This window comes from Neolamprologus multifasciatus, chromosome 16, assembly GCF_963576455.1.
Source record: "Neolamprologus multifasciatus chromosome 16, fNeoMul1.2, whole genome shotgun sequence".
In the NCBI taxonomy this organism is placed as follows: domain Eukaryota; kingdom Metazoa; phylum Chordata; class Actinopteri; order Cichliformes; family Cichlidae; genus Neolamprologus; species Neolamprologus multifasciatus.
Window position 1 is genome coordinate 10003347 of NC_140454.1, and position 65310 is coordinate 10068656.

The 65310-nt window shown below is 40.9% G+C and overlaps 2 protein-coding genes and 1 long non-coding RNA gene across 3 annotated transcripts in view; all 3 read right to left on the reverse strand.

Moving 5' to 3' along the window:
* Nucleotides 1-14569: 14569 nt before the first annotated feature.
* On the reverse strand, nucleotides 14570-60627 carry itgb5 (integrin, beta 5). The gene is made up of 16 exons (XM_085135749.1): nucleotides 60013-60627; nucleotides 59200-59285; nucleotides 58821-59028; nucleotides 58454-58703; nucleotides 57624-57792; nucleotides 55281-55442; nucleotides 54361-54456; nucleotides 54163-54252; nucleotides 50901-51035; nucleotides 43730-43904; nucleotides 41998-42252; nucleotides 22420-22642; nucleotides 21231-21331; nucleotides 18835-18954; nucleotides 17836-18002; nucleotides 14570-17658 (listed from the first exon to the last, which is right to left on the reverse strand). The coding sequence occupies exons 1-16, from the start codon at nucleotides 60089-60091 to the stop codon at nucleotides 17563-17565; spliced, it is 2412 nt and encodes an 803-aa protein (XP_084991875.1). The 5' UTR covers nucleotides 60092-60627; the 3' UTR covers nucleotides 14570-17562.
* Nucleotides 31615-41991, reverse strand: LOC146500279 (uncharacterized). Its single transcript, XR_014869835.1, has 2 exons — nucleotides 34361-41991; nucleotides 31615-34330 (listed from the first exon to the last, which is right to left on the reverse strand). It is a non-coding gene; the product is annotated as an uncharacterized LOC146500279 (long non-coding RNA).
* Nucleotides 60628-64778: 4151 nt separating the features above from the next.
* The window catches only part of rbm44 (RNA binding motif protein 44), a 17113-nt gene continuing 16581 nt past the window's right edge, over nucleotides 64779-65310 (reverse strand). The window contains exon 21 of the mRNA XM_085136170.1: nucleotides 64779-65310. This exon is cut by the window's right edge and continues 639 nt beyond it. The gene's annotated coding sequence lies outside the window, so the exon portion shown is untranslated.

Sequence of the window (65310 nt, forward strand, 5' to 3'; positions counted from 1 at the left end):
CTGAGTCAAGAACCAGTGGGTGGTGTCACGGGCCTACATGATGGTGCCTCTATCTTTTATATTCACTCATTCAACATAGGAAAAGGATTGTCTGTTCTGTTTCTCTGCAGCCCTGTCAGCAAAGTTGCTCAATAGCACATGCCACAGAGGGGAGTTTGATGTAACAGCATACAGTCCTGTGTGGGGGTTTCCAGATGTTCGTTTTGCACAGCTTCAGTCAATGGGTACTGAAGTAAAATTGGAATTGTGTTTTCACAGCAATTTAGGAATAATTCTTATACATTTCTTAAGAGCCACATCAAGGACAGCCAAGAAGTTTTAGAAACCTAGAGCATTTTGAGGATTTGAATATTTGCCTAGCAACAATTATTATTTTGCCTACTATTAAAGCATAAAGCTGTAATAGTGGGCCTAATATATTTGATTTCACTTTCAGTTCTATTTTATATACATATCACCAAATCACTGCAACAGTGGTGCTTTATATTAATGGTAAATGGACAGGGTTTTATATAGTGCTTTAAACAACATCCCTACTTCACCCACATGCATAGAAGCACTTTTTTCACACCCTAGTGTTTTCTATATAACATTGACACTCCAGTTTACACATCAGAGATCAACTTGGGGTCACCTGCCACCACCACAGATGGCTGCCCCTCCCTAAACCTGCAGGAGATTTCTTTCTGTTAAAAGGGAGTTTTTTCTTCCCCCTGTCACCAAGCGTTTGCTTATAGGAGAGTATCAGATTGTTGGGGTTTTCTTTGTATTACTCTAGGGTCTTTACTTTGTAACAATAATAATTATTGTAGGCTTAAAACCTACCAACCAGAACACGCCCAATCTCGTCTGATCTCGGAAGCCAAGCTGGCTTTGAGAAGGCTTTGATGCGAGACCACCTGGGAATACTAGGTGCTGTAAACTTGGGGTGGCTGTAGCTCAGGAGGTAGAGAAGGTCATCTACTAATTGGAAGGTTGGTAGTTTGATTCCTGGCTGCTTCGGTCTGCGCGCCAAAGTATCCTTGACTGAGATACTGAACCACAAGTTGCTCTCCAATACTTTCATGACTGTGCAGATGTTAGATAGAAAGCACTTGGGTGTAAAAAGCGGTTGTGTGAATTAGGTATGTAATATAAAGTTCTTTAAATGCTCGAGTAGAGTAGAAAAGCACTTTATTTAGTATATAGCACTGATACCATTTAAATGGTAAATTTACCATTTACAGTCTGTCACAATCTGTTGAGGATGGCGGAGGGAGAAAGGACAAAACACACACTGTTAAAGAGAGGCAAAAATAATAAGAACAAATGATTAAAGGTGAAGTGACATATAAACACATATAGAGTGAAAAGAGGTCAGTGAAAAAGAACAAGTGCATGTAAGTGCATAACTAAGGAGGTTTTACAGTCCTGACTTTGAGCTTTACAAAAAAGGAAAGTTACAAATACACGATGAAACCAAATACCTGCATGCTGGCTGTGGGACCTTCTTACTACACAATAAATGCCCCGAGAGACATTTTTCCTCTCTTTGATACTCACCAGCTTGAATACAGTGGAGTGAAATCCTAATGGTCCACTCTGAATGGCATTGTCAGTTCTCAATCAAATGATACACATCTTTGTAAACCACAATGCATAAATCATTTTAGGATATCCAACAGCAAAACAGTTCCTTACTTTATGACGGCAATACCTGCTTAGCAGTGTACTGGTCTTTTACCTTTTTAGTCATCTATGGAAGTAAATGCTACTCTTAGTTTGTTAATGTTGCATCATGAGACTCCAAAGAAGAAATTCGAGATTATTGTTTGTTACTAGAAAAAGAACGGGACGTTAAAGGGTTAAGCAAGGTATCTGTTTAGGATTTTTTTGTGTTGAACGGCAAAGCGACAACTCACTGACTAAAATATAATAAACATGGTTAGGTATAGTTAAACATAGTCCATGGTTTACAGGAAGCACTCTACACCAAATCCAGTCACTGACACCCCCATAAGCAACATGATATCGCTTAACCTCAGAATCACACACACAATCACGCCAATGGCTTCCAGGCAAAATTGTCTGAATGGATTCCAGATCTGGGAGGAAATCATGTATAGGTCTTAATTCTCCATGTGCCCCTCCCATTCAATCCCACACATGGAAAGTCCTTCTCAGGCAACACAATTGTGTCATACTGTACGTCACAGCCACGTTTAACCACGAGATTCATCATCATTTCCATGTGTTTTACAACTGCAGCAGCAAAAGTGGTTACACTGCTCAGAGTGAGTAGTCTGCATCATGATGAAACGACAATAAAAGTGTACTAAATTATTTAGACTACTGACATCATGTCTGTCATGAGGGCGAAAAGGGGCAGCACAATGCTGACCACACAGAGTTTTTTTTTAAATTTAGCATGTATCTAAACATTAAAGCATCTTTTTTTTCATGACCAAAGCAGAAAATAAATAAAACAAGAAGCACTCTGAGAGCACAAACTTTGGCCAAGTCAGCTCACTTTCTGGGCATTATTTACTTTGAAGGGAATAGTATTTTATTCCTATATATTCATTTTGTTTTCTTTGTACTCTTTAAACAGTAAAAACAAGTGCAAAATACACGCTTTTGTTATTTGCCCTGTTGAAGCCCATTTTATATAACATCATTTTGAATGCAGTCTTGTTTTTCTGTATTGTACAGTACATGTGTAGCATTCAGTTCATTGTTTAGTAAAATTAATTTAAATGTTTAGTAACATTGAGTGATTTTGTTTTGAACAGAAGATTATTTTGTTTCTTTAAAAAAACATCATACTTATTCAGAACACTGTACATGTGTTGAAACTGTTATCTAATTGAATGGTTCTAAAGGTCAGAGGTCACAAGTAACATAGAATAGCCATATATGATTCCCTTAAATTTCTATATGCTGTCAATACAAACAATAAAAGTAAGAAACAGTTATAAATACCTCCATATAGCATTATTAGCACTTTACCTTCAACTCAATCTGCTGAACTTGAAGGAGGGGACATGATACTTTAAATCTATATTCAGTACTTTCTATATGTTGACAATAGAATCATAGCTTTTCCCTGGGGCTTTCCATCCATTCATCTGGATGTATGATGTATGGATGGACGGCCCCGGGCAGATCGGCTGGAGAGATTATATCTCTCAGCTGGCCTTGTAATGCGTTGGTCTTCCTCCGGATGAGCTGGAGGGGGTGGCTGGGGAGAGGGAGGTCTGTGCATCCTTGCTTAGGCTGCTGACCCCTCAGTCCAGTCCTGGATAAGCAGATGAGTACATAGTTTTTAAGTTATAAGGCATTTTGTCAATTTCAGCTAATAAATCATGGTGGTGAATCAATAGTTGATGGTGGGTAACCCAGATTTTAATGGATCCTTAATATGGCCATGGTGTTAACACATGCTACAAATGCTACAAAACATAACCTTATTGGCTGAGGTAATCAATTTAAAATATTTAAAAAATCTACCTCAAAGCAAACTGGTCACTTAAATCTGTTTTGATTAAGCTGTAAACACAAATCACAAACGAGCTAATTCCACGTAGAATTCATTCATTTGAAAAATTAATTTCACACAGGGCCAGGTAAGTCTGAGCAGTTTTTTTTCCCATTGATAAATGAGATTATTATTTAAAATCTACATTTTGTATTTACTTAGGTTACCCTTATCTAACAATATAATCTGTCTAATGATCTGAAACATAAAAGTGTGACAGTGGTGGCAAGATGGAGCAGATTAGAAAAGAATATGTAAGAGGGACCGCTCAGGTTAAGCAAGTTGGAGACAACGTTAGAAAAGTGAGGCTGAGTTGGTTTGGATATGTGCAGAGGAGGAGAGGAGGGATATATTGGACTGAAGGTAGAGTTGCCAATCAAGAGGAAAGGATTCGTGGATACAGAGGCTTCTGTGACAGAAGAAGATGTTAGAGAGAGGGACAGAGATAGGATGATATGGAGGTAGATGATCTGCTGTGAAGGAGGTGTAAAAGAAGAAGCATCCATCAGCTTGATTCCCAGTGGCTCAGAGGTACTGGAAATGAAAAACTGAAGTAAGTTTATTAAAAAAAATGATGGTTATGCATGTTGTTCACTGCTAAGTGTTCTCAGACGAGAGTTAACACTGGAGTGACATTTGCCCAGGATGCTGACGTCTTTTCGACCTTTAATACACATACAGTAGTACTAATGCTGAGCAATGGTGTGTTGATCATAGTGATGATGTGTTGGTGCTGCGTTTTCAAGCTTACTGTTGTTACTAAGAACATGCTGTCACCAACATAAAACAAAAGATCAGGTCAAACGGTGTTACCTGACCTTCTGAGGAACTTCAATTTGGAAACGATCAGCAGTTCCTGGAAATTTTGTCCCTGAGGACCTGTTGTGTAATTACTCCATTATACCCTCTCCACACATGTCAGACACATTTCTGGAACAGAGGTAGTTTTATTTCTCAGAGGTCTGTATAACTGTCAACTACTTCCACATGTACATCAAATACAACAGACCAAGATTGGTAAAAGATGGAGTGATGGAGAGGGAGATGCAGGAGGACAATTAAGCTTTGTTTCTGGTTTATTCACCCTGTTTTTCTTTTTCTTATGACTGTGCTAACTGATTTCCATGACTTCACTTTTTGGCAAAATTTATGTCAAAATACAGCTAGTGGTGGTCAGGGTGTTCCTCTTTCTGGTGGTCTATGACACACAGCCACTTATGCATGAATACTCATACAGTTGTTAGTCCACAGACAGGCAGTAGGTTGGACACAAGGAAGAACAGCAAATTGCCAGAAAGCCTGACTACGACTATTAACAGAATAGTCTGCCACCGACAAAGGTAAAGAGGGGAGTCCTTAGAGTGGTGGAAGTGATTAACTGGTTCGACTCAAACAGCAAAAAAATGAAGGGAACCAGAAAAAAAACAGTGATTTTGGCAGTTAGGAAGGTTCTAACTGAGTGAAGTGATCCAGAAGTATCTGCATAGCAGCCATAAAAAGAGCAAACATGCTTCAGTGTTTCCTTTACTATTTCTTTAAACAGCATATACCACAGGTGTCAAAGATATGGTCGAGGTGCCAGAATTGTCCCGGCAAACCATCCAATCCAGCCCACTGCATGGGTTTGGAAAATGTGGACAAAGTCACAAACTTTTAGCCTTTTAAATGTATTTTCATACATTTTACAGCTTATTCTGCTAATAAAGACCTCCACAATGGTCGTGCATAGTACAGGACAGTAATTAAGTAATAGATTTCTCTGAATTAACAGAAAAGTTCTGTTTTATAATGACAGGACAGTCTAGACAATGAGCTACTACACTTTTTCTGTAATTTTATTTCTTAAAATGTAAGCTCCGAAAGTTGTGCTGAAAGACTTCTTTCATTTACTACAGCAGCATGTGGAAAAATTTAAGAGATACTATTGAACTTGCACTTCTTTTTCTTATATTAAGCTATCTCAAGGATTAAATGTGTAGTTAAACCTCTTTCCACCGATCGACAAGGGAGGTTCAGTACATGGCTCTCGATATAAAATGAGTTCAACATTACTGCCATAGATCATTCTTTTATGAAAGGAAAGGAGATGATGCTGTCCCACAGCTCAGAGCAATGGACCTTAGTACCCAGATTCTCTGGATACTTAGGTTATCTTCTCCTCAGTCTGTATGAACTCTCACTGACCTCATGGCATTCACCATCTACGTCAACGAAATGATTAGGAAAACTTCACTGCTTCATCATCTGTATCAAACATTTAGAATGAACAGATGTGTGTGGAGCCAGGACCAACTGATCAGTGACTTTGAAAGAGAGTGGAGTCATTTTTATTTACGTAGAGTGCTTTCCAAGTGTCCTGGGGGGTGATTGGCAGAACCTCTCAAGCCCCAAGGGTCTTTCTGAGGTTCCTGCTCGAAAATGACGTCTAAAATGAAATGCATTTCTCTGCAATTTTAAACTCTGTGTAAACAATCTTGGTTTTAAATTAAAGCTAACACTTGTAATATTACACCTCTGATAAAATATCACAACAGATGTTACTGTGTCAAAGTTACTGAGGCTGGATTTTATTGGATAAAACCACTTTGAAAATATGCTTCAGAAGACAATAGGCTCCAGAAAACCAAGAGTCAGCAAATGGACAATATGGATGCAAAGATTGATGCTGCTGAAGTGAAACATTAATGTTACAGTGGGTTTTATAAACTCATAGTCAGGTATTTTGCCATTTAGCACATTCTGGCACCATCTCTCGGTTCAAATTTCATAGGTATTGAAAAGCAGAAATGATTTAACTTTATTTACATGCCTAAAAATGCTTGTTTTTTGAATATTTTTGGAGGAATTACCCAGACACGCACACATCGGCCCTTTTTACGCAAAGTTCCCTTTGCGTAATGGCGATTTGGAAATAGGCCTTTTCCCTTTAAAATGTGAAGGGCTGTAACTTTGGCTTCTATTAGCCAATGTGGAATATTTAACCCCTCTTTTTAATCATTTGAGCCCACAGAATCATAATAAAATCACCATGTTTACATCAGTTCCACCAACAAGAACTTGCAAGGTGACAAACACACTTGCCCTCGTCTAATCAAATGTCTGTAACTGGGCCAAATTTTTTTGATGGGAAATGGCTCTGAGGTACTGTGGGAGATCAAGTTAATCAGGAAATGAACAGTTGCACTGTAACTTTGGTTCTCTGAGTGAGAGACTAGCTCTCCACTCCATTACATATTCCATATGCATGGAGTGGAGAGACTAGCTCTCCACTCCATTACATATTCCATATGCATGGAGTGTGACCCCCCCTTGGTTGTAGCGTGCGGATACTTCTTTAAGACACTGTGGCTAGCTTGGCCACGCCCCAAAGCTTATGTATAAATCAGCTGTGCAGATGTGAAACTGATGACAATTTGATCATAATGCGTCTCCGAGTGGCCTGAAGCTGGAGTGATAGGCTCTTACTCAGAGAACCAAGGTTACAGTGTAACCGTACATTCTCTATCAGATCAAGACTATCTCTCCACTCCGTTACATAGTCCATATGTACGGGGTAACTCTTTAAGACACCCCCGCAAGGAGACAGTGCAACCAAAACCCTAGAGTGAAAGTGTACCGACAAACTATATACAAATGCAAATATATACACGCCACCGCTGTGAAGGACCCGCCAAATGCAAAGGTGGGCAGAGGCATCAGTCTGCCAGACGCAAGACTGACCTGAACGAGTCCCACAAGACGCAAGGACTGCAATCGAACAGCTGCTCATTGCCTGCAAAATGCTAGGCTGACCGAGGAAACAAAGGTTACTGCTGACGGGCACCCAGCACCTGCTCCCCGAAAGAGGGGCTGGCTGCCACGTTCAAGTGGTAAAATCTAGTAAAGGCAGTAGCCGAGGACCATGTTGCCGCCGCACAAATGGCAGAGAGGGAGGGCCCCTTCACAAGGCCAGAGAACTGGCTACCCCATGGATTGAATGGGCCCGCACTTCCGAGGGGAGGGGAACTCCTGCAGAGGCATAAGCCTGCTGGATTTCCTCTACCACCCAGTGGGACAACCAGGATTTGGACTTGCTCAGGATCCCGGCATGGAAGGCAATGAACAGCTAGTCCGTTGTCCAAATTGGCCGGGTACGCCTGACATACCGCGGCAAAGATCGGATAGGCCACCAGATGCTAAGCTGACTCTCAGTTTAAGCCCTCAGTGGGAGATTACTGCAGCTCGCCCTACTGGGAGAGGTGGAAGTCGGAGAGGGTTTTCGGCAAGAAGGCAGGGTTGTCACATTTGCATTTTCCATGCAAATGTCTATGAAAACATTTTTTACCAGACCATGACAAATCTTAGTCTCGCAGGCAGCTGGTTTGGTCACACAAAAACAGTCTCAGAGAGGACTGACGTATCTTTGGATTCTGCGGGCTGAAAAGCACAATGGGTTCTAGAATAAGGTTCAGAACATGCAGCCTTAAAGTCCTCAGCTATCCCCCACCAGAAGCAGTCTTTGACACAGAGGAATCAACAGGATAATAGGCACAGACTCCACACACTCGCAAAGCGCCTAAGCAGGCCTCGTGACATTTCCTGTGTCACGGTCCTGGGTCTGGTGATCTAGTGCTCAGGTTTTTGAGTTAAGTTATAGCTTCTGAATTATGGCTTTCTGTTTATATTGTAATTACAGTTCACAGTTCTGTTACGGTGCCTTCCCTGTGCTTTTGTATCTCATGTTTCTGTTATGTTTTCATATCTGCTATTCCTGGTCTCGTCTGTGTGTGTCTTCTCATTACTTCCTGTTTTACTTTGACAGTCTGTGCCCTATGTTAATGATTCTAGTTTTGCGTCTCCCTGGTCCCGTCTGTTAGTGTCAGCTGTGTTCCCCGTCCGGGCCTCATTCCTTCGTTTTCCTCTTCTATTTATTGTCTGTGTTTTCATCTGTTTGGCGTCGCATCGTGCCCTCTTTGTGCTGTCTCCTCGTGTCCAGAGTATTCTTAGTTTCTAGGTATCTGTTCCCCAGTTTAGGTTTCAATTCAGCATTTGAAGTTTGTTTTGTTTTGTCACGTTTATTGTAATAATGGATTGCATTTATATAGCACTTTTCGAGAACCTCAAATAATGTAATGAGTAATGAGGTTTATCCAGCAATAAAGCTGCACCCTAAATTAACTCTGTTTCCTTGTCCTGCATTTTGGGTCCTTCATCCTGCCTGCCGCACAGCAGAAAGTTTGAATGTTCGGGGGAGATCGACGCCGATTGTGTGATGGTGCTCATCTTCCTCACACGCGTGTGTTCAATAAAATCATAGTTTGACCCACTTGGACTGTAGTCGTTTGTCTCTCACCTCAAACACGAATCAGGACAACAGCTATGACATCCTGAGCAGCTCAGCGATTGTCTCGGGTAAGGGGCCCACAGGCGATCTGCTCCCTGCCTGCATAGCAGCAAACCCTATGCAGGCAGGGGACCACCGGTGTTGGTGGCCGTGCACCAGGTCTTGGAAATCAGGCAACAGTGGCACCTGCAATTGAGGGCCCTGCAGCTCCATGATATCAAATAGGTCAAACCTAAAGGGAGCCAGCCAGAAGCGCGCCAAGTGGAATTCTCGAGAGAAGAGGACGGACCCAGCGTCAACATCCTCCTGCTGATATTCACTCTTCACCAGCTCAAGCTCAGATGCGGGGCCAAGGGAGGGGCAAACACCTGTGAGGTAGCCACTCTCCCTGCTTTAGCCTTACGGATGTTAGTGAGTGGGGGGCCGGCGTGCTTAGAGGCAAAAAAACGAGCACAGGCCTCTCTAGTCCATGCTGGCAAAATAAACATTCTAAGCAGGACTATGGAGCTTCCCTGGCTAATAAGGAATCTTCAGAACCAACGCACAAAATGCATCTATCTTGCCCGTCCTCCAACGGCATGGATATGCTGCACTCGACACCATTATGGCCCATTAGGGTGGCCATACTCTGGTGTAACACGGGGGCAGGGCCAGCCGAATCCAGAAGGAAAAAACAAAACAAAAAAACAACAAAAAAACACTCTCTCTTTATTCGTACTGAACTGCGTGAAGTGCTTTACAGCTAGGAAGCTTGGCTCACTGAGCTACCGAACGGGTCCCTGCTGGCTGCGTAAACTGGCGAAACACGGGCAATGCGCCAGGGGAATACAGCGTGCAGAAGCAACTCTGAATGGACACCAACAAACTCGCAAGACCACGGGAACAGCCGCACGCCCTCTTACCTGTAATAAGTTACGTGTGTGATATTTATATTTGTGCTTTGTTTTTGTAGTCTTTCCTCAGGAGAACAATCTCAAATAGACGAAGACCTGGTTAGCATGGTGATTGAGGACTCCCAGCCATTTAGCATTGTGGAGGACAAAGGATTTAAAAGATTTGTTAAATCATTAAATCCTAGCTATGTTCTCCCCACTAAAAAGGTCATAAAAGCAGTGAAAACTTAGTTTTTACAGAATAAAATGTGGGCAGGACTGAGGCTCAAAGCCCCAGTGTGTAGCTGTCCATACCTCAACGTTACAAAAGCACAACCACTGTCCACACCCCAACCACACCTCACCTCACAGTAAATGATCATTTCCATTTTAAGCATTTCCAAATGATCATTTTCCATAGTGCCAGTATAAATATACACAGTATACTGCCATCACTACAATATACATGTTTTACACACTCCTTTTGTTGTTGACATTTACAGGCTGTGTGCAAAAGGCCACACTCTTCAAATTCATGCCAACTAATATTTTTACGTCCAGTAGGTGTCCTACTAGAGCAAATGAAGCTTCAAGACGCTTTGCGCTGGGGTGAACCAATTGGATGAAAAGCTTCAGTGCTTCATGAAGCTTCATCTGCCCATCACTACTATTCTGTCTCTCAGTCCTTCAGACATGTTTGTGGTGAACCGCTTCCTCACCATTTCCATCTGAACCTGGTCACTCACAAAGCCTCCAATCCAAGTCTCCAGCTGTCATCTGCGTGCGTCACTACCACCAGCAGTGCCCAGGGGCTCTTCTATTACAACCATCCATTGTTGGGACACCACACTGTTGCTACATCTGAGTCTAATCGCCAAACTGATTATTTCTCAAACTTCAGTACATGTTATGTTCTTTCTTTCAAGTAATCTTTCCTTAGGGAAATGCAGCTGGAAAGTTTAATTATTATATTAATAATATATTAATATAATAATACTATAGCACTTCTCTCAGAACTATATTATAATATAATATAATTATATTAATAATTATATTATGCAGTGATTTATTGTGGACTGCAGAGAAAAACAACCACAGCTGTAAAATAACTGTAATGAGCTCAAAAGTATTATATTTTCCTTCCTTGAAATGCCAGGGAAAATATAAAGCAGCATCAAAAAAAAATTACCCAAATCCTTCAAATATGTATCTTAAATGACTTGTTACAGAAGACTTTGACTTAAATGCGAAAACTGTCAAGAACATCTCATCTGCTAACCTTGTAACAGCCACTAGGTCACCTGTGACCATTTAGGGTTAGGATTTAACAGGTTTCTGCATGTTTTCAACACATGCATGGAAAATATTTTAATATTCAAAATCCAGAATGTAACTGACTGTATTTGAAGTGTAGTCTTTGAGTTTCTGAAAAACGGTCTATTTAGCATGAGGACAAAACGTCTTCTTTCTTTTTTCCCCCCAACTGTACTAACATGGTTCTACTCACTAGAGGGCAGCAGAAGTCTGGATATTGGGGACTGATCTGCTGTGCCTGTACTATGAGCACAGATACACAGGCACTAATAATCTACATACATGTCAACAGCCCACATTTCTGCTGCTCAGTCTTCTATGTGGACCCAACTTTATTATCTTCAGACAGGAATTTCTGTTGTCCTGCTGCAAACAAGTGATTCTTATATGCTGTAGCAAATTCCTTTAGTGGAAACAAGGAGCCGTGCCAAAACCACAAAAAATACAAACAGCCACAGACCATAAACCATACAAAAACTCTTTTGAGAATGAAAGACGGCAATAGTCTTAAAGTCTTAGAGAGAGATGCAACAGCACACTGTGCGTACATTCAGCCTGTAAAACATTGAATAAATCATTGAGAGGAAGCACAGCTCATACAGTAGATGAGAAGGTGGTGTTACCTTTTGTTTTGCCTGTCACAAGCCTCTTACTAGTTAAACAGTATACTGTAATGTATGAAAAATATGCAGCTTTGCATCAAAAGCTAAATCTCACCTAAGTCTCAGATTGGCTGACAATGACAGTCTTCAGGAGTGGAGGTCAGAGGTCTCTGATATTTTCCCATTTGGTTCACACAGTTTCACTGAATCATGTGGACAACAACAAAGAAGAGTGCTGACGAGTGAGATGCTTACACCCACTCATACGATCTACCACCCACTGAACTGCCTCAGCATCCAGACACAGATCTAAACTAAACTCAGCAGTTTACACAAAACATTTACATTAGAGACAGATTAACGCTCCAAGGAAGGCACACACAATGCACTTGTTCTTTTTTTAGTGTTAAGGGAAAGATACATTTGTGTGTGCAGAAGGAGAAACCTATGGCATAACTTAGTCTGGGAATCTCTGACAAGGCTAGCTGTTACTTTTTTTGGCAATGTAGGACCAGCATGACTAAGGCATTAAAAAAAAACCCCAACTGATTAAAATATCAATGCAATAGCACTTCAGTGTGAACCGTTATTGCCAAAACATCGAGCACTCAAACATTATCAAGAGAATAAATCCAGTCTGGACCATACCTGCATGAAACATTTGGGTCATTAGCCCCACTTTTCAAGACACGGCTGCTTAAAGGAATACTAGAATTAACTATTTGTGGAGTTGTGAGGTGCACATGGTTTGTTTAAGGATGCAGTCTAGCTGATGATGCCTCTAGTAAGATTGTGACTCCTTTACACCAAATATTCATACATTGCAAGTTAGCATGCTGGAAGCCAGTCAGCAGAGGTTCCACAGAGTTATTACAAGCAGGAATTTAAAGTGAAATCCACTCATGATGTTAGAAGCACAACTTCCAGGGAAAAGTCAGCAAACCTTTTAAGCTTTGTTTAAGTATTTAACATTCACTTTGTATGTCCAGTTTTACGCCCACGTGAGCCTTGAAATTCAAGCTGGTTTACGTAAAACCTTAAAATACCTTCACAAATAAGTGCTGGAGAGGTTTCATGAAGTCTATCAAGTCGCTTACTTTTACTCTTTATTTTAAGTGTGGGATTTTATTCCCCCCCCCTTTTTTTCTTTTTTAAATGACTAAGCATACAAAATGAAACAAAAGCAGTTACACTTTTCCAGCTGCAGCAGATCTCCAAGCTGTAGGTGTCAGCCTGAGAAGGACAGTGAACTGATGCAGGGCGAGCACAAGCACGATGTTTTGTGGCAATAAAGCAGAAGGAAGCTTGTTTTTCATACAGGAAAGATGACAAAAAAGGAAGTGAAATATTTAACTATGACCTCAGTTAGCTGCCCATTATATCAGTGCATTAAAGCCATATTAAAGCAAACGCTTCCATAAAGGCCTGTCAGAAAATGCTGGACGGTTTAAAAACCACATGGATCCTGCTTCACAAATATAACCAGTGGGATGCGCCAGGGATCACCATACATGATAAAATGTCAGTTTAACAGAACTGGAGTAAATAGACCATCTATCCCCCCTGAGCTGTAGTTCAGCAGAACATGAAGTCAGACGTCTGTTCAGCAGTAATTAGCCTCCATTATCATCTTCCAGCTGTTAACACTTTATTTTCCCATGTTTACTCTTTTTGTTATCTACACTAAAGTTCCCCCTCCCTCCTTCCTCTGGCAGCCATGCTGAACCTAAGCTCTGTGACTCCACGAGTGTCTCACAGTGCTGGTGCTCCAAACCAGTGAGGAGGACGAGAAGAGACAAACTCAAAACCACCCAGAGTGGGTGTGGAGATTTATGAGCTCACCTTGAGCGGGGCAACACACAGGACAGAGTTTTTCCTTCCCATTCGAAGCAAGTCTTAACCACAGACACGAGCGAGCCAGTCAATGTGTGCTGTGTTATCCTGAACCTTTGCAATGTAAGAAAAAAGCTTTTTGTTTGAGGGTCACTGATGGTGGAACTTTCCCCCTTTTAGAAGAACCCAGTTTCATCTGTGGCAAACTGGCCGGACTGGATGGAGCTGAGAAAGACTCACCTACATGCAGACAACACTGTATCAACACCGACAACACTACACTGTCCTCTGTATTATCGACAAGGATATCAACTCTGTCCCAGGAGCATGGAGGTAATTGTGAAAATATGAAAAAAAAAAAACCTCAAAAGAAAAAAGTATTTTCTTTTGTTGCATTTTAAGATTTTCTTCTGGTGTGTGTACATACAGCATCTCACAGACACTTCTGGGGACGGGGATAAACTGAGGACAATGCAAAAGCAGTGGAGATTAACAGCTTTGATAAAGGGGTTTCCCTAAAGTACAAAGTGTCTTCAATCCCTTTGTAAAATTTCTAAACACATTTCACTTTATTGTGAGAGACAAAACTGTCATTTATAAGATCTTTTATAATCATTTATCATTAACATAAAAATAACAAATCAAAAAATACTGTTACATGCGAATGTTCACCACATCTCTGTATGGATTCTGTGATGTGTGTACATGTAATTGTAACTCTGCACAAATGTGTAGTGCAACATTTAGTGACATATTAAGCAATCAGAGAGAATGAACTAAATTAGCTGCTGTTCTTTAAAAATAAAAAATAAAAAAGTTAATTTGAAGCACATGGAGTAAACCTAATTACAGAGTCATTATGATAATGTGTGGGAGGAGTTTAACCAAGTGTAAATTACACCATCAGAGAAGCAGTCCTGTCTGAGCAATTACACATCAAACATGTAAGAGCAGAGTTAGTGGTGCAAACAGATGTTTTACCAAACTTTGAAGTGTGCGCATACGCATGTGCGATGTCCTAGAATAGAACTCGGATTCACAACGTTCGTCCTAAAATAGCCTTTGAGAAAATTCAACAATGGACTGAAGCAAACACAAGAGACTGACGGAGTTTTGACAAAAGCAGATTTATTGTTTTGCTGCGTGTGCGTGCAGTGTTACAGGGAGTGCTGCGAGTCCTGCTTTTCCATGTGTAAATGTTCAGGGCTGTACAAAGAGGAGGAGCTGGAAAAGGTAGTGGTGGGAGAACTTCAGTCAGCTGTGCCAAGAAGCACACCCGAGCCAAGTGAAAACTGCAAGGCACTTTTAGCCTCGCATGCCCACATGTAATATTATTAGCATTCATCACTCACTCACGCCAACTCCAAGTTCCTGCCACTTACACTTAAGATTGTTACCAAAAAGCCCACAGAGCACCTTCTTCCCCCAGGCTCACCCCTCCCTACACGTCCTGCTTTCCCTCTGACGGTTCAGACAGAGCTTCTTCCTGTGGGAACGGCGACTGCTGATTTATGACCCTGGACACTTTGCTTCCACCCACTCCCACAGCTGGCAGGGTGAATACAGAGTCATATTATAAGCCAGTCATATTATGTGCCCAAATCACATTAACACAGCACTGCACATGTCACAGTCACACTGATCTGTGTCTCCACTGCACGTGAATGTAACCGTTGAGAACGTCATTACCACAGTGCTGGCTATTTCACACAGCGCAGACCCCTAACCCTGTGTTTGGGAGCTGGTTTTAGAGAATCAGAGGCTGGTGATGTTTGAGATTTTCCTTACTGTCAATACATTTAAAAAGACACTTGATTATAATTAATAATATGTTTTTTTTCTGCATATATACATTTTATTCCACTCAGCGGCATATTCATAGACTGAAAAATTAAACAAAACTGAAAGAACCAAAATAGATAATGGGTGAAAATGTATCCTATTTAACTTAATTGGATTTTGTTAAGGCTTTTCAGTAAAATTATCTGACAATATTTCCAAGAAGATTGTGCTTCAAATTTGGTGAATGGAATTCTAGCACTTTATTAGTTCTGTTACTTTGTAACAGTGACATCATCATATTGCTTGTTTTGTCTAAAGAGTCAAAAAGATAATTGTGTAAGGAACACTTTATCCAAATTATCTGCAGGAGGTTGGATTTGGCGGCATGGCTCTGGTACCTCCCACCCTCTCGTTGTCATACATGGAAAGCCTAAATAGAAGGAAGAGCAGAAGCAAGATACTGAACCAGGTATGTCTGTGAAGGTTCTCAGTCATCCAGGTCAGCGTAGACTAAGGAGCTTGGAAAGAAAAGCGTCTGGACTTCTTTAAGTTGCTTGAAGAGGTTAAACCTCTCATCAGAGTAGCTTCTTCAGTTTAAGAGTCCCAGATTTAAGCCCTATGGGAGTGTTCCCCCCAAGAGGGACAATGGACCCCCCTAATGATCCTCTACATGAACCAAGGTGTGAAAACGGGTGTAGGTCACAATCAGCCAAGGTTTCGGGTGAACTCACTGTGAGACCTAGCCCCACCCTTTCATGTGATTTCCTGAAGTCAAATGGCCCAGGATGTTTGTGAGCATTAAGGCGTCTGGGAAGGGATCTCAAAACTGGATTATAGATGGCAGACAGTTGGTGTCGTAAACCACCGCCTCTATTCAAAGATGGCCGCTCACAGTGCACATAGATGGCTTCTTTTACTCCTCTTTCAAACCATCTGTCCTCTGTCCAAAATGTGACCGGGTACAAATGACATACATGATAAAGAGGAGCTGAGGTGGGTTGCAAAAACAGCTTTTGCAGTGGCAGCAGCAACTCAGATTGGCCAATAAGATACACAGATGGGTATGAACTGATGTGGACTGGCATTACCGTCAGGCGATAGCTGACTGACCTTGACCTGTGACCTCCCAATACTAAGCTTATTAATTTATTTATAATATATACATTTATTTTACAACATAAAATAAACTGGGCAGGCTAATGGTGACCAGGGGCCAAATATGGCCATTCAGCCTCCCCGACACAAGATGAGGTTTAATAGTCGTGTTTAAAAATATTAACACTGGGCTTATATCAATAAACATAACCACATTAAATCCAGTCCTGCCTATATTCAAGGAAGTTAATAAATGAACCCATAATATATACTGTATATAAATATACTAAAGAGCCCATGATTGAATACTTGCTGACCCCTGCTGAATGTGTTTTAACGTACAGAATGTAATGCATGTTATTTATTTAGTTGTACATTTAAAGAAAGCTAAATGTTTGGGAATGTTTTTTTTTTTAGCAGTGTCTTAGAGGTGGTAAGGAGGCCAGAACATCTCTAGAAACAGACCAAAATGTTGCCAGATTTGTTCTTTTCTTGTTACAGAGCAACACCAGACTGAAACGTCAGTGTTCAGATGCTGAAGGGTGAGTTTGTACCCTGCAACTGAGTGCAATTGGAGCACAAAAATCACACACACACACACACACACACACACACACACTCTTAAGACATAAAAAAAAAACTATTTAAATCTTTCCAAGACTTGACTCAATAACTTCTGTGCAAAATGAAGGTAAGAAAAGTTGCTTAGTAAAAGTTAGTAGTACCAAACATTTTAATAGCCCCGGCCCCCTCAGAAATATGTGCTTTTTAAGAATCATGTGAATTGGAATCATCTGCAGCAGGAAAAATGCATCTTCAACACCTACTAAAATATACAAAGAAGCCAATATCTTGCCTGATCTGTACAGAATGAGCAGCGCTTTTATGTGGCTGGAGTTATGGTTTCAATAAGTTGGTCTATGGTGAATAACTGCAGACGAGCTCACTTCTAACCCTAATCACTCTGTATCCCGATCGCGACGAGGGTGGTGTTAATGTGTTCGGTGAAGCACAGACACAGGTGGTTTCAATCTCCCGGGTGAAAATAAAACAAAAAAAAGGCCACAGACTTCTCTTTGAACACACTTTAAGTCATTTCTCTTCTGCCATCGCTGTGGGTGTGCACTGTGCAGACGGGTGAGTGTGCTCAGTCCACCATCCACCTCAGGCACGTCCCCTTGATCTACTTGTTGGACCGGTCCCGCCGCGCCCTGTACTGAGGGATCAGTGGAGCCCTCCATTGTAGGACTTGCTGTACATGCTGAAATCTGTTTCCACAAAATGTGTAGAGATGGGGTGCTTGTACAGAGGGTTAGAGGCCTGAGGGGGAGAGAGATGAGACTTTTAATACCTGAAGGGCCCATTTTATTTGACTGGCTTGGTTTATCTCACCTACATAGAAGGTGCTGAGGTTTTTCAGCCTCAAACTATGAGCCTCAGTTTATTGCTAGTATACATGATGGGGCTGTAATACTCATGAGTTAGGCTCATCCTTACCATTTCATATCGGGCACGCGAGCGGGCGCTCTGGAAGCGGGCAAACTCACGCCGGTCGTGGATAGTGATGACCAGCTTCCAGGCAGCGAGCAGCAACAGTCCTACCAACAAGATGCTCCCAACCACTGCGACCAGCACCATCAGGGCATCTGGTCCCCTGACGCACTCTGAAGCAGGCACAGGAAACAACATTTAACACAAGCTCACTTAACGTAAGTCACAGCTCTTTGTTCCCCATCTTCAGCAAACATTGGTGAGGTGAAATGGATGGCATGGTGGCTGAACAGATCGGGCACAATGGCTTGGAACCAACAACCCCCCCACCCCCCCAAAAAACAAAACAAAAAACAAACAAACCCAAAACAAACCTCTAAGGTCTTAGAGGTGACCGGACAGTCACTGGCACAATGAAGAAACTGAGTGTCTGCTTCAGCCAGTTCGTATCACAGGGAAGTCACAAGTAGTTATTTCTTAAGAACATAAATGAAGACACGGGGCATTAAAGGCGGCACTGAAAACACAGCACAGAGCCAGGGTGTCACTCTGCCCACTTAAAAATAGATGTGTGGACTTTCTGGAGCCAGTGGGTAAATGGAGACAGCGAACTCAGGTAACATGAAACGGTTGACATCCCCCACGTTTGCAATCAAAAAGTTATTTTTGGTCCAATTTGTAAAAACAAATTGGACCAAAAATAATAAATTCGACACCCCTGACTCTGGACATAGAATGACAGTCACTCAGAACTACACTCTTAAGCCTCCTTTGTAGTGACAGGTTCATTGTCTGTAACCACTGAGGGGGAATAATGTGAGGTAAGGTTGGGAGCAATGAACCCAGAATCTTTAAAGATGGTGGTGAAAATCAAGCAGCTGATACCTACGTGCAATCCAAAAGCACTTGATCATTACCAGCTGTCAAATTTACCAACAAGTGCTGCTAAAAAAACAAAAAACCCCAGGAAAGACAACATTATGTATTGTTGTTTGTAGCACTGACCTGGCTCTTTAAGAGCTGAGAGTATAGATTGTCCGCTGGCGTGCTCAGAATATGTGAACTTCATGACACAATCGTCGTCTGTCTTGTACAAACAAAGCACAGCGCCGGGCTCGTCAGTTTCTAAGCATGACAGAGAGAGATGGGAGGTGGGAGAAAACACAGACACATTTCTCAATAAATGCAAGTTTCTCACTTTCTACTGCTGTTCTAACAAAGCGAGACTTTGATATTATAAAAAACTATTAAGGTTTGGCTTCAGACACTGGAACAAAAGACATCCAAGAGGAATCTCACGCTCCGGGCCAAACGGATCCACTTATGAATGTTTAACACATCAGTCAATGTCTCTGCTGTGAAGTCACAATTTAAAAACAACAACAACAAAAAAGACAGGCTTGACTGAAATGCTGACATTCTGTTTGCCATTGTTTGCATTCGATCATCATTATCTGACCAGATTCAAAACCTCACAAGGGAGGATGAGGTCACTCCGTCCTGGTCCACCCCTCCCATCAGCCCCTGCTCCTCTAGTTCATGCACAAAGTATCTGGAATGTACATGTGGAGACCATTAAGGGCAGTCAGATGGCTGAACTAGTAGAGAATGCTATGAAACACATCAGACCTGGGCCAGAGCCATGCTGGGCCAATATGGAATGCTAATATAATAGTCTCTATGGCTAAACACAGACTCAGGCCATGCAGTGTCACAGTGCGACTTAAAACATTTCAAATTTCCCCCGAGTGTTCAGCACCAGGCTGTGAGGGAAAAAAAAAAAAAAAAGATGCACTGCCAAACATTTTGGATGGTGTCCCCTGGCTTTTTACAATGAACCACGAGACAGGCCAAAGACAGGCCTGCACTGCAGGTTTGGTTTGTTTAGCGAGTGGATTCTCCCTGTAGAGAAGGTAGGTGTCAGCGGAGGATTGGATTCTAAAATAGACTGAACTCTGAACCAAATGAGGGGTTGTAGATGAGATGGTGTAGCTGCCTGCTGTGTGGAGCTGCGACAGGTCCAGACCGCCATCTTCCACATAATAACATAAACATGAGGTCAAGCCTGACCGCTGAGCACTGGGTGTACTTTCATTAGCAATCACAGAGGTGTGAAAAAAGAAAGGGTGTAAGCAGCAAAGCCTCAAACAACCACAGAGAGTTGAACAGAGGCGACAGCCATACTAGAAAAGAAACTCAGAGGCTGTACCACCTGTAGATGCTAACAGGGGATTGATACTTCTGTGTTAAGCTACTGGAACCAGAAAGCTCCAAAACCCTGCCACATAATATACATATTATGTGGCAGCTTACATAATATTATGTAAGCTGACGTGGACCTTCCTGGAAACGTAACTACACAGTTTTTAAATTTATCAGTGAAAGAATAACAGCCGTCCTAGTACAGGAAGAACAATCACAGCCTCAATAAAAGAATTCCCAGTGGTCGGCATATTCCTCGAGGGAGATTGCTGAAACGATCAGAATGCACCCGAGGGAAGTACAAATGTGTCTGTCTCTGAAAATGAAAAAAAAAAGCCAAACCAAAACAACAACAAAGAGTGGGAACCAAACATTTTATTTGTTTCTTATCGAGGCTGCACCACACATGAAACAACACGCACAAGCATGAATGCTGGTAACAAAGTTGGCTACTTTTACAGGTTATTGCATAGAGTCAGAGATTCACAGCATAAATCTAAATCAGTTGTGACATGTCACATGTCCATCCAAAGTACCTGGAACTAAAAACGTTCCTTTAGACAATCCCATAAACAACTGTCAGGACTACACATGTACTATACTTCATCTGTCCATGCCGAATGCACTCTTGGCTGAAATAAAATACTGTAGGTCCAATCAAACAGTCCAGTCCCCCCATTTTGTTAACAAAGCTTGCTAAAATGGTCACTTCTGTTGCCAAAAGGGCAAAGATGCCAAAATACAAACTTGAATTTTCCTATAATTTGTTTTTAAAATAGACTGTATATAAAAGATGGCCAACTATTTCACTTTCAGCTAATCAGTTAAACCACTTCAAGCTCTGCTGCTTCAGTTGTTTGTGTCTGGTGTATGTATCCTGCTTCTCATGGAAGCTTAAAGGTAGAAGATCACTTTGAGCTGTTCTTTTATGTATTGATATTTAAAATATAGCTTTTCCTGGAATGGAAAAGTCCTTGTGCGTGCATTCAGACTGTTGAGCATCTGAATGTACTTTATTACATCAGGTGTTAATAGTGCCTCATTAGTGGGAGTCAGACAATTACTTTAGCAAAGTCCCACAGTAACAACAATAAACGGTATGCAGAATGTGAAAAATGATGCAGATGCTACAGATGTGAATACTTTTCTCTGCCAGCAAGTTGGTCTCTGTGTTAGTGTGTGTATTTGTGTTTACTCACTGAGAGTCTCCACAGTGATGATGCGATCCTTGCACTGTCGCTGGCAAGTCTCATTGTCCGCAAGCCTTCCAGAATTGAAAAGCCGGCACTCAATGCACTCCCTGAATCAGAGAAGGACAAAGACACGCTAAACATATGCATATATTTTTATATCTACATTCAGAAGGCAGAGATCACTCAACCCAAAAGCCAATCATATGACATTGTTACTGTGCTTCAGTTTGTTATTTTTGCTTTGCTACATCAGCTGTCGAAAGTGCCCCACTGTGCTCTGCTAAAACACTGGAACTGTCTCTACTACAAACTGCGACTAAACAGCAAGTGAACCGTGCAGCACACAGAACAAAGAACCTGATGAGTGCATGAACTGTTGCTGGTGCAGGTTACAGGAACCTTTCACAGATGCTTCAAGTTTGTTAAACGCTGCTTTTAAACTTGATTTGGTTCTTAAAAGAAATGGTTTTCTATTCTGAGAGCTCAAAGCGCTTTCTTACTACAAGACACCCATTCACAAAGAGATCGATACAACACTATTCTTATATGCCTCTAAGCATTATGCCCAGCATGCTCCAGTGGATGCATTGGGCAAAACTTGTTCTATGTATCATGTCAGAAGATGCTTCGACACCGAGGTTGAAAGCAGCAGGGATTGGACCACTGATTGTCCAGTTATAGAAATGTCATAAATTCTCTGGCACAGCAAATGCACAGTGATGCCTCTCTCTCCTTTGACTTCCACTATGGAAGCAAAAATCCTGTCTTTAAATCAGTTCTGACCAGCACTTGCGCTTTTGCACAATAAAAACAACATCAGTTTTTCAACTAAACGTTATCTCTCACAGGAAGCCTGTTGAGAGGAAACTGTAGTTCCATCCTCTCAAAAGCTAGCGCTGCTACACGGAGTGATCTGAGTTTGAACAAATGGTTTCATGTCACAAATGACATGAGAGTTAGCTTTGAAGGCATGGGAAGAGTTTTCTGATCAGTCTTCAAGTGAGAGAGGTATGTGAGGTCTTGGTTTTAGACTACTTTGAGCTTTTCCTGGAGCTTACAGTTGCAGACAGCCTGAAGGTTTCAATTTTCCACCTTATTTCTCACCCATCAGCGGATATTAGCAACCCAAACAAGCAGGTCAAGCTCCAACTTGGACTGTGTAAACCACAGGTATAAACCACAGCACGGCACTTACCTCTTTGTGCCGCAGGCATCGGGGCAAGTGGGGCATTTTTCGCAGGTTTCTCCAAAGGCTCCGGGCTCAGTGCACTGACAGCGGCCGCACACACAGCTGCCTCGCCCGCTGCACATCTGCCCGTCATCTGAAATGCAGCCCGATGTCTCCGTCGAGCAGTTGCAGTTGTCGCCAATGTAACCAGCATGGCATTTACACTCCCCACAGTGACACTCACCATGACCTGCCGAGAGAGGAACACACAGCAGGTCAGCAGAGAAACAATGTTACAGCGACGCAGCTCGGACACTGTATGTGATAGAGATTTTTAGCAGATGCTCTCAGTTTGAAACGCCCAGGTCACATTCAATTTTGGGTGTCCATACCACCTGAACGCCCAGCAGGGTGACGACAACACCCTATTGGCCTCTTAGAGCTGTGGGGTAAAAGGTTTTCTGGACATAGAACCCTTTAATTAGCAACCCTCATAAGAAGCAAAAATTGGAGTTTTATGTAATTCATTTCATGGCTTTGGAAATATATTGAGATGCTTTTGTTGGCAAACTTGAATATCATTGAAGAGTGGATTACTGGCTAAGTCCAAGAACTGAAGGACTTAGATTTCGCTAGAAGAACAAAAACTACACTAGAAGCCGCTGGCTAAACTTCACGTGTGACAAGAGATTGAGCAACATATACAGAGTCTAGCTGACAGTTCATAGAGGAGGTTTTGCTTCTCCTTTGCAACAGTGGGAAACTGAAACATCTGGAGTATTGCAGTGTTGATCATGCTCTTCTCCTACCAGCACTGAGCAAACTGCCCTGTTTGTACTGCATTCATTGACTTATCAACACTGGAATGAGTCCAAGAACGGGCTCTAGCTCTTGCTATAACTCTGATTTGGTTTGGTTGTCTAAGAACAGTCTGTGGTAAAGAGAGAGCAGTCAGAGACAAGAAGACTCCTTGATATAAGGAGGACAGCAGCTGCAATCAAAGAAGCCTTACTGACAAGCTGATTTCACACCCGCTGTTCCAAGACCCCCCACAAAGACCATATTCATGAATCTGCTCCCAGAGACTGATAAGGAACAAAGAGGAAGGACATACTGTAGGCAAACTATACCAATACAGACTTTATCAACAGAAAAGGAATGGACTGGTTCTTATGTAGCACGTTAATCGAGTAGGCTGGTACATTAAACACTTGACTTTTCCAGTCCTCCTATTTCAAAGCCGTTAAAATGGAAAAAAACACTGAAGACAGTTATTTGTGGAGACTAAGAAATAACTGGGTCACTAACAAATGAAATCACTGTAGGAGTGGTTCGTACTTCTGTCAAAGGGGCTCTCCTGGCAGTCAAGAAAGACAATCACAGTATACTGCCAGTCAACATCAGACACTACCAGGAGGAAAAACTGAGCCCCTGATTGCAGCCAGATCCTGAAAGAGGTCACAGAGACTTCTCAAAACCAAGAGGAAACATTTTTTCTAATCATCAAGCAAGTGGTCAGAGTTGTGCAACATACTGTCTGGAATCACAGACATGCAGTAAATTCTTCTTATTCTTGTCTAAACACTTCCTAATTATTCAGTGCATGCTGCAGAACTGTGCACGTTTTTTTTCTCTCAAGGTTGAAAACCTGAGACCAGTCAAATGAAATCTGTCTAGAGGACCACTCCTAGCCCTCAGTCACTGGAGGCTACCACAATGAGTGGCATGTGGCTGACTCACAGTACCAACACTGGGAACGTGTCCTTAGATGACTGCGCTGCTTTGTGGGCATTCAGAGGGCACGAACTGGGATCTCTTCCTGACAGCATGGGGAGGATAAAAGAAGTGTAGCTGTGTTCTCATTCAACATGTCCTGGCGAGCTGCTAATAGATCTGCTGTGTGCAAATACACTAATATTTATGTGAAATATTCATGTCTGTGCTCTTTCCCAGCGCTTATGACTGAGCTTTTGGAATTTCCTGTTGCATACAAATGTTGTTTTCTGCATCACAGTGCATGGCTGCAATTTTTTTCTTTAAATAAATAAAGAAAAGAAGAAGATCAACTATGTGGAGGATCTTTTTTTAAAAGTCTATGCAACAAGACAAATTCATGCTAGGAGATGTTCCTGCTCAACTTAAACAAGCTTAAAATTGACCAAACTCCAAGTTAAAGATGTCTTTATTTCGTCATATGTTAGGTACCGCTTCTTTTCCTAGATGCTGACAGTCTTTGGACAACTGCACCAATCGTGAAATGAACTGGCGTGCTGACAGAAGAAAATACCAGCGATCAACACTTCACGAGTCTACAACAGCTAACCGTCACCATATGCCTTGAACCAGATGTTTGGAGCAAGTGCACATGCTCTTTATCCTGCCATTCCGTCTTGTGATTTAGCTGGTAAGTTGTTTCACTTCTTCTTCTTCTCTGCTGTGAGATTAAGCAGTACTCACAATAAACACAGCTGTAGCGGAGGAGGGAACATGGAAAGTGTTCAGATCCTTCAGAGCTGTGACCTTCCCCTTTAGCTTGCAACTTTTCCATGACGTTTCTCGAGACATTCTGTCAGCCTGGAACAGCAGCCAAGATGAGATAAAATGAGGAAGAGGAAGGAGTTGTTCTGGAGACATCCAAGAATTTTCATTTCTGACATTATATAAATGGTAAATGGCCTGTATTTGTATAGCGCTTTTACTAGTCCCCCCTAGGGACCCCAAAGCGCTTTACACACCCAGTTCACACACACATTCACACACTGGTGGAGGCAAGCTACAGTTGTAGCCACAGCTGCCCTGGGGTAGACTGACAGAAGTGAGGCTGCCATATTGCGCCATCGGCCCTTCTGGCCAACACCAGTAGGCAGTAGATGAAGTGTCTTGCCCAAGGACACAACAACCGAGACTGTCCGAGCCGGGGCTCGAACCGGCAACCTTCCGATTACAAGGTGAACTCCACAATCTTGAGCCACGATCGCCAGCCATTAGGCTGCTTTCTGTTTCGTTACCACCATCTCAGGCCGTCAAATACTTTTCCCTTATGTTGCTCGATTCCCATAAGAAGATTAGAGGAAATTCAAAATGGAAAGGAAAAACAAAAAATGGAAAGAATAGTGTTCTAGTCTTCACACTACTGACTATGAATACCACATGAATGAATGAAGCATGAACGCATACTACATATGTCTATATCTTGCTCACTGTAATGCACTAGCCTAAATGCTGCCATACATCTTTATTTTCACAATTTCCCCCATCTTTGCAGTCAACTGCTGCAGTAAAATCAGTGAAAGCATCTGCTTTTAACTTTTCCCTGGTCCAGCTCTAACCAGTGGTTAGTGAAGGCATATTACAAAGGATCTAAGTTTTTTTTCTCTTTTTGTGAACTGACAGGAAAGCTGGGGAAGCTGCAGATTGGCACCTGGGCCTTATTTCTGTCTACATCTAGGTGTGTTTTATCTTCTAACATTCAGTCTCTGACGAATGCATTGGGAGCAACTCAGGCTTCATTATCTTGCCCAATGATACTTTGGCCTCCAAGCTTTGGATTAGTACAGGACACACTCTACCTCCTGATCCACAGCCATTTTAAAAAAAAGGAATGTGTTGATTTGTGTTCTATTCTGCAAGACTTGAAACTGGCGATTGAGACTATAAACTCAACAGAAAAGTGTTCACTGACCTCAGAAATCAAGGGCTGTTTTCCTATATTTCTATACAACAGTGAGTCACCTCCTTCTGGCCTTTTGCTTCAGCCTCACCAAAGCAAACCAACAACTTAAGTTCATCTTTTATGTAAATGCCAAGTGTTTGAGGTCTGAACAAATCCGCATAGCATGGAAATAACAATGGCATCTAGTATTGTATAGATATACTTGCAGAGTGGTGCAGAGACATAAGCTAATGTAGCATGGCCTAAGACTCACTCGAATTTATACAAAAATGCAGTTCTTAGTAAAATATTAGACACGTAAGAAAAAAAAAAGCGCACCTATAATTATTCTTTAGAAATCCTCAAAAACAGGAGTATACGATCATCTCACACCACAATACGCTGCATTACATATTCTCATAACACTGGAGCATATAATATGCAGTATAAACATCAGGGGGATATCTTTGGAAGGATTACAAAGGCTGAAAACAAGCAAAAAAAAAAAAAATTAGTCCCTTCTGTCAGACTGGTGGTTTTTATAGGCATGACAGGATCAAGAGTAGATCCTAACATTGCATGTAGCCTGTGAGGGCCTGTACATATTATTTTTGCTGTGAGAGAGAGACATCACATTGTAAACAAGCTTAAATAAATATTTGGAGATTATATAAACGGAAATGAGCTTCTGGGGTATTTTTAGAAGGACATTTCTTCCATCATATCATACAGACAACAGGAGCTTTGGGCTTTAAACGGGAGCTCAACTAATGTTTCTCAATAAAAGCATCACAGACAAATAAAAAGTCCACAGAGTGAATTGTTTGGCCATCTGGAGGACTGTTGTGCATGTCTGTGCAAACCAGAGTGTACAAAGAAGGATTTGACACATCAGCCTCTCCCTCCCTCTGCGTGTTTTGTGGGTGGAAAACAGGAGAGAGAGAAAACGATGGACTCGACACAGATGTACAATTCATGAGATGGTTGCAGTTGTAGTTCCTGTTGTTTTTGAACAGCTGGGCATTATTTCTAGATCTGTGAGCTGGAATTACTCAATACTCTGACACTTTGAACATTTGGCTCAAAATGAAAGCCTTCAAATGATGCCATAAGCTCTGAAGATGAAACCAAACAGTTTATGACAGCAGCAGCAACATCAAGCAGCAATTAGCTGTCCCATTAAGTAGAAACCATCAGCTTTACATCGAGCCAAGATTCTTTTTCTAGTCTGGAGGTCAACAAACTGAACTCAGTAACCCTCGGCAGGAATGCAGTGAATGTGTGATATGGTGTGGCAGCCTACAGCAGGAGTGGAGGAAGACTGAAACGCTCCCTCTGGTTCCCACTGCAGAGAGAGAAACAGTCACTTCCTGCAACGGTGGCCAAAGAGGAGCCTGCGTCCCAGAGGCTGTGATGTTTGGGAAGGAAAACGAAGCCGGCAACCTCCAACGTCTCCAGTTGCAGTCTGAATCTATATTGTGGTCTTGTGCAAAGGCTTCACCAAATATCGGAAATGTTTGTGGTGGAAAGCTATTTTGCCTTGAAAAAGAAAAGTGGAGGTAAAAAGTGTCCTTCTGGAGAGGCTCCATTTCCTGTGGGATATCCTGCAGTACATAATTGGCATAGTTGAGTTCAAATGTTCTAAATAAAGTTGATACAAAAATATGAATGAAAGTAAAGATAGAACCAAAAAATCCACAGTTTGAAACATCTTTTCAAAGCATGTCATCTATTCATGTGCTAGAAATCAGCACAGTACAGGATGTCAAAAAAAAAAAAAAAAAAAAAAAAAAATAGCCTGTCTGGCACTATTTCTTGACTTTAAATACAGATGTAGACACTTCCTTTTTATTAAACAACAAAAACAGAAGAAGCATGTTGTGAGATGAGATACTGTCCAAAAAAGACAAACACAGAAAGCCAAAGGAGACAAAAGCTATTAAGAAATCTTTGTAAAAACAAAACTCATTCATATCCCAGCAACATCTCCACCAGGTAAAGCCTCCACAACCAGTCAACGGAGGGTAATTTGGGCCCAGTTCCCAGTGTCGGCATGCACTCCGCTCACCACTGAGTTCAGTGTGTGTTTTAGGATACTGCAGGGGACAGAGCAGGAGAATTTTAAAAACTGCATGCTGGAGAGAGGAGAAGGTTAATGTTTGACATACCTGTTCGTCATTTTTGGAAAAAAAATGGTGACCCACACACGTCCTTTCCTTCAAAAACATCAGTCAAATTCCAGCATTAGGTTTTCCCCATCTTCCCAAATGACCTTCAAATCACCCACGAGCCCACAGTTAGATCTGATGGGTGATGGCGAGTACTGACACGAGCAGGTAGTGCCAGTCATTTTTCTTTAATTTCTCCAAACATGACTCAGCCACTCATTCTCAGGTGGAAACCCTGGCAGCGATTCACGGCTGCTCCGCACAGAACTTCCAGTGCTCCTCACCCAGGATCCCCAAAGCTGGATACCAGAATGGTACTGTCCCCAAAGATTCATCCACCTACACTATATCTAGTCATTACTAGAGGTGGGAATCACCATACATCCCACGATACGATATTATCACAATACTTAACGCACGATACGATATTATTGCAATTTTTAAAATATTTTGCGATATTCAGATTCTGTACATAAAGGTAAACTTTATCAATATTCATTTTATCTAATAACAAAGTCTCACACTCAGTCTTTCTCTCATTTCAGTTTTATTGTTGACAAACTGAACGGTTTGTATTACAGTCTAGTCCAACTTAACTGAACACAACCATCTGGTACAATTATAGCTATTCTGAACTATGCAATTTATGAAAACTATGCAGCCCCTTCAGCAACTGAAGAATTTGAAAGTAAATTAAAACAAAATATAATTTTACATTAAATAAAAAAGTTTTAAACTTAATTAAAATAAAACATGTCTTAAATTAAAATAAGTAAACTGTCATGTTTATTGCTGCCAAAAAACAAGTTAGACACATTTGGACAGTGAAGGAATGTCAGGATTCTTGCTCAGAAAAAGAATCAACATGCTCTGAAGTCAGAGCACAAAAACCTTTTTTGTAACAAAATATCGATTTCTGCTGTCCCTGTATCGATACATTATTAGCAAACAAAATATCACGATACTACACAGTATCGATTTTTTCCCCCCACCCCTAGTCGTTACCACGCAGGATCCTACCCCTTTATCCCCAACAGCACCTGATAGGTGACTCTGTCCAAAAAACACCTGATCCTGCTGGGAGGTGTCAGACCTTGAAGGACTGCTCTGCTAGTTATCTGCCGGTATACTGGCATTGGTATTTTTAATGGCCGATCATTGAAAATTAAAAAAAGTAAAGAAGACACTAAAGAAACACACTTCAAACATGTGTTGATATTGTACAGTTTGCAGACTGGATGCCACTCGAAAACAACAAAACACAAAATAAACTGGATATGTAGGATTTTGAATGACCAAATATCAGTCTGGGTGTAGTCCTGTCTTCCACGTTTCCATCTAAAGTATTATTTATTCTAAAACCAGAGGACCCACAAAAGTAGTTTTGGGTCAATTTCTTTCGGCTTACAGTGAATACAAAGTACTAAAAGAAATACAATCTATGCATAACAACATTTAAGTTGATAACTATCTTACATGATGCCTGTGGTGGCACTTCTTTTGTTTGACATCATTTGAAGAAGCAAATGACAGAGTGCACTGTACACTCATTTCAGAGACGAGACAAATCCATCACAGCAAGGCAGCACCTCCCTGACCCTGGGAAGGAACCTCAAAATATGAGTGTACCACTTTAAATGAGTGCTCTGACAGGAGAACAATATCTCTGTAAACCATTCATCTTAATGACACAGTAGGCTGTAGGATAAGATTACTGTTTAGTCACAGGCTCAGACTGGCCTCGGAATGTGTCTTATTTTAAACAGAAGCTGCTTGTGTTGTGAGTTCAAGGTTTCAATGTGCTGAAAGGAATATTCCCAAGGGTTCTTTGACTGTACTCTAAAACGGGCTTACAAGAACACACAGTTATTTTTTAGAGGATGGGCCTGGTAGACATTTCTCCGCATTTATGGTTCATTGAAACCAAGCCACTTCAATTACACGTCAGCAAATGTCGCCCTGCCAGACACAAAATGGCAGTAGTGATGATTTCATGACAGTAACAAAAACTGTAAAGTATCACCAGCAGACAAGCCCTCTAAGAGGGTCCTGCGAAACATCTGGAGTGACTGCAGGGAGTCGGTGAGCAGCAAATGTGCCGACGAGGCTTCAGTTTGTGTCCCCAGTGAGTAGAAATGAAAACATGTTACCACTTATCACTGCTGTCAAGGTTTAAACACCCTCAGTGACATTTTTAATCCTCTGTCAGGGCTAGGATCTGGGAGACACACTGTTCTCACAAGATAAGAGGAAAATTAAACACACCAAGTTGCTTCTGTCTATATGTGGAAATTTGGAGCAGGAGGAATGAAATACTTCCAGAGACCAACAAATATTAAAGGCTGAAACTGTCAGTGTGTTCCATGAATTTAAGTCATATGCAGTGACATGAAAGAACTGTTAAACTCAAGAGTACTTGATGATTAATAAGCCTAAACAGTGACAACCTCAGCCTTGTGCAGTGCGACTGCAGCAGCAAAACACAACAGCAGGTGGGATATGGCGTTATTTTTGTGCCACTATTCTGAGCACACGTAAAAAGAATTTACAGGTGCAACTGTCGCATTTTGAAATTTATTTTGAGCGAAGAAAAGCTAAATTTGAGTGAACAAAATACAACAATAAAACTGACTGAAATGAGAGAGACTGAGTACGAGACTTTGATATTAGATAAAATGAATATTGATAAAGTTTACCTTTATGTACAGAATCTGAATATCGCAAAATATTTTTAAAAATTGCAATAATATCGTATCGTGTGTTAAGTATTGTGATAATATCGTATCATGGGATGTATGGTGATTCCCACCTCTAGTTTGGACATGTGGTGAGAGGGAAACATGAAGTGATACAAATCATACATATATACCAACAAGACAGTGTACATCACTGTGACAACAGCATTTATTTTAGTTCAAAGGCTTTATGGTTTTTCCTATAATACCTGGTGGTGTAGCCGGCAGATTTTTTGTCAGTTCAGCCTTATATATTATGTTTAACCCGAGTGACCACCTGGTCAGCTGGTGGGTAACAGGCAACTCCGAAAACATTAGAGCACTTTTGCAAATATGTGATGTCTTGATGAATCGAGCAGATATTTGAAGTTCACACAGCAACATTCTCGCATGAAAATATCTTAAAAGTTTATTTTGTGACCCCGAAAGAGTAATATTTCAAACTCCTTTTGTTCACTCAAATTTAGCTTTTCTTCGGTCAAAATACATTTCTCCTCAAAATGCAACACTTTTTAAATTTTTTTTTACGTGCGCTCAGAATAGTGGCACAAAAATAACGCCATAGTGGGAGACATGAAACTATCCTGAGAGAACAGGCGTCTTCCCGTGGCAGACCAGCGCACAGACCGACCAACTGACAGTCTGTCTATCCATCCCTGTTTTTCCCCCTGTCTCTCTCTGCTCCCTTCAATATCCCCTCACCTCCAACTGGTTGTGACTGCCTGGGTTTTTCCTTCACACTTTCACTAAGTGCTTCCTCACAAGGGATTGTGCAATTCTTTCTAATATTATAGGTTGAGTGTTATTCAGAACTGTTGCTGTATAAATAAAATTGAATTGAATTCAAGGAACACTTGGTGTGCATACGGAATAAGGATACAAGTACTGCACTTCATCTGGGCAGCATGTCTGCTGCTGGCTTGTCACAATCACTGTGACAATATACAGTACAGCACACTCCAGGCAGTCACTCGTATTTTTTCTGCCAGGAAATATTACAGCTGCAGACACGGCCTACAGCACTACTACTCACACCAGAGATTGGTATCAACACTTCCATCCATCTCCTAGAAACACAACAGAATAAGCACACGTCAAACTTTAAGTCAGCAAAATGAGCTTTACAGGTGTCACAGGCCACACTACTGTCAGAGCACCGTTATTCTCTCTCAGATTCAACCATCTGATACATCTTTACTTCAGTAAGGGATCCATTTTCTAGTCAATATGCCTTCTATTTAAAAGGCAGTTTAAACAATGTTGCTAACGTATCTTTGTGTGAGTGTTTGAGCGGGTCAAACAGCTAAAATATGTATGCTATTAAAATGTGCAGGCCAAGACAAACTCTCTCATGTATGCTGAGCTAAGCAAAGTTCATCAACAGGAATAAACAGAGTATTTGGTCTCTATGAGATGTGGGGGAGTAAAAACCTTAGGAGACCAAACTTCCTCTTTTGTGAGGCTGTTTTAAGAGTTCCAGTAAAAGAAGAATAAAGGTAACGTAAGACATGCAGCCTGTTGCAGAGCTCGCTAAAACTATCAGAGCATGCAGCAATTACAGGTAGCTGGGATTATTATGTGAATAACAGCACACGGGTGACAACAATCATTATCAACCATGAAAACAGTCTTTACTTTTATTCTCCTCAGACTGCAAGTCATAGGATGACTCGGCATCAATCAACATTACTCACACTAAGACACAACATAGACACGGACAGACATCAATATCATGTTTCGATACTGGCCTATTGAAGACGTCTGTATCTCTTATGTTACATGATGAAAACTTTGGCAATTCCAGAAAAGAAAAGACAGACCGACTTCTTCTTTTTCTTATCCGGTTGTTAAGTGATGACGTGACGAATCCTACTTCCGGGCCTAAAGTAGTCTGCGTTTAATATGGCTTTTGTGTTGTTAACATGTTTAATGTTTTGTATTTTCTTCTATTTAATCTCAAAAAGCTCCTAAAACAGTCAGTGATCACTGTTGACCTCCCTCTGCTTTTATTACCGCTAATCATTTATTTGAGCTCAGTTTTTAAAACCTTAGGATGTAACTACAGCCCAGCCCATGCAGCAGTATATGAATGACTAACCTCGTATTGTGGATGGATTATCTCAGTTGTTCTCCTGGCTGAAGTTTGGTCCTTTTACAGCATTTAGATAGAAGCTAAGCAGCTAACTTCCTGCTAACTTCTAACTCCGTTAAATGTCATAAATTCCATTTTCATGGATGCCTGGATGTTAAACTCAATTGTTACACCTGGTAGAGCAGAACGCTGATCATTTTATTAAAGATGAAAGACTTTAGACAGTTTTTCAACTCTCAGTAATGCCACAGTGATCGTTTGATATATGGACCTGCAGCGGAGTTTAGGCCCAGACACGGCTAGTGACGTCAGACTTAACGACCGGATTATCAGTGAAGTATATGTGGTTCCAGTGTAGGAAGATCATGAGAAAAGGTATACACATCTCTCATCACACACACCTAAAAAATGTGGTGCTTTTAAACAGTGAATAAAATACTACATGAACTTTAAAAGTTGGGCCGTTATGCATGAGAAAATGCATTATTTAAAAAACAAAAACAAACCAAAAGAACCCATTAGCACATTTTAAATTTGATGGTAGCAACATGTCATGTTTGCCACTGTGCAGCATTTAAAAACAACAGCACCCAGGCTCTTCAAAAACTATTTCAAGATTTGAATTCAGCTGATCTTTGCACGGTAGAAATTTAAACTGGATTTGAAGATAACACAGTAAGTGGTGTGAGTCAGTGCACTGACTTCCATGACAGAATCACGGCTGATTTCACGTATAGTGCCGTATGAGGTTCTGGAGCTCAGAGGAGATTGAGCTCTGTCCCCTCTCCAAAATCTCTGAATCTTGATATCTCATGTACTGTTGGTGATGAGATATTCAGAGTTGTATTTTTATATTGAGGAACATTATTTTGAAATTGTTCCACAACTCGTGAATGTATTTTTTGTAGAATCATTGCATTCTGTTTTTATTTACTTTCACTTGGCATACTCTAGCACTGCCTCCAGCCCTGGAGGTCCTCCTGCCAGCCATTTGTCATGTGTGAGAATACATATCAGCAACAGATCACCTTCTAATCAGCATCAGAAGGCTCCAGTTACTGGAATCTGCCGGACACAAATCTGAATTCAGAAGCTGCTCTATGTTTATTTTCTCCTCCGCCCAGCACTGTGTGGATGGCACAGCATGCACCCAGCAACAACCAAGCTGATTTCTTGTATTCATCCCACACTCAGCTGTTTATCTTAAGGATATTAACCCAGGGGCTGAAGCAGTGACCTCTGAGTGACCTCTGACTGACAAACCACCCAAGAGGCTGAGCTAGCTTTACCCCTGCTAGTCTTCAGAGTGAGCCCCAAACACAGCTGGAAAATCTTCCTCTGTGTTTGTGTGTTATTTTCCCACATGGCCACTCAAAATGAAAAATAACACAGATCCAGTGCTGTCATACGTAAGAAAATTTTTGCTAGTGACTTTTACTCTGGTTTTATCTGGGTTTTTTTGGACTAGTATTTAACACGTGAAGAGCATATAAATCTGAAAACTGCACTTCAATAAATGCTTTTTTTGACCTTTTAGTTATTGCACACAGATCATTTTGGATATCAACACTTGGTTAAAGGACTTAATCTATAAGTCGGAGTTCTTTAAAAGCACATTGGAAGAACACAGCTACAGGATGAGTGTGTGATCCTGTGCATCTGTGTTATAGTAGTTCAGAGCAGAAATCTGAGGTCTTTGTCTGCAGCGGTCAAGTTCAGTCAAGTCTCAAAGAAGAGGGAGGAGTCGTCTGGTGTTTGTTTTACCTCGGAGTGTGAGAAATGAGAGCAGGTGCCCAGGTGTAGGGTATGTAGCTTTGATCAGTCAGACACAGAACAGTTCACAGTGAATTAACTCAAATGTTGGCATAAATTCAGTGCATGATAAAAAAATGTTGCTCCTAGTCAATAGTCGAATGGATACTAGCATTCCGCTAACACTCAAACTGACAACAAAGTGTCAGAAATATGTACAGTAGCATTACTTTTAATCATTTCTTTGTAGCCATGAGACTGGTGTTGCTTGTGACCCTTTAACTGGTGGTATGGCTGCCGGCCCAGCTGTAATGAACACCAGGCACACTAATTGCAGCATGTTCAAGTACTGACACATAAAACATTAATGAGAAACACAGCCACTGAATTAAACTGTCTTTGCAGGACAGATATTAGTCATCCTACTATTTTTTTTTCCTCCACGTCCACATTTGTATTCTTATACTCTGCTATAGCTACAGACTAAAACTCTGATTACATGTCCAAAATAATCCTGATTTATCTGGTGGCAGAACTTCAGTTCATCTTTTGTCTGAATCAAAGTGTTTCAATTAGAATCAGCATACTTTATTAATCTCTAAGGAAATTATGTGGGTTACAGTTGCTACAGTATAAATAACAGTAACAGAAACAGACTAAACTATTTAGCAACAACATGTTACAAATTTAAGAAATAGCACAATTCACTTGTGTCCCTTTAATACCACTGTCACTGCCTATTCAGAAATCAGTTCGTTCTATGCCTTTCACAATAAAAAGGCATATGCACTGCTGTTGAAATGATGTTGAAAATATGCAAAAGGAATTACGAATTAGACTCTAAATAAAATCTTACTTTTAGTTTTACAAAATAAAAGACAAAAAAGGGAGAAACATATCTAATATATGGTGGAAATTAAATACATGACTGAATGTATCGGTTTTCCCATTTTAGTAACAAATATAAGTTAATTATCCATGAAAAAACTTATTTAAAAGCCTTCATCATCCATTACATTATGAAGAAACAATATGATGAATGAATAGAATGTACTACATATAACATTTATATTATGTTGGTTGCGTTGTAAAAGTCTCACTAAACTTGTTTTTAAGTATTTAGCATATTTAATTCTAGTGTTCTTTTTCTCTATTCTGTATTTAAGCAGAAACACGTGCACAAACAGAGCGAGTGAGAGAGAACAGAACATTTTCTAATACAAAGCTCAGGTCATCAACTTCACCATTAGCTCAGTTACATTAAAGTAAAAACACCAACCTCTCTGCAATTTGGAAAAGTCCATCTTTCCCCAGTGATTGTGCTCATTTGTTCCCTTTTCTTTGGCAGTTGGAGACTGACTGCAAGTCGTTGCCCAGAGGCTGAGCATGAAACACCCTCAACAACACTTTGATCACAGGTTGATGGCTCAGGTTATCTGATGGGAAGCTACTGCTCTCAAAACAATAGCTGTCAGACTCAGACCGACTGTAATCACTCTCAGACAGATTGATGGAATTTTGCAAATAACTGCCATCTAACACGTTACAGTCAATCTAAATGATTAGAGAAAATCCAAAATAAATTAATGTGCGTCCAGTTCTTGTGTTTGTCAGGCATTAACGACGTGTGCTGTACAATCTGTACAAAAAACAGTTCAAAGAAATCATTAAAAGACCAAAATTACCGTGATATCCACGCCCATGATGAGTACACATAAACTTCTGATCACAACTGTAGCTGACAGAAGATAAGTCCAATAGTTCGTTTAAGACCCACAGCTGCATGCTTCTACTCCACAGATGGTGTTTGAGACAAGCTACTGGTTTTGAGGAGCTACTCTGATCCATCACTGGTCAGAGGAAAAATATATCCAAACAGGATCTGAGGATTTTATCTTTGACACAGCTGACAAGGCTTTTCTTATTACAACAACATGTAATTAGTATCAAATATTTTTGGCAACTGTGCATATTTTAGCAAGGTGTTCCAGGACTGTTAGAGCTGTTTCAACATGTATGTTCTGCAGCTGGGACAACATGAATCACACTTGCAGTCCTATTGTGTCAAACTGGTCTGTTTTCAGCGCAGCACAAAGAAAAGTCAATCTCTTGTTTTTAACCAAACGGCTCTGTGACAAAACAAATAGACCAATTAAGGCTGAAGAGAACTGTTTTCTATATTCAAGCACAGTTCCAGTAATGCTCTGCACGAGAGTGAATAAACACACATGTTTCCGTTTACTCCATAAGGAGACAGTCCTCCGAGTGAATACACATGGTGTGTATGCACGCTTTTATTTATGAGGTAAAAGACGGCCTGTCCATGTCTGGAAAAAAGACCCACGCTATTTCTGGCTCCTGCAGCCTGCTGAGTGCTGAGATCATTATTTAGAACCAGCTGCAGAGTCGGCAGAGGAGATGTGGGTCAGAGGGGCAGGAGGATGACCAAGTCTTCATGAATTCCTGTTACCTTGGAACAGAGGCGGAGCAGCACAGGCGCTCTAAGACATATAATGATGTCACTGTTCCAGTGGTTTTTGACTGCCTCGTGCCACCACAGCACATACACGCCCACACAACACACAATTACAGCTCAACCAAACAGCCGGTCTGCCCAGCAGGTGTGAACTCCAGCTGGATGTACAGTGCAGCCCGATTCTGTGTCCTCACGTGCAGCTGTGAGAGGATTAGCAGCAGCTTTCCAAGAGTGACCAAACCACTGATATTAACTGAAAACTTTGTTTCACTGGAAAAAAAATGGTGGTTAAAAACAGTCCAGAGCATGATTACCGTTGATTGTGTCCACACTGGGTCACCAGGCCATATTCCCTATTACATTCCTAAACAAATCGTTAACAATGTTTTAACATTTTCTGGAGTAAACGTGTTCAGATTTAAACTTGGCTCATCTCAAAATCTCACACATGTCCAGCACTACTGCAGTTTTGATTTTGCAGAGGATGTAATCCAGCTTGACACATTTCTTCTTTAACGAACTGGATTATTTTGTATAAAGATCAAGGAAACATACTGACAGTACAAAGTAACACGGCAGTGCTGACTGCGGGTCTCTGGAGAATCAGCCATCCTAATACTAAAGTGGGAGCAGCTCTGTGGGTGTGACTCTTACCCAGGGACGTTTCACTGTCGAGCATGTCTGAGTGAGAGAGAGCTGCCACTTTAACCTGCTGATGAAGCCACTGATGTGATGTTAGTGGCTTCCTCAGCATGGCTGCAATGACAGCAACATTAACACACTTGTCTGGTCAATATTTCAATCCCAACACTCACATGCTGACACAGCCCAACAGCACAACTGTAAAATCAATAATAAGTGAGAAAAACTTTACAGCAATATAGTGAATAAGACGCCACAAACACAATCTGGTTGCCTTTGACTGAAGTTAAATACTGATGGTAACCAAAAACGCAGGCTGACTATAAGAGACTGGTCGGGATTATAGCCTCCACACTGCGGAGCAGCAATAATCTAATAAACATCGCAAGTTATATCAACTGAAACCAAACCTCTATCACCACATTCTTCAAACTACATGTCAGATTAACTCGCTGATAGCTCCAGCTCTCTCAAATGTGGATCTAATATGCAATTTTTTTAAATCTTGTACCGGGTCTCACTGAAGCCATTCAACTAATCTTCACCCTTCCCTTCACCCTTTACTGGAGCCAGATTTCTTCTGAATGGCTGTCCCTTACAAACAAAGTTTGTACAGCAAGTGGATGGGTCTTCTGTGCTCACGACCACAGCTGTGTGTCTAAGAAGACCTTGAAGACCTTCCACTTGTCAATGACATCACACAGAGGCAAAACGTTCTGAAATTGAGTATTTAAAGCAGTCTGAAGCCTGAGCTTTAGACTCGCAGAGATTAATTTTAAATAAACTGACTTCATTATTCAAAATGGTCAAAAACTTTGATATGAGCAGCCACAGAAAAATGAGCTATCAGCCTGATTTTCCCAGGTGTCAGACTATGAGCAGCTCACTCTCTGTGATGAATCTCAGTGGAACAAGAGCTGAGGGGCTCAAAGCACACCTTAGCAGTATTCCAGTGGTCACCTAATGGTGTTATATTAACATTATTGTTATTATTATTGTAGTTCTTGTGTCTTACACAAGGTCCGCAATAATTAACTGACACATTTAGGGGAGTGCAAGGAGGAAAGCATGGAGGAGGTGTCCTGTTTAGAATCATTAGGACCTCATTACAGTTTAACACAGGGAGAAAGGCAGGAGAGAGAAGGAGAGGGACAGAAGGTAGTGGACTGTTAACATTTAATGACTGCTTATGGACGATCAGTACAAACAAACAGCCATTATGCATCTGTGTATTGAGCGTGTCCAGCCTCGCCACTGACTGAACGAAAGACTTCTGTTTCTACTGACTGTAGACAAATAGAGGCAGGCATTGTGTAACGGGATCGCGCCAAAGCCGGCCCCACTGGCACAAAGCGCTCTCTGTGGTTTCACAGGAACAGCCGTTGGCTTGAGGATGAGCCGGTGGGTCACCTTCAGCCAGGAGGTCTCACATCAGAACTCAAAGTCTTGGACCGAGTGTTTTGGGAACACAACGGCAGATACACCCTGAGCCAAACCTGGATTTTCATACCAAGTCTTGGTTCTCTCTGGGCATCAGATTACAGCTGGGACAGTCAATGAGAGGACAAGAGATCTTTCATATATAGTCTGAATACTTAGCTAAGATTTGATTGCAACTAAATGATGTCACAGTGCATTGGTTTCTGGATACCAACTCTTTAACTCTTTACCCCTTGGACACCTACCAGAGGACCAGTGGTCCTCTTTTTTTTAAACTCAGATGTTTCTGTCATATTTCAAGCCTGCAGCCAGAATGAGCATCAGATGTTAGTGGGGGTGATCTCTGTCTACACAGTTTAATAGGGCTTGGAAAAAGCCTGGAACCTATTCTATTTAATGATATATACAGAGGTTTCAAAACTTCCTATTATGGCTACAGGTGAGATGATCACCAAATGGGAGCAAGAGTAAATTTTCTGGGGTCAAAAGTAGAGATGGACCGATCCGATATTACGTATCGGTATCGGTCCGATACTGACCCAAATTACTGGATCGGATATCGGCGAGAAATAAAAAATGTAATCCGATCCATTAAATATCAAAAAAGCACCTCACAAAACTTGCTACGCGGCGTAACTCGGCTCATAACCGTAGCACGTAGCAGCAGTGTGCATCACGTGATAGAGCGGCTGTGTGTATTTGTAGCCTTGCTAGCAAACCAGCATTTCATCTATGAGGAAGTTTTCCCAGAGAGAAGTAAAGCAAGTATGTAAGTTCATCTCTGAATGTCTGTAAAGCATTCCCACGTTAAGCTTAACAACCATACCTGGAGCGACTGCCTCTCTCTCTCTCTCTCCTGCTGCTACTTCAATCGTGAAACTGCTTAATGATCAGCTGATCGGCTTTTCTGTCGCGAGACCGTCTCTCTTCTTAGTTTTTGGCCCACTTCTCACCAGAAAGAGGAAACCAGCGGCTGAACAACAGCAGCACGTTTAAGCTTGATAAGCTGTTGTTAGAATTTATTTAATATTACTTTCTAGACCAGGATCCTTTTCTACGTAGCTGACGGCTGGTAATTGTGCAGGGGCGGATCTAGCAAAGTTTAGCCAGGGGGGCCGATAGGGCATGAACAGGGAAAAGGGGGCACAAAGACATACTTTTCTTTCTTATTCTCATTTAAAATGTCTAGTTTTTAATAAATAATTATCTGACTCTTACACCCAAAGTTTTAATCTTGTGTAAAATATATAGAAGTCCATTACTGTATATAGTAACTGTTAAGTCTAATATACCCTAGTAAGCTATACTACTTTTTCCTTTGGGAAGATACCATCTGTGCAGTCTGCAATTCTGTTGAAGAAAGATGTTGAATCTATTTAATTATTCTTGAAAAATAATTTATTTTTGTGCATTTTCCCCCTGCATCAAATTAAATTTGATTACATCGATTAAGCATCATGAGGTGGAGGGTGGTTCCCTATTTTTTTTTTTTTTTTTGCTGGGAGTTTGCAACCCTATTAGTTAGGTTGCTTAAAATTTCTTCTAAGTACTCTTTAAAATACCAGAATAGGGAGGATGGAGCAGGTTTAACTTTATTAGATTGATCAGTGTTGCTGAACTATGACATATTTTGGACGCAGTGTATTTTTTACATACAGGTATAACAGAATAGCTTTAGTGTTGTTATTTATTTAAACTTGAGTATAAACTTATACAAAATGCAGCAAGATATTAAAAAAACGTTTTGTTGATTAAAAAACACACTATATCGGATTCATATCGGTATCGGCAGATATCCAAATTTATGATATCGGTATCGGTATTGGACATAAAAAAGTGGTATCGTGCCATCTCTAGTCAAAAGTAACTATATCTGGACAAAAGCATGGGTACCAAATTATCAGCTAAGGATAGCAAGGCTGGTTAGTAGGCTGTAGACATTAAGTGTTAGGTAGGTAGATGTAGAAAATTCACATGGCCATTGTAACATCACCAACATCTCCAAAAGGCACCAACACTGGAAATCAATGAGAGAGGTCCAGGTTCACTCACGTCAATAATGGTGGCCCAAGTTGGGCATTTTAACAAAGTAGTCTACAGTAGTTGACTTGGTTTCCTTCATGTGGCTACTATAGGAACTGCTGTTTTGTTGCATGCATTGGTTTCCTTTTTCCGCACCAACAGCAAACATGTACTGAATCTTTTCAACAGACATGCCCCCAGAGGCAGACGGCAAAGAAAACAGGAGATGAACATTAGACCCATTACTTTTGCAGCTGCTCCTTTGATCTAGTTTAGTGAGCAAAGAGAGCAGCTCTGCAGGTGACTCTTTGAGTTTACCCAGAAAAGCTGGGTTGGTTTCAATGCAGTCAGGACAAGGTCAAACCACCAAGACACACCCAGAGCAGGCATGGGACGTGACTCACTATTGTTAATGTGGATTACCCAACCCACAACAAGCAACGCAGATCTAAAGAGTCTTGATGTGTTGCTGTTCAGTGCCCACTGAGGTGTGGTCTCTTGCCAGCTTTAGCTCAAACTACTCCTTCATGACAAGTACAGAAACTCCACAGAATCACATACAAGAATTACCCTAACATCACCCTGCAAGCACGATCCTCGAAGGAATATGTCAGAGGTCTTCCTACCTGAGCAGAGGATGCCTTTGTGTCGAGCACAGGAGAAGTCGTCGCACTCGCAGAAGCTGCCGTAGATCTTTCCGAACTCCGATTCATAGCACAGGCACTGGTTGCAGCTGCACTCGCCTCGTCCACTGCAGATCTGTTTGCCTTCAGATTCCCGGCAGGCGCTGAGAAACATGTTGCTTGTCTCACCCTCCTGGCATTCACAGCGGGCACCCAGGTAGCCAGGCTCACATTGGCAAGTCCCACAGTTATAAGTACCTGCAAGGAAAAGGTTTCTTTAACTTCACTTTTCCTTCATTTCTGTTACGCACGCACGCACACATGCGCGTGCACACACACATGCGCGCGCACACACACGACTGCTCATATTAAACATAGTCAAAGTCAAATAATGAGGTCAGCATATGTACAGCCAAAAGCTAAGACGGCTCCACACAATGAGACTCCAAGTTCTTTTCTACTCTTGCTTTGTATAAGGTCAGTGAGAGCAGAAGTTTTTAATGGTGGTCCCCATGGTCATCTCAGGCACACGGCTTTGGCTGTGAGAGCAGAAGCGCCACCGACCTGCTGTTGAAATGCACTGTGTGCAAGGAGCTACTGCTAATCAGAGAAAGGTTAAAATTAAAGGAAAGTTTAAAAACTAAAACAGCTTGTTTCAGAAAAAGAATGAACAGAACAAGATATCTTAGGTATTACTTATATTAGTGAATGCAAAGCTACTAAAAATATGGAGCTGGAAATGAGCTTAAAGGGTCTACTTTTAAGTTATACTGAGGAAGTATTTTGTCACATTTGAATGTTCGCTTGGATTTCCATTGATGTTCTTTGTTAGCTTACAGGCATTAGCATAAAGCAAACAATATATCAGAAACAACCAACTGGTCCCTGTGTTTTAACACCTGACGGTAAACATGCCTGACATCTGAGACCATCTTTACTGGTGTAACTGTCATAACAATAACCAGTTACTCCCAAACATGCTAATGACAACTCACAATGTGTATAAACCAGGCTAGCCAAATCTGGTTTGGCCAAGCTAGCCACTGTAGCTGTGTTCTCCAAAATCATCAACTCACCTTCAGTTGTAAAGATTTGATTCGATTAGATTGCATCTAATGGGGACCATAATAGTTGTTTTTAAAATTAATAACAAGCTTTTCAAAAAACTGCTTCATTCTCTGGGTTTTCATAGCACAGTTTGATTGGCTAATGACAGAAGTTAGCACATTCAAATAAACATTATTTGCCTCATGCTTGTGATTGAAATGTTGAACATTTCTCACCTTCTCACCTATTTTTTGTGTTGTTCTGCAGATTATATGGGTTGGAGCAGGCAGTTCTGTAAGATTTGGATGAATGGCTTTAACCTCCTAACAGTGTTTCAGAAAGCAGCGCAACAGTGGTTTCTCTGCATTTCGTGTTTTTTAATCTAACTAAAGAAAAGGCAGGACTGAATGTAAAAAGGGGTCATGTCATTTTGGACTGATTCCCACATGTTCCTTCAAGCTTTAGTTTCCTGCAGCACGAATATGTTGGCCTGTACACTTTAGTTTACAGTAAACAACACTATCAGTCAAATTTCCAAGTGGAGGAAGGGGAAGAAAAGATGAGCAGTTATTCTTCTTGGAAGTTTGGAAAAAAAAAACAAACACGAAAACTCTTACATGATCAGCTGTTTGGGTTTATAAATGAAGATTTAAAAGTAGTAAATAAATATGAATTGTTAAAGTTATACCTATGGAGCTGCAGATGATGCTATTGTTTTGTGCATTCCGGCTGCAGCCGCAGTCACACTCGTAATCCACGGCCACTTCCAGGCGGTCTTTAAAGCCCACCGGCTTGATTGTGAATCTGCGGTCAGTCCCACGGGGAGGACAGCTCCTCGCCTCCACACTGACGTTGAACGAGACCTTAAAAAACAGAGTGATGTTCTCAGAAAGGAAAGATACCAATACTGACAAACTGACCTCCTGTTTACTTGCTCATGTCAGGTTCAAATGGTCAAATGTGCTTTTTTAAAACAGTAGCAGCCTCATGAGGCCTTATTTATCTCTGATATCTCTGCTCAGCTTTTGTTTCCTTATTCCCAAATGACCTGAACCCACCCTGCATCAAACACAGTCAGTTGCCAGCCAGCCAGCACATGACCCCGTGGTGTCACATTTACATCAGTGGGCTTGTTTCACTCCAGAGACAAATTTACATAGCTGAGTTGCACAGAAACTGGGACAGGAGATCTACACCCATTTGATTGCTCTGAGGAAGGAAGTCTTGACAAGAGAAACCAAACCCCAGGCATGCCTTTATCATCAAACATAAGTCTGTTTTTCTGGCACTCTCCTGACAGTCTGCTCAGTGTAAAGTTCAATTTTCTCTGCGATTAAAACTGTGCTGTTGACAAGAGTTTTTTTGGACTTAAATGATCCAGAGACTGTACAAGTGTATGACAGAGTCTCATAAAGAGAAGCACAAAGTGGACAGTGATACGTGTTTTAGTGGTTTGGCTCTGTCCTTGAGTTCTGTGGAGCAGAAATAAAAACAAAGTTATGAGGTTAAACAGCCAGAGTTCAACAGTAATTGGCAGGTGTTCACATCCATATCAGATAAACACACCCTGCTGACTTTTACACTGATAGGCTAAGAGATTAGCGAGTCTGAAGTGCACGCAGCTGCCAAAGAGAGAAGAGGGTTGAAAATTCTTAACCATTTTGTTTTTAAGATGAAAACTGACCAGAGGGGATCTAACATTTCCTGCTTCAAAGCTCTAACTAGAAGCACCTGAAAATTTGATGTCTCGCACAAAGAGAAATGCACCAATCCATTGCTCTGATTTGATTTGATTTTTGATTTGATCTGCCTTTTTTTAATATGCCTAGCCTTCAGTCTGCTGCAGTTTCAGCATAGTCACAACCTGATCCAGACCTATCCTGTTGCATATGTGCTAGAGAAACTGAGACATGGCGGTGGTGGTTGTTGGTGTTGTTTTGGTGTGAAGGGATGAGGCTTGGGGGGGTACAACCATCTTCAGCAACCACAAATCAAGCAGTCCCGGGCTATGTAAACTTGCAATCAATGTAAAGTATCTCATCTCGTCTGTATAATCTGCTACAAGCTAATCTTTGGGTTAGTATCTTGCCCAAGGACATCTGGCATGCAGCCTGGAGCAGACGAGGATCGAGCCACCAACCTTCTGACTAGTAGTTCTACCACCTGAGCTACACCCACCTCATGCAACTCCAGAAGTTCCAACACCACAAACACAATAAAGAGGTCAAGTTCAGTGACTCCAGGTGAAAAGGTGGGAGCTAACTCGATTAACAAAACACCTGTCAATCAAAGTGGCCTAAAGCTTTAAACATCAACAAATTCCAAATGGACGTGATGAAAAACCAAAACAAAAATTGTTATGAAGGCATAAACCATTTACAGAGGCCACCTCAAAGTGGCCATCAGTTCAACTACAATTTATAGCATTTCCAGTTTGGCTTAATTTATAACCCGGAAGGTTTCTGCTTGCATTAGCAGCCATAATCCAGTATGTGATATCCATACAGTTTTGGTTATTTATTTTTTTTAAATGTACACTTCTTGACAAAACACACATTCATATGCATGTGTTTAATGGAATAATCTATTTAATGATTATTATGTTGCGTTTTAGCGAGCAAATAATAGTGTAGAAAGAAACAAGTGAAAATCACTCTTCATATTAGAGGCAGCAAACTAGATTCAGTCCAGAGTTGGCAAACGTTAGTTTTGGTAGTATCATGATGTTGAACGAAAAAGGATGACATTAGTGACATCTGCTACAGATAGCTACATAGCCAGTTCTGTGTGTTCCTTCACTTGTTTATGATGCTTGATAATAAAAAAAAAGACGATATGACGCAGTACCATTGGGGAATGGCACCAGAGGAACGCTTGTCACATTAGTCCAGCATACAGGAAGAGAATACATCACATGTTGCCCAAAAAGCCCCTCTACTCTAACATTAACAAGTTAATGAGGAACACAATTAAATTTACTGTAAATGTGAGTCGCGAGGATGACAGTTCACCCAGTCATGTGGCTTGTTAGGAGAACTATGAAGCTGAAATGGAAAATGGGCAAAAATGTGAGAGGAAGTCGTAGTAGGGCGCTTTAGGAGAGATGGGTGCAGAAAGACCGAGCTCACTGAGAAAACTATGTAGCTGATCGTTTAATCTAATTCAAGGAGATGCAGGGAGTCAGAATGGGGAAGTGACAAAATTGTATCCAACAGTTTCACCAAGAATTTCTTCCTGGCAGAAAAACATGGCAGCGTTGCTGTGGATAGCTCTGTTTTGATGATGGAATTCTTATGACTGCCTGAATTCAGTTAAGTGGGATAAAAACAGTGGTTATGGTCAAACAAAACCACACATAACCAGGTTCAAATGCTTCTGCCTCATTTGGAAATAAATCTTTAAAGAACCCGTGGTATGTTAGCACAGACTTTCATTCATATGCATGAGCCCTTTCAGTCCTGCAGTTGTGTGAAACAGTGAAAACCCTGCTCCTTTAACTATACTCCAGCTAGCATTTCTCCTGCTGCCAGCTTCGCTCTTTTATGCTGTGCAGTTTCACAGGCCTCCTCATGCCTACTTTTGTGCAAAGTCATTGAGATGCGACGACAAGCTCCACAGACTCACAGGGTCCCAGTGACTGACACCTGGGCACTGGAATGGCCCATTCCCTCAGTAAAGACTGGGAAACGTAGCCCCAAGCAGAATAAGCTGCTACCCTTCATCTCCTTTCACTGCAAAGGACAAAAGACATTAGCAAGCCCCATCACCCAACAGCTTCCTTACATTCACTGTTGAATTTTTTTTTTCCCCCCCTGACACAATGACCCTAAACGGCTCCTCTGCTCATTCCCATCCCAAAACCTTCCCAGGAAAATAAAGTGGCCAAGAGAAGAGCACAGGGGGTTTTCAGAGAAGCATTCTACCCTGCTGAAGTCTCGCTGTGTGACGCATGTATCAAACTACCCCTCGCTAACATTTTCAAAAGATTCAGATCTCAATTGAGGCCTGTACAGAATACAAAGTGACTGCCACGAAGAGCCCAGTGCAAAACTCAAAGCAATTAAGATGTACTGTAACCACCTGTCACCTGAAAAGACCCCCAACTGCTAAAGGCAAGGCTGTGAAAAACACATAAGTAACAACGAATGTTAAAGTGTAAGTGCATTAAAATTACTCTGTATGTTGTCACCAAACATACAAAAAACCCACCTTGGTTAACTCAGAATAAAAGATGGATATAAATACTATAATGTCACAAACTGGTTCGTGGACTAACACAATGAAGTATTGAGGTTGGCATAACCAGATAGCTAAGTTTCAGCTAACCCAGTAGGACTGCTCAACCACCTCTCATAGACTATAAAGGTTAAACATACACCAGCTAAAAAATGCAAAAAATATAGCAATAAATTACTGGAATTTCAAGCCGGGCCTGCTCATGTCTTTTGTCCTTTGCAGTGAAAGGAGATGAAGGATAGCAGCTTTGAAGTGGATCTAACATTGTACTGTGATACTTGGTGAATAAACTCCTGTGCGACGTGAGAACGTAATCAAACTGTTTAACTGAGGGAAAGTATGATTTTTAGGACCCTTGAGCCTAACATTAGCAAGCTTAATGTAAACTTATAACCTGCTGTTATTGTTGTTTAGCTGGTTCTTGTCAGCTGTCCAGAAACCAACAGTTGCATGTTTAATCTGCAGGTAATCATGACATTGTTGGGAATATATGAGCATGTTTGAGGGCACTGAGCGCTCGAGTATAAAAGCTCTATATAAAAACCTTCCCTGCCACTGCATTTAAATTTATATAATAATATAAATATATAGGGAAACTGTTTGCAGTTTCCACAAACCAGTGCTCAAAGGTATTGATTTATGAGTATGCATGAGTTTGTTGGAAGATTTAATTCCACTCTATTCTTTGTATATTTATCAATATAATATCTTTTTATATTAAATAATCTTAAAATTGCTGATTGCACCTTTAAGATGAGTTAAGACTGAAAATAAAACTTCTCAATCTTAAACCTTTCAGTCTAGTACCTGCTACAGGGCATGCTGCAGCAGGTACTAGAAGAAAATCCAGAAAGTCCAGTTTGAGTAAGAGACTGATGAGCTGGGTTTTTGTTGCAGTACTACTGTTGGTCTGAACACAGGATAGAGACGGGGATGAACCATAATGTGTTTCCCACAGCTATATCCACTGTGAACTGAATCCAGTCTCGATTCCAACTCACAGGAAGTCACCCCAAGAGGGTCCCACTGTGCGTTTTCTTGTTTGCTTAGGTGTTGACAGGAATTATTAATATCACTTTGGCCAGAATAGAATACGTTTGCACAACTTGGCATTGCTGTGTACTCAGATTTATTATTATTTCAGCAAGTAACCTTCACAATCACCTGATCTCACTAACTGAACTGCAGTGCACCTGCTGAAGTTTAAACTAAAGGCAGAGGCCGTAGGTGTTGAGACGTCTGCAGTGGAACCTGAGAAGAAACTACCAGGTAGGACGCAAAGAGTGTGCTGATGCTGCCTCTGGCTGAACGCATTCAGGCAGGAACTCAGTGCAAGTATGACCCATCAAGTATTAAATATGATGATTTTAGGGTGACTGTGTCCTCTATTTTGAAAAGAATTAGATTTTTTAATTGACAAAAAACATAAAAAATACAATACTGGCACTTGAAACCTTAACATCCACTATTTTGTTTCAGGCTGAGTACCAAAAACCATTAAGAACCAAAACATGCACACGATCCTAGACAGCCTCCTAGATACTATACCACACACTGGAAATGATATACTTCAACAAACAAACAAACAAATTTGCCAGCAGTGACCTTTTCCAATACATGAACCAAAATGAATGTTTTCCATTCCATCAGAGCTGCATGTTGCTGCACAGAATTCGATCCCTGGCAGAAGCAGTCAGGGACTTTTTTAGGTTGTGTTTAACTTCGTGAACTGTGTCACATTAAGCTGAAGTGTGCTGAAAAGAAGTATACTTTCATAGATGGCATTTTTATGTAGTTGTTTGCGGTTTGTCGATTTTATTTTGGAAAATCTTAAGTTGGGCTATGACCTACTTTCAACAAAAATAACAGTACTCAGTCATTTTAAGTGGCTCGGGACAGTTAACTACATGCTGTAGCTCAGGAGCAAGAGCAGGTCATCTACTGATGAGGCTGGTGGTTCAATCCCTGGCTCCCCCTAGTCTGCATGCCAAATATCCTTGCATCAATTGGAGTATGAGAATGTGTGAATGGGTTAGTTAGAAAGCACTTTGAAAAAAGAAAAGAAAAGCATAGAAGATAGTGCTTGTGTGAATGTGGCGTGCTGTATAAGAATCAGTCCATTTACCTGTCCGTGCAGATAAATACCAGTCAAAACTGAACAAAACAAAACAAAAAAAGAAATATAAAGTTTAGTAACTTTGACCCTAAAATATGTTTTGCAAGCTTTTTCCCCCTCTTGAACCTCCATCTTTGCCGTTGCTGAACTCTCCCATTGATTTCAGTTCAGGACTGACTGATGTGTCTCTCTCTATAATACTCTGACACCAGCAACTTTAAATAAATACTTTGAAAATCATTAATTTTTGTGCAATGTCTTACATTCTCAAACACTGTTTCCATCTATCCTCCATTTTGCTACAAGCTCCACAGATTAGGGATCACGTTTGTGCACAAATATAGATATTCTTGCAGTTTTTTCATGTGGACGATATTAACCTCCCAAGACCCGAACTCTTTCATGGCATGCATTTTTAATTTCTCTTTGCTATTTGGTCGGACTGGGACCAAATGAATGTAAAAACGAATTATCTTTTTACCTGATTTTGCTCTAAAAGGGTCTGATATCTACATATGAGGACATTTGTTTAAAATTTCAATAGAACAGTGGCAGTATAATGTCCTCGTAAGAGATATCAGGCCCTTGTAGAGCAAAATTTTGTATTGTAGTCTAGACAACCCAAAATGTGATGTCCACATATGCTGACGCCGGGTCCTAGGAGGTTAAAGTTCATTTGCCATATGATATGCACAATCAATGTCAATAACATCGCTGTTTAAACTCTCCTCCTCTCTACTTTTATCATTTGCTTTTAAGTAATTTTGGTGCTGTAAACATCACTTTCCCAGCTGAGATAGTAATCGGCACTTCCCAACTGAACTTCCAGAATAAAACAAAAATGAAAACAGGATGTGAGTTGTGAGTTTGGGCCTGTGCCTAGACTGAAAAATATAGATTAGGTGTGCCATGATATGTACACCCAATCATGTGATCGCGACTTCTAGATGTTTACGCCCAACAGCAGCAGAGATGCTTTAAAAAACAAAAACAAAAAAACAAACAAAAACGAATTCACATATAGCAAAAGCAGCTCAGAGATCTAAATCAAAACCTTCATGTGTTTGACAATCCACTATATTCTGAGCACCACTCAGTATGTACACTGATCTAAAGACCCAGCTGAATTGTGAAGGGCCGACACAACAGCAAGCAAGTGGTGAAACACTTATCTGCAACTTCACCTTCAAAATAAGACTAAGGGCTTTGCAGTTTTTTTGGTTCCCATAGATGGAAAAAATAAAAAGACTTGAAATGTCTGAATAATTTGCGTTATTGTTGTAACTGTGCAGCTCTGCCCAAGTAACATCTACGCATTGGGAAATCTTCAAAAACAGACATCCAATGGAGAAAAAGCAATCGCTTCTCTCTTTAAACTCTTAAAACCACAGATTGAATTTCATAATCCAAGAGAATAAAAGCATGTGAGCGAGCACTCAGACGTTTTCTGGGCCAGCAGGACACATGAAACATTTATAACATGAGGTAAGCGTGGAGAAGAACTCACAGTGTCTCCTATCTTCAGGTCAGCACACTTCCTGAGGCCTGGCAGTGGGTTTCCATCCTGACAGGTGGCAGTGAAGGAAAGGCTGAGGTCCTCTGGGTGGTCCCACACTGACAGTTCTACTTTAGAACGGATGCTCTAAGGAGAACACAGCCAGGAGAGTTCAGTCATATGTGGTAATAAACCCAGGGTTTAAAACAGAAACTTTTAAGGTCAAGTAAAATAAGCCATCAACAGCAGGACTTTTTGCACTTTTAACAATAGTTGAGCATCTAAGTGGAAAACCGAGTGAAACAGGAGGAAAGCATTTCTCTGGTTAGACACTGTTTTATAGCCAATCTCACCACAACCTCAAGTGCTGTGCGTGGATGCAGGTGGCTTGTGTGGGGACAAGAAATACCACAGCTGCTCAGTTTGCAGTTGTTCATTCAGCGCTGCAATGCAAAAGTGCCAGGAACAAATCAGGAGAGTTCTTTGGTGCACACGGATAAGCATGACTTCATTCGACCCTTCGCTTTCTCTCTTTCTCGCACACTTGCACTTTCATCACCCTTAACACAATCACAGCAAGAAGCAGCTTTGTCCCTCAGTCAGACCTGAGGAGGAACCTCACGGCGCTTGGAAAAGCCCGTCCATCGATCAAACCTCAGAGGTGGATATAACGTGGCAGCTGGAATGTTAACAGGCCCCGAGTTAAAAGCGCTTCATTCAGCATTGCTTCTACACACTGAGCATGTCAAGTGTGCATTTGACACAACTTTCTGCCACTCAGAATGCACCGACTCAGCCAAGAGAAAAGAAAAATCTGTCTCCCCCACACATAAAAATATTTAGGGAAAGCTTCCCAGCATGAGGTGCAGTTTCCTGGTTTCAGAAAGCTGTTTGTTTAATAAGAAGCAATCAGATGGCTGTGGCTCCAGTTTAGGAGAGAGGCACAGGGAGTTAAGACATGGTTGGCTTTAAATAAAAATGCCACGGAGGAAGCACGATGTGCATGTCTGTATCAGTGTAGCCCTCGCTGCCATCACAGCTCCACAAAGCAGTTTTTATCCAGATTCTAAGTAAACTAAGTAATAGTTTAAACTTAGTTTGTTATATGAATCTTGTTTTTGTTTTTTGTGTGGTTTTCTTTTTACTGGTCAGATCAAATTTGGCCCATGAATTAGAACAATTCTGAGAAGCCTGCATTAAGATAACTCTACCTGCGACTGAAGAGAACAAAATTATTTTCTGTACCACACTGTTAGCATGGCTTTTAATGTTGTAAACTGGGCCAATTTAAAATGGGAGTCTATGGAAACTGTCTTGGTTTTTGAGACTGCCTCGAGTGGCAGCTAAAGGAACTACAACTTTCTGCAATTTAGGTTGGTTTCACTCGTCTGCCTCAGAGGTCGCTGCTTACTCGACACTTGATGTAGATCTAAGGCTGACTAACTTTATCATTAGAGGACAGGGGAGACTGAACTGTCATGTAATTCACAAAAAATAATTCAAAGACTAAAGGAAAGTATTAAACATATAAGCAGACATGGGCAGCAAAGGATTACCCAACTACTTTTTTAAAGTAACAAGTAAAGTAAGGGATTACTATTGCAATAAAGTAATTGGATTACTGTTACTTTTACGAAACACACTGCGTTACTAAACCGTGATTTTGTTTGTGAGAGTGTCTAATGACAATGACGCAAGTGTGTGTGATGTCCATGGTAACAGATGTGTGCAGATCAACAATGGATAACATGGAGTGCGGGAGAGAGTACGACCGTAAATCCCGGACTACAGAGCACACCTGATTAAAAGCCGCATGCTCTAATTTTAGAAAGAAAATCTTTTTTGTACTTGTACAGGCCGCACCGGATTTTAAGCCATATGCATTTCACTTGTAATATGAGATATTTACACAGAAATATTACATGTGAGGATTTTTAACATTTAATTTAATCCGTAAGGTAACAAACATGGTAACATACAAAAATACATACTGCAAAAGCTTTTTTCCTCAAACAGCGCCTGTAACACGGCTACCTATAAGTATACGTACGTATCAGTAACACAAATTATGTTGCTTGTGGTTTTTTTAAGGAACAGTGCACAAACAACATTACAACGTCTCTTAAGAACCAGTAAAAATATATACCGTATATAAACTACTTATCAATTTTATTGGTCTACCAGGCAAAATGTTTTAGGCTGCATGAAAAAAAAAAATGCATTAGCCGCACGTCAGTATAAGCCGCAGTGTTCACAGTGTGGGAAAAAAGTAGCGGCTTATGACCCGAAAACTACGGTACTTGCATTACTTTGAGATTGATTCCCTACAAAACATTAGCGTCCGCTGTACACTCTGTGTGGCGAGAACACTTCTTTCTACAGCAAAAAATTTAACTTCAAACCTGAGCGAGCACCAAGCACGCAGCCATGGGAATGTGACATTCACAGAGAACACAAAACATGATTTTATTTTATAAGTTGGAATCTGCAGAAAATACGTTTAAATGTTGAACATATTTCTTCAAGTCAGAGATTGTTGCATATGATTTAATTCTTGCTTGCGAAATGTGCATAAAGTTAAAAGATTAAAACTCATAAAACAATGTTTAAAAAGAGACTGAAAGGTCTATCGTTTTATTTCATAATCTGGTTGTGTATCATGTTTTTAAAAATTAAGTAATAAAGTAACTAATTACTTTTGAAAGTAATCAGTTACTGTTAGTAAGTAATCAGTAAAGTAACAGGATTGCTTTCCGCATTCAGGAAGCTGAGACAAGAGGGTGTTTGTCATTTCTGCTTCATAAGTACACTGTAAACCCTAATGTAAAATTAATTAAATTTACAAAGTAGGGTAAATTGTTGTATTCTTCAACCGTACGCACTGAAATATTTGGCACTTCTGTGGCATTTTATCCCATTTTAAGTTACTTACTTAATGATTTTTGACCAGTTTGAACTAGTTGGTAAATTTACTACGGTACGCTTTTATTATTTTGCTGTTCTGTCGACCTTTGAGGGTTTACACCGTAATTTACATGATTTATCTAATATAATCATTTTTTAAACATTTTTTCGGGAATCGGTCAGGTAATGCGTTCTACCTTTATTAAGATTTTGGATCGCTGTGAAAATGCATGTGTCAAAATCAGCTGTTAAAAACATGAATGTATCACTGCTCCCCACCAAAAGCAAAACCCTTTATGTCATTATTTGACTCTCTCACTCCCACCAGTGGGAAAGCAGATGCTCAGCTGCACAGATTTGCATTACTCACATTGTAGGCTGCGATAATCAGCTGGATGACATTCTTGGAATCCTGATCAAGGATTTCTACTGTGGTCCCTGGGATGAGTGCAGTAAAATCCTTTGGGGGAAAAAAAAAAAAAAACAGGAGGCACCACTGATGGTTTAAGATTTTAAATACTGTTAGAATGTGTGATCTTTAGCTTGTATAGACAAAAATTCAGAGTACCTTGTAGATCACGTACAGCCTTTTTGTCACAGCAAAGATGAGGAAGATGTTGTTTTCTGCCAGTTTCTCCCCGAGAAGAGCCAGAGAAGGATAGTCCTAGAATAAGAGAGAAGGATTTGGAGTGTGCAAGGCAACTCTATATGTACAGAGTATAGTTCACCATGAAACAGCATCAAAAAGTCTTAAGGGGTCAATAAATCAGAGCTACAAATAAACGATTTCCACTTTAAATGGAAGCGAGTGCCTTTCACATGATTTTGATCCACGTTTACATCATTAGTCTTCTGGCATCTACAGAAATCCTTAATGAACTTGTGTCTGAAAGCCTGTCTTTGTGCAGTTTTACCGAATATAAGAAACAAATCCACTGATGTCAGAAGGATAATGCATCTCATACCAATACTGCTCTTCATTAGCTGTTATTTGAACAAGGATGCTTAAAATCCAACAAACAAAAAAAACAACAACACCACCACCACACATCTCTACATGCTCCTGTAAAAGCTTCCAGGTGTGAATGTGTATTTGGACCATTCACGGGCTCTTGTCATTAATAAGCACTTCACTGTGATTACCTGCTTACCTGAGAACTTAGTGAATTACTTATTTACTGAATTAGTTAGAAAAAAAAAGTAGTACTCAAATCTAGTAATGTAGTGTGGCTAAAAGCTGGGTGGAGACAGAAGGCCATGAAAAGGGAAGCAAACTATCCTAAAAGCCTTGAAAGTATGCAGGATGTACATCATGTCATTTTTTTTTTTTTTGCCTTTCAGTGACCAAATGCTGCAAATTCCAGCATCTGTTCACGGGTGGGCTTTGCAGTAAAAAGCACCTGACGTTTACTGAACACCAGCAATATGAACCACAATACAGAAAATTCCTGAACCCTGAATACTACTTTGTATTTTCAGTCTTCTTACCATCTTTGTGGAAGCGCTGTACTCGTTGTTGTCATTCAGGTGACACTGTCCATCGTGGGGATGGACAAGACCACCGAGCCTGCCGTCCAGAGCGAGGTGAGGTACATCGTCCGTGGCGAACACCAGCAGGTGAAAGGCCTCTTTCCTCCAGCCTATTTTTTCCTGTAAATGGGAGGAGTAGGTTAATGGAGCTAATTCCAGCTACAAAAAACAAATACCAGCATCCTAATCGCCAACATCATTAGAACCAAGCAGCAGCTTCCAAGGCTGAAAAAGAAACCAACCCAGAAATGTTGAAAAGTGCCGTTCCTCTAATGGGACTGAGTCCAATGATCCCCACAGACCCCCACGTTAAAATGTACATCTTTACAGAGAGGTACAACATGGTTTTAGCTTTTGTGGCCATTTTCCTACTTAATAATAACTGCTTTTTGAGACTATACAGCCCTGAGGAGGCTTCAGCAGACAGTGTTTTTCCTAATTCTTAAAAACATGATTTTCAGATAGTGCTCATTTGCTCTAGATTGTTTTGACCTTCAGTCAGCTTCTTTTTTTTTTTAAAAGGACACATTGCAAAACATGCCGAGATATACAAAGCTGCCAATTGCAGCCATAATATGGCCATTATGCCTCTGAGCTACAGCTGAAAGGGCCTACATCCCTCGAGTTAGATGCCTTTTTATGCTTCAGTGATTCTTATTTAAGTGTTGGTGCAGAGAAATTAGAAAAACGTCAGAGGAGTTTTGAGCTGGATGTCAGTTTTCACTCCGCATCTTCCAACTCCATTGTCACGAAGAACAAGTGACCCACGTCTGAATCACATGATGCTGACTCTTTGATAGTCTGGTAAAGCTTAGCAATGATACACAGCTCATGTGCTCCTAAGTCCACTACTGTACAACAAGCCAGACTTTTCTCTGCTTTTATCAACAGGAAACAACAGGCGGGGGCACCGAGAACGCTGACAGAGTGCTGACTGATGCGTGAAAACAGCTTTTCAACCAATGAGAAAAGAGGGCTCTGCATTTTTTTGCCCTGTGCAGTGCACAATAGAACCGTGGACACACCTATCAGAGGCCTCTCTGAAGATGAACCACAGCTGTGTCATAAGACTGATATCTACATCTAGGTGTGTGATGGGTGGCCTTTCCTGTTATTGTGGATGTACTGTAGAAGAGGAAGCATTTATGCTGCTTGTAAATAAAAACCTAAATAAAAAAACTGCCTCAGTGAGTGAGACTGATAAATGACCACTGGTGGCCTAAAACGGTGCAAATTAAGTAAATTACAACACAGGAGCCAACTGGAAGGAGTCATGGTCTTCCTTTAGAAGTAATTAAACTGGAAGAGGAACACGGGGATATGACTGGGCCCGCAAGGTACTCATCCTCATGTTTAACCAGCCGCACCAGACTGTACTTCCTGTCATCTCCATCCCCGATGTTTTTAATTAACAAGCAAATAGGCAGGATGCCTGTCACAGGGGCTGCTCTCACAGGAGCTGTCCCTCAGACCTGTTACCAACTGTGAACAAATAAATCTTCAAAGGGTGCAATAGAAGACTACTCAAACATACTTTATGAAACTTTTTTCTATGTATTGAACACTGAGCTGGTTGTAGTGCAACTCCGCAACATTTGACCTCCCTGACTCTCAGTAGCATCTAAACGCCTGTGGACTAATGTGTGAAGGACAACTTTTTCTTCCCCTCAGAATACAAACAATGTGATGTTTATGCTAACTCACAAGTGCATAGCCTACATGTGTTTCTTTCACTGCCAAAGTCAACAATTGCAAGACTAGCTACAGTAAAACAGAAACTGAGTTCACTAATATCACTAACATCAGGACCGACTCCCGGCCAAGCTCAGAGACTTCTCTGTGCGGAGAGAGCCCACACAGGCATGTTCTCCCCATGCCTGTGTGGGCTCTCTCCAGGGACATCAGCTTCACACAGAACAAAGAACTACTAAAAAAGGGCCTCATTCACAAACAGAACACATGCAATCTTAGCGTAAACAGTTCACACAAATGTGGGGTTCATTAATTATTTCGTATTTTACAAACAGAACAACCTCTGAGCACATGTACAAAAGAAATTATGAAGTCCTGGATAAATCTCCTAATACTGCTCAATAATAATAATAATAATAATAATAATCCTCTCTTCCTTCAGGTTATTGCATACAGTTTACACCATAAGCCAAATGAATACAAGCAAAACATTTAACTGCATGTAAAGGAAAGCTTACGTGTAAGCTAGCCCAATAATAAAAGTATAAAGTCATAAATGAACAGAAGGGGTGGGCGAATGGAAACATCTACTAGAAAAAAGATCATCACCTTACAAACAGCAGCCTGAAGGATGGCGTCAAAGCCGCCCTCCGGTGCGTCTCTATTGCGAGATACCATCTGCTTCTGCACCTCCTCGTTAAAACGGTCCACTTTGTCAGTCAGCGAGAGGATGTGGCGGAAACCGAAGCTGGGGACACAGTTGGGAAACAGCTTGTACCTGTGCAGGGTGACAGACACACTGCATGTTAAGATTTTATTTACATTTTTGGAAATTAAAAAACACAATAAGTGTCTTTAAAGGCATAAATCCTGGCTCTGACGGTTTGTTTGTGTCGAAAAGAAGCTTAAATGTTAAATATGGCGTATCTTATGATTCACTTCATATACAGTACTTGTAGACTCTTTCTAATGTAGTTAATGGGATAGCTATGAAAGAAGGGAGATCTTTTAGCAGGAATCACTTTAGTTTTTCCCTAAAGTGCCTTATTGTTTGTGACTGATGCACAAACACACACTCACAAAAGTATCTAAACATGGCACACACACACAGCCCAGGCCATAACCTAAATGGGAAGTGATGCGCACAGAGTTAGCCGCACCTCCAGGGCAAACATTGTGTACCACAGCTTTCTCTACTCTTTCACTTCTGCTCCCTTTCAGTTTGCCTGCATCACCAGCCCCAGGGGACCGTGGGAGTACTAGGGCCATTTTTAAGAACTACATTATTCCATCTGCCTTCTAAATATTAAGAAAAAAAAACCCTCATTCTCACAGATGCAGAGTACACGATTCAGAAAGGTGCAAAAACAGAGTGCGGCCACAGAGTAAATCTCTTTCACCTACAGCTATTGAGCTCAATTCCTTTTGCCATCACCTACCCATCGCATGGGTTCTCCTGGTACTTTGGTGCCGTGTAGGAGAACGGGGACATGTTTTTGTCCACAAATGAGCCGAAGCCTAGCCTGAAATTGCTGGTGAGCTTGCCCATCTCGTGGGCTAGCTTAGTGCCCAGGTTGCGAATGGTGTCCAGATCATCTTTCATTGAAAGAGAGAGGTCCATCAGGTAGTAGAGATCCACCGGGTAGTCCTCCACCTGCCGCACCTGCAGGCTGAACCACGTCTGGTCTCCTGCATGAAAAAATCAGTGAGCTTTGCATTATTTAGAAGAGATGCTTTTATTACTTTTTTTTTTTAATGTTCCAAGGTTAACCCGTATCCTAAATATGAAATGTTTATGATTCTTACCGGGTCGCAGGCTGAGAGAGATCTTCTGTGGCATAATCTGGACCACATCATACTGGGTTGACCCAGACCCTTTTGAACTTAGGGGTATGTTCTGCAGGACGTTGATGCTGCTGGTTGGGTATTCAATGAAGTGTACGTCACAGCCTCTCTTCAACAGGTTTTGACTAAAGTCACACCGTGATGTCAGACTGCGCCCCCTTCCAAAATCCTGCATGTAGAAAGCAACAAATCTCAGATTCCTGATTACTTATACTGCTTTCAAAAGGTCAAAAAAAAAAAAAAAAAAGAAGAAGTGAAAAGTGCTGAATGCATCCCACACTTCACTGGACCTGTACAAGTAAATGTACATGATGAAAATAATCAATCAACTAAGCCATACCTCTTGTGCGCACCAGGCGCAACTGGGGTGAATCAGGAGGCATTCTTCACAGGAAGTAGCACTGCCACTCATGCACATGTTGAGACCTGAGGGGGGACGGGAACAGAGCAGAGGCTAGATTTCTACTTTCATCCCTATCACGGTTGCACTTCTATTTCAAATTAATGACCAAGGAAACAGACCCTAAGGTTAAAAAACTAATAATAATGCAGCCCATATTAGGTCAAAGGTTAAACAGGACCTGTGATGCTCATTTCCATCTTTTCCATATTTATTAGAATAACTCCGAGTACAGAATTTGGAGGCTGATACAAACATTGATTTTTGGGGATGTAAAAAAAAAAAAAAAAAACTGATATGAAAATCTCAGCCAATATTCTTAACATGCTGCTTGTTCATATGAAATCATGGAGCCTCTGATTTAGCAACTGAACATCAGCTGGAGTGATCATGGCCTTGGTAAGCTCTTAATTAAATTTCTCAATAGTTTCAAACATTTGTCTGACTGACTGTGTGGCCATTCAAAGGTAAGCGTGACATAAGGTTGATTTCCTTGGCACTGAATGGGGAATAAATAACAAAAAATCGAATCGTTCTCCAATCTTATTTCCACAGTAGCTTTGCATGATTGACAGTTAAAAATCATCCTTATCTATCCTAGGGCCAGTAGTCCTTTCGTTTATCGCTGTCAGAGGCTTCGCAGTGTTTTTTCGAGGAGCTCCAGCTCCGCGTGTGTGTTCCAAGCACAACCCAACGGCCGCTGCAAAAACAGGCAGTGATTTGTGCTGAGAAGAAGACAGCCCTGCGTCCTACCTCTGGCACTGGGCAGCACTGTTTGCAGAAGCACGCAGCACAGAGCCGCCTGCAACATCCACGTCCCGAGGCTCCACATGGTGTCCCTGTGGGTGTTTTTAAAGGCTTAGGGAAACACCGGCTTCGTATCTTTTCAGGAACCGATGGCACCGTGTTACTCTCCCATCAGCGCGCTCACCAAAATAAGTCCAGCTGATCCGTGCAAATCAAAACAGTGTGGCGTGTTTAGACCATTTCACATCCACAGACACGCGGGTTTGGGGCTCATCACAGTGGATGATCCGTGTGAGGTGAGGGACAGCAGTTCCATTGTCTTCAAGTGTGAGAGTCAGCGCTCTGCACCGTCCTGTTGATCTGCTCTCTTAACTCAAGCTTCGGTGTCTGACGCCTCTGTAGCCTTCCACGTCTACTCTACCCTCAGCTGACAACTGCTCTCACACTTCTGCTTCATATCACCTCTCGTTTCAAATCCACCCAAAGATCGCTAAAAGAGGAAAAAATCCCGTCCCAAATTAGATGAACAAAAACTGCGCTCAACTGTGATTTTCCTTTCCAGATTTGAGCGTTGCTTTCTCGGTTTGCTTCCAGCTGGAATCTCCGCCCACTCCCTGCCAGGGATTGCTTTAACCCGTTCGTACCTTTTGGAGTTGTTGGCACCACATTATGTCGACCACATGGGGACATCTAGCGGTGAATGCGCAGAAAGCCCCAGATGGGAGGCATCGACAAGGAAACACTGCTCTTGTCATAATCCTCTTCTGGTATACCAGAGGTTCCCAAAGTGTGAGGCGCAGAGCAATTAATGAATTAAAAACGAACAAACAAACAAACAAACAAAACGCTTGGACACTGCTACCATAAAGGACAGGTTTTTGACGGGGCTCCCACACAAACTCAAAGCAGAAGATAAAGCATCGTCAAATATCTTTCCAAACCAACTTCCTTCCAAGCCAAATACTAGAAAATATGGTGAAGCATATCTTTCCTTTGGCTTCACCTGCACAAGTGCCAAGGTAGGTCTCCCTGCAGAATTGGTTTTCCCCTGTGTCGGGAGCACGCGCTGGGCTGTCCAAATCCTGACAAACAGCATCCCACATTTTGGATTTTTTGTTCACAAACACTTTTTAGTTCTTGACTAACTACTCCTGACATTTTGGAGATCTTAGCTCTTTATACAGTAAGGTTACAGCGGGATACATATAATATCAGGCTGATCCTGCCACAATTTGTTCCCCCGGTTCAAATTACGGACAAACAGCATCCCACAGCTGTTTATGTTTTTAAACCCTTTTTGCACAGAGAGGCATTTTTTGAAAAATGTATTGATAGCAATGTTGAATATTATTACACAGAAAAAAAAACAACTACACGTAAAATAATTACACCGTGATGCCTCTGCCTTTGTAAATAGAGAGAGATTAACTGCGTGTGTATATGTAAGCGTGTAAACCTGCAGATAGAGGCAAAATACTGTTAATCTGAATATCTGCCATTCTGCAATTCATCTGATGTAAACAATAACGTGGCGTACAGCGTGACGTGGCACATACCTTTGACGTTGAGTGACCAACTCTGTATTCCTGGTCCACACGTTAACGCAAAAAAGGAGTTTTAAAAAAATCTCAGTTTTCGGTGATTCAAAACGCCGTTTACATGTGGACAAAAGGTCCAAACACATAGAAACGGCTGCGTTTTCACAAATACCCGTGTAGGTTTGGATGAAGAGTAAAAGAGTTAGTAGTTTTCTTACTACCTGTAATTTATTGCAGATTACTTATATTTAGTTAATTGTTTACTAAATGTTTGAGGTGTGAAATAAACCACAATGGAGCAAAATATGGGTGTGTGTGGTTAAAGGATGTGTTTGCGCGTACATGTGCGTGCGTGCGCGCGCGCGCGCGCGGGGGGAGCCACCATTTTTCTTGTAAAACAAAGGGGGGCCTGGCAAAAAAAGTTTGGGAACCACTGTCTTAGCCAATGATAAGAAAATAAAATATTGCAATAGAATATGGGTAAAATGCGCATGCGCAGTTCCTTTGTTTTCATACGCATATGGCTGAAAAACCATGGCGGCGACAGAGAATGAGGAGGGTTAAAGCGAATCATCGTGTGAAACAGATGAACCAGAATTGGTTTGTAAAAATGGTGCAACTTCAGTGGTGTGGAACTGGTTTGGCTTTCGTCCGTCAGATACACGCCAAAGCACATTTTTTAGTAGCGCATGCAAGCGGGCTGTCGTTATTACCAAACTGATTTTATGTGGTACACGGCGCTCAAAAATCTGTCAAAAAATGTTTTAGTACGACTTTGCTAAGCTATGAAGTTGCACCACTTGATGGATTGTCGGAGCATTACAGCTACTGTAGTCAGGAGCCTCACGGAGTGATATGTACTGTGCTTCAACACAATACTACCGCATTGTGTGTGTGTAACCTCTTTTTAAGTTCTGTGGATATTATATATGGTTATGCTCAGGATATGTCGGCCAATTTCCACTGGAAATTCCAAACTGTCAGCGAGGAATTTGCATTTGCACGGTTACATTTTTATATAGCTTAAATGCACATAAAAAAACAAAAAAAAACCCAAACAAAAACAGCTGCTTGTTTAAGTGGAAATACATTGGTAGGGTTTTTTTTTCTCCCACTAATAAAGTTGTGGAGCTGTAAAGTATTTTGTCTCGCATCAATTATATCGTCAGTTATATCGTTATCGCACATTTTCAAATATATATCGTGATAAATATTTTTGGCCATATTGCCCTGCCCTACTAATAAGTATAAAATCCAGAAAGGAACGCAACCTGGGGCAGTTGATTTACAAACACAGGTCTAACTTAAGTTTCACTTTTTTGTTAGAAAAAATCAGATTGGTACATGCTTGAATTCACACAAATTTACACTATCATGAACAAAAATGTAAACCTTATTTTTCACGATTTGTTGGGATTATATTTTGGACTCTGAGTTGCAAAATATAATTGGCCATTTTTGACTACTTTTGATTTTACATTTGTATTTCACCTTCAAATTGTTTTATTTGATTAGATTTTTTACCTTGCCTTGCTTGGTATCATTCTTTTCAGCACAACCTCACGTGTCTGAATCTACAGTAATTTTTTCATTGACATTCTGTATTAACACAACTGATCTGAAATCACACAAAAAACATGAAATCCTAGTAGTACTTTTTTTTTTTACCGTGAAACCCACAGACATATTGTAAATTATTTTCAGAACTTGAAATGGAAATATAAATAGTAATTTTTATGTTATACATACATTTTGTAAACAAAGTTATATGCAACTATTTATCTAGTAATTCAGCCAATGCATCTCGTGGTTTTTTTTTTTGTTGTTGTTTTTTTTTTTTTTTTTAATTTTGTACAACAATTGAAAAATACTACTATAACTTAAACGAGAGAACAATCAGTGTCACAATAAGATGTCCCACAAATTATTTGTGCCAATAAAAACACAATACAGAGGAGACCACCACAGGGATAAACCCTGCAGGCCTGACAACAGGAGGTATATCACTCTTCTGGTTTTCCACCTGGAGACAGCGTTTACATTGCAATCTGCCTTTGTGACATTCATTAGTCCCCTCACTGCTACACAAAACAAAACAAAAACAACGACTACACAAGACAACACAGTGCACTAGCTATATACTAAACGTCACAAATCTGTCACATCTCAAAACTTGCTCTCTCTCTCTTTCGAGTGATGTGTCGGTCACGAACGAAACGGCTCTTATAGCCGGATCCTTAAAGTGAACGACGCAAGCCGGCTCCTTATTGGGAGCCATGTTTTTTCCTTTCTCCCAGTCGCACTGTTTTTCCGCTTCACTCCACACGCGAGCCTTGTGCTTTGCGCTGGGAAGGGGGGGAGGGGCGGTAGTTGCACTCGCAGTAGCACAGGAAGAGAGCGGGAGGGAGAGACAGAGAAAGAGAACCAGGGACAACAATGTCACATTAGTACGGAAGAGGATTAGGGCCACAGGGAAAAAAAATCTGAGAAAAAAGTCAGAATTCTGAGATTAAAGTCAGAATTCTGACTTTTTTCTCAGAATTCAGGAAAAGAAGGAAAAAAAAAAAAAAAGACATACCCACTTTTCTTTTTTTTCCAGTGGCCCTAATCCTCTTCCGTACATTAGAAAGGTATAGTAATCATCCACAACTACTTTCAGTTGCAGATGATAAAGGATTCAGAAAGTTTATTCATGCAGGCTTATATGACAGAGAATATGCATGTTCTTTTTGTTTTCATATTTTAAGTTATATTTAATTGTGTTGTGGTTTTCAGTGTTTTGTGTTGTTTCACTTTAAATTTGTTTAAAAGGAAAAAAGATAACAATTTAAATAGTTAAAAGTTGAAATGTGAGTAGTTGGTTTTTGTATTATATGATTTATTTATTACATTTTATGTGGAGTGAATAAATAAAAGTATATTTAGGGTGGCCGCTACAGACAAAGCACACACAAACTCCAAAACACGTACAAAACACAACAGAAGTGCTCCATGATCTAGGTAGCTCGGTTTTGGAAGTTCAGTTAACGCTAGAATTGTGTTTTGGAGTTTGTACGTGTTTTTTGGAGTTTGTACGTGCTTTGTCTCGAGGGGCCACCGCATATATTTATATATAAACATATAACTAAAACTTTTTACATTAGTAATTCCTTTTGTGCATAATTTTATATTATTGTTAATAATAAATTAATTAAAAGCAACAAAACAACCTGAAGAGCCGGTTGGGAGGCGAGCCGAAAGAGCCGGTTCTCTAAAAAGAGTCGGAAATCCCATCACTATTTCTCTCTCCTTCCCTGGCTTGCTCTGTCTCGCTGCCATCCCTCCCAAAACTTCCCTCTCTTCCCAAACAACCAATAAATTTTTTTTTTCACACATTAGTTCTGGACATGATTAGCAGTCGTCCTTTTTGACATGTAGCTGAGACCAGGTAAGACTATTTTGTTACAGTCTCACTTGTATTGGACTGTACTTTGTACATGGACCAGCTAATGCATTTGTGCTCTCACATGCAGCTACTTAAGTCGTAACTGGATTATTTGAGGTCTGCAGTTCACTTGGCTGTCAAGGCGGCTGTTATCAGCTGATAAAAGACCTGGAGTGGAAATTTACGGGTCAACACCAGAAGACAGTCTTAGAAAAAGAACTTCCAGAATTAAAAAGCTGCTTCTTTTTTTCCCCCTTTAGGACAGTCACCTTTTCTTTCAGTTCTGGTGACAGCGGACATTATTAAAGCTAGTTTAGATACTACTTCAGAATAAGTGCCTTA

Coding starts and splice junctions, on each gene's coding strand:
- itgb5 (XM_085135749.1), bottom strand. CDS start 60,091: ATGTGGAGCCTCGGGACGTGGATGTTGCAGGCGGCTCTGTGCTGCGTG. Junction 54,457..55,280: donor ACAGCGCTTCCACAAAGATG/GTAAGAAGACTG, acceptor CTCTTATTCTAG/GACTATCCTTCTCTGGCTCT. Junction 51,036..54,162: donor TGATTATCGCAGCCTACAAT/GTGAGTAATGCA, acceptor TGTTCTCCTTAG/AGCATCCGTTCTAAAGTAGA.